Genomic DNA, 66,569 nt, shown 5'->3' with positions numbered 1-66,569 from the left:
TTACCACCCATGCCCAGATACACCCTCCTCCAGAAGGAAGCTCCGTGCTCTCACCGCTCTGGGCTCCTCTGTGAGCCCAGCTCCTACCAGCGTCTCAGGACGCATCCATCCAAGTCCTGCCCTGTCCATGCAGCAAGGCCAGGCACCTGTGTGTCTCAAGCTAGGGCTCAGCTCCACGCAGTTCAAAGGAAACCAGCTGGTCAAAGCCCTGCACGTGCCCTGACGCTGCACTGTCCACCTTCAGCTCTCCAAGCACCTGCTAGACATGGGTCAGGATCTTCCCACTGTCTGGGTCACAGCCAGGGAAACAGAGGCACAAAGCTGCGGCCTCTTGCCTGGCATTGCAGAAGGCTCAAGGGGCTGCACTGAGACCAGAACCCAGGAATCCTGACACGATTGTAATGTTAACGTCTATCACTGACCTATTCCCCATGTCTGCAAAACGTGACTGGAGAGAAAGTCTTTCAATGTGCTATTCCCAACCCTAGCTGTTGAAGTCGCCTTATGACTCACCTGTCATGACTGGCCTGAGGCTCTTGCTGCCAGAGGGAGGTTCAGCAGCTAGCACTGCTCTCCAGCTGCTTGTCTCAGGCCCAGCATAGAGTAGGTAATAGGGAGGGCTCCTTGTGCAAAATAAATGAGTCTTCTACCTACCAAAGTGGAAAAAGGGAAGTTACAACATCAACCACATTTCTGTGCAGGACGGACCCCACCCAAAACAGCTGCAAAGAGGCATAGAGAAAAGAAAGACAGAGCACCTTTGAACTCAGGATCAGAGCAGAAGCTGTGCTCTGCTTTCGCCTGTGTTCTCACTCCGTACTGGCACAAAGCCATGGAGAGGTCCCAGGTTGACAGCAAAGAGTGGTGATTTCTTCCATCAGCATGGCAAGCAGGGAGGTGTTCTGGGGGTCCATCCACTGCTTAATGAGTGGAGTGAAAAGATCCTAGGCTGGATCGCAGCATAGACAAAGGAAAATGCAAAGGAAGTTCCTGCTGCAGGAAGTCATGTGCAAGCAAGAGTGGTTTTCATAAAAAGTTGGGGGCTCCATCCTCCACATTCACCCTTTCAACTGGTGTTTTGGGCTTTTCTATCAGCAGCATGGAAAGAAACTCGTGCTGATAAAGTCAGCAGATGACCCCAAGATTGAAGGAGCGGAAATCAGCAGGAAGGCTGGGCCATGGTGCAGCTCAATCCAGAGGAGTGCAAGGTTGCACATTCAGCACAAGGAGCACACTCCCAAATGGGCTGGGATGCTCCTGGCGCAGCACTGGAATCAAAAGGGTCAACGTGATTCTTGCACATCACCCCCTCTTTCTTCTTGCTTCAGGCTGAGCCTCCAGCTAGTGTGTCTGCTCAGGGCAGAACTGGTGGGGCATCCCTAAAAGATCAGAGGATGAAGAAACTCTCCTTGTAAGGGGCTATAAGTAGCTTTGCAAATAGCTGGCAGCAGCATGTGAGCAGTCTCAGGGAAGAGGTATCTGACAGGAATGAGCTCTTTGTCAGGGAGATCTGCAGAGAGTGTGGGGCAGGTAGGAGGCAAATGCTTTTGATTGCAGGAGTGCCTGCCGCAGATAAGCAGCTGGGAGAGCTCAACACACTCACCCATGGGGTGCCAGGTCCGCTGGACCAGGAAAATATCGCTAATGCCCCTTCCACAAGCACATCAGGTGCTGCCTAAAAGGCAGGGTTGAGCGCTGTTCCGGTGAGACAAAACCTTGTTCCTTACTCTGTCCTAGCACCTGGCTTGTTTGGCGTTTCCATAGCAGAGAGGACGGGGTACCTGTGAGGCACGGCTCGCTTTCGCAGCGTGTCCTGAGGAGGACTGGCTCGTGGAAGTTGCCTGAGCTGCGTCCCAGCCCTTGCTGCTGCCCTTACAGCACCCTCTCGCTTCTGCCCCCCAACAGCTGCCGAGCTCCTGCCTCAAGACAAGTCACACCTCAAACACTGCTCCCACCCCACGGCGAGTCAGGCCACGGTCCCACAGCCTGGGGGACGTGGGTCCCCTCCACTCCATGCAATCAGCTCAGCAGGGTGGGGCCCCACGTCCCCCTCAGAGCTGCTGCCGCCCGACCCGAGGCAGGGGGTTCCCAGCTCCGTGGCTGGGGGCAAACAGGGCTCCCCCTCATCTGGACGCCCGCACGAGTGAGAGTTCCTCTTCTGCAGGGCTCCCCGCTGCTATCTGCACAGACACAGGCTGAGCTTTATCTTGGTACTTCTCTTTTGCTGCCGTTTCAGTTCAGATGTTCTTTCTGTGAAATGAAGGGGGATGGGGGAGGGACACCCCACCCTGAAACATTTCTCATCTCTTTCCTTCAGATCAAGACCACAATCTGCTTGAAACTGCCTGATAGCTGCTGAGTGTTGGGCTTGGAAAGACGAGGGGAGATACAGGGGTCAGCTGCAGCCCTCTGAACCCTCTGCCAGCCCCATGGCCATGGCAGGTTTCACAGATGCCGAGGTGAGGCACCTGAGCAGCAGAAGCCCTGGAACCCTCCACAGCCCACCCCTACCGAGGCCAACAGGAAGGCAGAAGCACCTCAGCCCCAGAGGGAAGAGTTTGTCTGCAGTCTGGGACACCCAGAGAGGAGCAGGCCAGAAGCAGCCTGGAGCCTGGCTCCCTAGGTTTGTGGCCACTCCTGCCCTGAGACCGCCGGGTCCTGGGAGGGCATCCAGCTCCACATTGTGGGCGAGCATGAGCAGCTATGGGAGAAAGACAGCGTTACAAATGCAAGATAAAATATCGATGATTTCTGTTGAGGTTTTCCTGCTGTGCTGCTGCACAGTTCTGATTAAAACTTGTATTTTCAGACATTCTGATTAAAAAAAATCCCTGGGTGAATTTCTGTGGAGACCTCTGCCTGGTGGGCCTAGTCAGGCAAGCCCCAGGCTGGTGGGGTCATGAACAGCTGGCATCTCCATCTCTGTCCCATGAGGCTCCCTCCCCACCCACCCATCCTGTCCCGGCCATGTGGCCCCAGCACAGCCCAACATCAGCCAAAGCATCCAGTTGCCTGCAGGTGTTTTTCTGCTCCAGGAAGGGTGGAGTTGTGCTGGTTTAAAAATGACTGATCGCTCCTGGCACTTGGTTGGTTGCATTTCCTAGCTTTGGTCTCTTCTGCTGTGCAGCAGCAGGCAGTCATCTTTCCAGTGGCACATCCCAGTCCCCGACGTGGCAGGTTGCTTTTGGCCCCAGAGGAGCTGAGAAGAGCCAGCAAAGCCCCTCTGACGTGGGCTGACACCAAACTCTGGAGATCTGGCCCTTCACAGTGCTCAAAGAATTGTCCCAGGCACAGTTGTTGTGCCTGATGTCAGTTCATTGAAATTGGGGGGTGATGATGGTGGTTGTCTGTAGGAAAAGAGTCTCTGAAGTGCATCTCTGGGTTTGAAGGAAGACAAGAATATGAAAGTTTTAGGATCATCTCTGTTAGCCCACAATAATGACCTTAAATGTAAAAGTTTTATTGATTATTTTTTTTTTAGGTAGCTTTTCTTCAGAAAATTGCATTCCCTCAATGCAAAAACATTAAACAAAAAGCAAACAGTTTTATAAAACACACACACCCCCACACACACCCCAATATAATTACTTGGAAGTCATCCCAATAAAACACACCTTCAGTGGGCCAGCCCAGACCCTGTCTCCCATGGTGTCACATCTCTCCCTCCTTTGCAACAGGTTTGAGATTTTAACCCTTTGGCTGATCTGCAGCGAAATGTGTTAAGCATTTCCAGGACACGAGCCCTTAGCATCCCTCCAGAGCGAGCATACCACAGATGCAAACTCCCGAGTCATGCTTGTTCTTTACAGTGTGGCATTTCATGCAGCTCCTGAGAGCCACAGGCAATTGCCAGAGAAGAGATTCCTCCCCTCCCTAGGTCTGGATCTTGGCCTGGGTAGCTCAGAGGGGCTGGAGAAGCTGGACCAGCTCTGTGCCTGGTCTCCAAATGCTGTGCCCAGCACCGGTTCTCCTCCTGCACCTGGGTAAGCTCAGCTTTCCCCCAGCATCTTCTGCCCTGTAGCCACGTCTCCAGTGAGCAGCCACGTCCCCAGGAGGGAGTTGCACAGTGCTCCCACCACCCCACACAGTGTGGCATGGCCAGCTGTGGCATGACCAAGGCCACGAGGCTGCTCCAGAGACCTGACTGGAGCCTCTTGCCTGGGGACCCCTAAAATCCCTCATGTGAGCTCATCAAGATTGCTTTGCACCCTCTGGGGCTGGGCCTAGCTCAGCGCCAGAGCAGTGCCCACAGGCTCACAGCTGAGAGCTGTTTCTTCCCGTGTTCGTGCAGGGATGGCAGGGAGGAACCAGTCCTCACCCAGGAAATGGGGCAGGGAGGGCCCAGCGTAAACAGCAGGGTGATGCCTGCGCAAGGGGGAGCTGGCAGGGGTGTGGTGCCAAGCACCACAGAGAGGAAATCGGCTGGTTTGAAAGCTAACCTGAGTGCTGCAGAGGAAGGCCATACCTCCCTGTGGTTAGCGCTGCCTGGCTGGGGCAGGGGCAGTGCGTTTACTGGCAGCTGGGCTGGGGCTGCTGCACTGTGACGAGAACGCAAATTTACCCCCAACTCTGCTGCTTACCATCATGTGCATCACTCCCTCCAGCTGCTGTTTTTCCTCTCTGCCTGTAATACATAAGAATACTAAGCAGTTCGGGGCAGGGAACTGCTGTCTGGTTTCTCCTGTCTGCACCATAGCCTGGCTCTGGTACTGACCCACCGTCTGTTACAGAGTGAGAAGTAAATTGAAATGGCCCTGGGCATCTGAGCTTGGAGCGTTGAGCTCAGCACCACTGGGATCAAGGAGAAAACAAGACCTTTGCACAAGGCTACTGCAGGATACAGACTCGTGGAGAGAGCTGCTGCTCACAGAGAGAAACTAGGGATCAGAGCACAGGGGAGTCCTGGATTTGGGAGTAAGGATTTAATTAAACAAAACCCCCGATGCCCAAGGACTAGCACGCAGGTTCGCCCCTGCTCCCAGACCTCTCTGCCCGAGTTCATACAGCCCTGCTACGAGCCCACTGGCTCTTCTGATGTGCTGGAGACTGCAATGGGCAGTGAGAGAGGTATTTATTTGTCTGTTGGCTTGTTTATACCTACACACATACTTTGATTTTATTTCCAGGAACTGTTTCAGGGGTTTTCCATTCTCATACCGCAGCTCCCCCTCAAATGCCTTCCTCCCAGCAATGCAGCCCCACTGCCTCCCTCCCGGGACACTTGCCCTGTCAGCTTGCCCGTGTGCCCCCAGCACGGGTACCCTGCTGTCAGCTTGCCCAGAGTCCCCCAGCTTCCAGCCCTGGCTGGGAGCAGTGAGACCTGTCCCAAGCGGACAGGGAGGAAGGGCTGGGAGGTTGTGCCTCTCTAACCTGTGAGCAGGGTGCCGGAGGTCACCTTATCCAAGATGGCAAAATCAGCCCAGCACCTGGTCGCCGAGCACACTGCAGACAGAGGTGACAACAGCACCTAAGCACTGTGCTAGTGCCAGGCCTGGGATCACTGCCCGCGCGGGGCATGTCTGCCATGAAGCAGCACCCTCACTGCTTGCCAGATGGGTTTTTAGGACAGGTCTTCCCCCTGATCCATTCTCCTTTGATGGGAGCCTTGGAGCTGTCTGAGCTTTTTAACCTGAAATCACACTCAGCAGGAAGCAAAGCTAGCATCAGATTTTGGACAGTTTAAACTACTTCTCACAGGCCTGCCTTGGGACTTGTAACCAGAGACTGCTCCAGAGATGGTGACTGAGGATTAAGGGAAGCCTGGTTTTCTTCAAGTGACGTGCAGGGCCCTGAGGAGTGTTGGCAGAGAGTGCCCCGTGGAATGTGCACACAGACAGGGGTTTTGAGCAGAAAAGTCTCCCATAGCAGGACCAATAATTCAGGTGGAGTGGAGTGGGGTGGGGGGAGAAGGGTGCAGCACTGAACCTCCATGTGCTAGTTGTTCTCTTGCCTTTGTCTGTTGTGTTTTTTCACAGTTCCTGACTGCAGAATTTCCATCAGTTCCTGGCTGCAGTTACAAGCCCAAGTTTATCTAAACCAGGGTTTATTTAAACCAGATACCTGCAGAGAACCTGCAGTGACCTCAGACAGAGCTTCTGGGAGGACTCCTACCTAGGTGAACCAGAGATTAAAAGGCAGTATTACCCCCTACCTCCCCAGTTCTCCCCATCCTTTCAATTGCAAATTGTTCGTCTGCACATTAGAGGAATATGTTTTGGAGTAGCTGCTTTGTTAAGAACAGCTAGCAACTGCCCACAGCTTCACTGGGCATGAGAGGAGAGGAGGGCACTTCTCCAGCTTTAGCAGCTGGCATGCTGGCCAGAGGTCTCCCAGCCCTACCTTGCAGGTGCTCACACACGCCAGTGGCACTTCCACACTCCTGGGCTCTGTCCCTCTTGTCACATATAAGCACAGCCTCTGGGGATGAGTGGTGGCCGTGGCCAGGCACTTGCCTGCTGGTTTGCCCCTGAGCCAGACTTTGGTGCCAATGGGGCAAAGCAAGGGAAAGGGCTGGACTTCAGGGCTCAGAGGAAATTTCTGGAGGGCATCTGAGGCAAGGTTTAATCTTGACCAACACTCAAAATAGGAGGGATGAGGCTGGGTGTGGGAGCAGTGCAGAACCTGGCTGTGCTCTCATGACAGCTTTTGTCCTTCTGGCAGCAGAGAGGCCTCATGGCTCCAGTGCAGCATGCTGCCACCTCCTCTGTGGCCCCTCTGCTGTGGCTGTCCCCAGCCCCTCGGATGCTCTTGTGCTGGAGCAGAGTCCAGAGTTGTTGAAAGTCTGTGAGCACGAAAACGATATCCTTCCAGGATGCAATATGCAATCCCTCCTGAGCAGATCAGACACTTCACACAGCATTAACCCTAATAGATTTACACTTTGCTGTGGGCACCCAACTGCCAAGGCAAGCCCCAAGGAGTGAGAAACAAGGCAGCAAACTGAGACAACCGGGAAATGGGGAGAATTAAGGTAGATAAGGGCTAGGAAGTGTGAATGGGAAGGACAACTTTAAACAGCACAGGATTGTATAGCACAGCTCCCTCTGAGCTTACAGCCAGGGAGTCAGGCAGCTCTTCATACAAAGGACAGTCTCATCTGCCATCACAGGACAAACTTAGGCAACTGGAGACCCAAAGATCAGAGGGAAAGAGCAAACAGTCACCAGCTAAGGCAGTGTGAGAGCCAGGAACAGGAAGAACGCAGGTGTCCTGAGCCCCAGGTCCGTGCCCTTGACACAAAGATTTGGTCACCTCTTTGAAACAGGGTCACCAGGGACAGCCCAGTGGTGGCTTCTGTTCAGGACCACAAGGCCATGAAGGGACAAATGTAGCAGGATTGGTGCTCAGTTTAACATTTAACCAAATCACATTTTGCTAGGGGCAAGGTAAAGACAGCAATTGCAGCCCAGTTTGCAGGAAACTCAGGTCAGGGAAGGGGGAGAGCAGAGAATCCCGAGCAGAGTAGATGAAGGCTTCCCCTGGTCCCGTTGGAACAGGTGTGACAGTGGCCAGATGAGCTGCAGAGGGGAAACCATAGAGGGGAAAGTGCATCTGCGGTCATCGCGCTTGCCAGCAAAGCATGAAGTGACCTGGCCACCCCCAGGAGCAAAGTGCATGAGCTGCTGAAGGTACAGTATAAGAGAGCCTGATTGCCAGAGCGCGAAGACACCAGGCTTTGAAGCAGGTGGATGTGACCTGCCCTGCAGCCAAACTGTGGGAGAAATGCTAAATCACACCTCAAAAATACCCCAGGACACCTCTCCTGGTCAGCATCCCTGAGGGTTTGGGACTGTGGCACACCACGCTCTCTCTGCCCTGGCCTTTCTGTCCTGCTCTATCACTCATAAATCACAGCCTCAGGGCACGTGGGGCACGTGAGCAGGCTGGGGCAGCAGAGATGCAGATAGACCTGCAGGGATGCAGCACTGCTCTGATTAGCACAATCAGGGCATCACACATGGTTTCCTGGCTGCTGGGTACAGCTGGTCCCAGAGTATAAAACCAGCCCTTGGGCACTAGGAGACTCAGACTTCCACGCATCTTGGAAGGCGTGTCTTGCTGTGAGAAGAGATGTGCCAGCCCAAGCCACTGCTGGCCCTGCTGCTCCTGCTTTCCTGCCCGTGGGCCAATGCCGGTAAGCTGGGGCGCCGCAAGCTGCTGCGCGTGAGGCTGCTGGTCTGGGCTCTGGCCTCAGCAGCCACCGGCTCATCCTGTGGTGGGGTATCGTTCAGGTGCTCTTCGGGGTCAGATTGTGGGCGGCCACGAGGCTCAGCCCCACTCCCACCCTTACATGGCATACCTGAAGATAGACATGTTTGCCTGCGGAGGATTCCTGGTGGCCCCTGACTGGGTGATGACGGCCGCACACTGCCTGGGGTGAGTATTTCACATGGAGCTTTATCCCCTTCTTCCTCCCCTAACCTAAGAGGTCCATCACAGGAGTAATTTTGGAGTAGGTTCCTCTTCCTCCTGTGCTGAGCAGCTCTCTCCACTTGCCTGCAGAAGGGGAGGGACGTGGATGAGACCCAACCTGTTTTTCCCCTCTCCCCTCTGCTGCCATGGCCAGAAATACCACGGTCATCCTGGGGGCTCACAACATCCATGAACCAGAAGCGAGCCAGCAGGTCCGAGGCGTTCTCAGTTACCACCAGCACCCGGAATACGACCCCAGAACTGTGTCTAATGACATCATGCTGCTCAAGGCAAGGCAGTCCTGCAGCGGGCGGTGGATCAGAGGGTCGAGTGGGGCTGTGGGTCTAGCAGGGTCTGGGCAGAGCACATCCTTGCTGTTAGCTCCTTCTGCAAACCATCAGCTGCTTCTGCCCATGAGTGCTGGAAACAGGCAGGAATGGGAGAGACCTGGGAGGGAACCGTGGCCAGGGCTTGGAGCCACATGCCCCATTCACAGCAGCTCACCAGCGCTTACAGTGCTCTATGTGCCACCAGACCTCCCCTGCCTCTGCGCACAAAGTGTCCTTCAGCCGTCCTGCTCACAGCCTTCTCCAAAAACCTTGCTTTCTCCCAGCTGACAGCAAAGGCCACTCTCAATGACTACGTCAAGACCATTCCACTGCCCAAGACCAGCAGCGACCTCCCCACGGGCACCAAGTGCAGCATAGCCGGGTGGGGCCTGATCGATGATGACCGGGCGACCGACAAGCTCTTTGAAACCAAAGTCTCCATCTATAGCCGCAGGAAATGCATCCGGTTCTATCCACATCTCAACACCGGCATGGTCTGTGCCGGCAGCTTCCACGAGCTCAGGGATTCCAGCCAGGTATGGGCTGCTGACGGGCTGGGGGCTTGGCTCTCTGGTAGCAGGGGCTGCTGCTGGCACAGACCCAGCTGGCTCCCAGGAGAGGTGGCAAGCACTTGATTTATGGCTCCCATGTGGACTAGCTCCCTGGGTGCCCTGACACCACGGTCCCTGTGCAGTCCCAGGGGTAGAGCCCCGGCTCACCTGCTCCGGACAGCACCTCCAGCTCCATGGGTGTGTGGGGCAGGAGCAGAGCCTGGGCAAGGAAGGACCAAGGTGAAACTTATTCCCACAGGGGAGAGGCCTCTAAAACCAGTGTCTCATCTCTCCTCAGGGAGATTCTGGTGGGCCCCTGGTATGCAATAAGGTGGCACAAGGCATCGTTTCCTTCGGGTATGACACCCCACCTGGTGTCTATGCCCGCATCTCCAGCTATCTGCCCTGGATCAAAAAAACCCTGAAGAAGTAGCAGCAGTAGCACTCGTTCTGGCATTGGTGCAGCCCTGGAGTCTTTACTGGTTTCTTCCTGCCCCTGCTGAAGGCTTGGCTCCCTCCTCTCTCCTTGGGAACCTGAGTGACCTGAGCAGTGCACACGAAGGTTCCCTTCCCTGCCTGTCTCAGGCAGCCAGTTCAGGGCCGTGTTAAACCACCCTGACAGAAGCAGGGATTGTCCCAGATGGCACAAGAAAGAGGCTGTGCTACAGCAGACCCCATTTCCCTCAGAGATAACCCTGTCCCTGCTTGAACCCTGCTGCAGTTAAAATACCCACAGTAAACTCAAAGCTGCATTTCCCGACGTGTGTATTCTTTCTTGCCTCTTGCCCCACGGAGAAGGGAGGGTCGGTCTAGCTGGAGAGAGGTCAGCTTCTTGGGACAGAGGCCGTCATAGCTCTGTGCCCAAGGAATTGCTGGCAGACTTGGAGGACAAGAGCTACAGTTGCCCTTCCTGGGACCATGGGGATGAGTGTGTGGCAGGCAGAGAAACTGCCCAGGTAGAAATGGTCTGGGAAAAGCAATGTGCACACACTCCATTCACCAACTCCAGCAACGTCACCACCCTCCTGGGAGCAGCTGACAGCCAGGACGTGTGTGTCAGCAGGTACTGGGGGTCAAAATCTGCCATTCCCTGCAAAGTAATGACTGTCCCCTCCACGGGGACCTCCTGCCTGGGTGATGTTGCACCCTAGGACACAGGGCAGCCAAAACAGCAGGCTGGGTCACGGGGGAAACCAGGCTAATCTTTTCAGCTGTTTGAGGCTGAGGCTCCAGCAGGTGAAGGGAACCAGACTTTTTGTGGACTGTGCTGTTTCTGACCTTGGGCACAGTGGCGGCTGAGATCCCAGGGACAGGGCTGTAGGGTCCCTGAGAGGAGACGTACTCAAAGTCCCTGCTGTTGCATACCAGTGCTTCCAGTCTTTGCCTCTGCCATCCTCCAGCAGCCACAGTCCTGCATCTCCTGAACAGCAACGTGATGTCCTGGGTAGAGACATTGATAAAGCCTCTGACAGGATTGTACTGAAAGGGTGGATAAAGGACATGGGTTTGCAAAAGCACCTGACCCCATGCCACTTCCTCCTTTCCTCCCATGCCAACTACAGTGGGAGAAGGCAAGGGTGAGTCCTAGCTGGAGCTGTCTGCCTTGGAGCTTCTTGGCATGTTTCTGTCCCTCTCAGGAGGGCAAGCCCAGCCCCAGCAGCACCCCATGAGCAGAGACTGTTCTAGCAGTTGCACAAACCCAAAAGGGCTTCTGGCTCTCCCCTCAGATGAGTGATGCTCAGAGGTGAGCTGCTTCTCCCCACAAAGGATGTTCTAGCACCATTTTCAGACAGCCACTGCACTAGAGTCTGAGTAATTTGCACCAGCCTCTCCTTCCATGGTCTGCACTGGGTGTAAATCAACCCGCATAAACTCTAAGCCCTAGTCTCCTTTATTGCAGATAGTTTCTGATGGCATCTCTCATATACAGGCAGGAGAGTACTAGACGCTTCCCTGGAGGAGATGACAAGGGGTAGAGACGGGGCACTGGTGAATAACTGAGCTGCAGAACTCCCTGGTGCAGGATGACAGATGTCTGTGCAAGTTCCAGAAGCGATCAGACAGGTTTGCATCGGGGAAACCCAGTGGCAAATTTTAAACATAACAGAAACTGTGTGCAATTCAAGGGAACGGGATGTTTGCCCCGTTCTCATAGTCTTTCCAAAGCTCCCATTAGCCACCCCTGTGAGAGGGAGGAGATGGCCTGAAGTCCAGCCCTGGGCATCTGCTCTTATGTTCTCCCTGTTCTTACCAGGGATGAAGGGAAACTATGTCACCTTTGACTTCAGCACCCATGCCACTCTGGGGAAACAGAAGCGTCCATGGTTTGGGCTTCTGCTAACAGCTGCTATCAGCCTGGAAATCTGCTGCAGCTGCTTATCTGAGTAGTACAAATCTTTGTCACGGCAGGGTTTTCCTTGAAGCTCCAGCTGCTGCAGTCTTTGCACGAGAATGGCATCTTTTAGCTTAAAAATGCATTTTGCCCTGTGGCACGGGGGGGGGGGGGGGGGGGGGGGCAGATGGGAAAGCAAATTTACTGGCAGTCAGGTCAGTGAGGGCAGCAAGGACGTATCAGCCCCAGTTCGTCACAGCCAAAGGCAGGAACGTCTCGCAGACATGCTCACCTTCCGCCTCTCGCCTGTGCACTGGTGCCAGCTGGGGGGCAAAGGGACATCCTGGGGGCTGGGGTTGGGGGGACTGTGTTCAGCTACTGCGGGGCCTGGTCCAGGGAAGACGGATCCCCACCATGCACTGTAGAAAGGCACCTTGGCACTTGTTTGGCATCTAAAAATCTCTACCTGCCAGGGTGGGGTCAGCACTGGCTGCGATGCCCTTGGACATGACTCTTCCCAGAGGAACAAGACCAGCTCCAGGGAGACTTGCCATTGGGTTAATCCTGGCCAGTGAAGAGGCAGAATCCCAAACCTGTATCTCTGTCTCCATCCACCCTCAATGCGTCAGAAGGAAAGTGAGCCCTCACCCAGGGTCAAGGAAGAGTCTTATTGTCTCCTCTCACACTGCCTGGTGAGAGACAGCGAACTCCCTAATTTAATGGTGAACAATTACATCTGGAAAGAAACACATAAAATCGTGTCTTTTGCTGTACAAATCAGAGCCCTAAGTCAGCAGCTGGAGACCTTGTGGCAGCAGCAATAGTCACGCTGCTGTGGGCCACACTCCTGAAGCTGCTGTAACAACTTCTTGCTCTCACATAGCCACGGCCAGCGTGGTGTTACAGATGCACTCACACCAGTTACCCAGTTCTACACCTACAGAGAAAGAGCAGAAGGGCCCTCAACTGCCACTGCACAGTCTTTGGAACTGGTACATTGAGTGAAAGAAATCTTGTTCTTGTAGGGCTCATGATAAAATCAAGAGTTTGCAAGTGCAAAACGACAAATAAGAGACACAAGGGAAAAGGACACTGGCAGGCAGTGATGAGGGTAGGTATGCTCCCTGCAGCTTCCAGTTCAAAGGCAACGGGTTAAAATTGGCTCTGTGTTTAGAAGGACGTCAGATACCCCAGATCAGGCCCAAGATGAAGGTGGGTTGATGCCCAAGGCTAAGGCTGACTGAATTCCCCTCTCAGATCGCTGAGGCTTGCAATTTGCAGATAGATTAATCAGATGAGTCTGACTTCTGTGGTTTCCTGGAGTCTAGTCTCAGGCTATAAAACCTAGCTGGGAGCAGGAAGAGACCCCAGCTGCAGCCTCACCTCCAAGAGATCCACTGAAGCCAAGAACGCTATGATGAAGCACCTGCAGAAACTCCTGCTCTCCCTCCTCCTGGTGACAAGTCCCACAGCCAAAGCCAGTAAGTAGAGCGGCCTGGAGGCGAGGAGAGGGATGGGGAAAGAAGAGTCCCAGACAGCGTATCCTGTGCGTGTCCTCCGCTCCCCTCATCCTCAGTCCCGTCCATTGCAGATTATTCCAGGAATCGGATGGAGGGAGGAGGTGAAGCCAAGACCCACTCCACACCCTACGTGGCCTATCTGCAAGGAAAGAACAACCATTTCTGTGGAGGTTTCCTAGTGGCCCCGAACTGGGTGATGACAGCGGCTCAGTGCTTCGTGTAAGTTTTTGCTATGTTCATACAGCACCTGGCACAGCAGGATTGTCACACTGCCATGGTCGGGGTACCATCTAGATGGAGGTCTAACAGTCTGACTGCTTCCTTCATGGCTGTGGCCAAACTCTTCCCTGGCAGGGAGTACAGGCTGCACTGCTGGGGCAGGGCAAGGCTGTGGGGGCCTCCACTGCAAGAGCAGGGCTGTGTCTGCAGCTCCCCCTTGAGCCATCCTTCCCCACGTCCCTCCCCAGCTCACGTTCAGATACTTACCTTTATTTTGTTATTCCCCCTCCATGACTCATTTTATTCTTCCCAGACATCAACAATGAGAAGCCAGACTGGCTTCTTCCCCTGCTGACACTGACCTGCTGGCACAGCAGGGATTGCCGGTGTCAGGCTTTCCCCTTTCTGCCACAGATCTCTAAGACTGATATCAGAATTAATAATCTCTTTTGAGCAAGCTGCTTGCCCAGCTCTCTTCCATTCCTCTAGCTGAAGAAACTGGGGCATGGACACGCAAGAGGTCTTTTCTAGACGTGCATGATTCTGGGCACAGCCACGACACTCCTCAGGCCTGACAGCTTTGCCCCGGTGCCAGTAACCCAGGCTCAGGGCCAGTCCCCACATCTGAGCAGCAGAAAGGAGGATCAGCAGAACCCAGGAGCCCAGATGCCCAAGCCCCACCTGCTAGATTGAGAGGGACTCCTACCCGTACCCTGGGTGTCCCCCCTGCCCTCCAGGCAGCCCCTTCTGCAGATGATGTAGAGGCCAATAAAGATACTTTGGCCCAGAGCAGGGTCCTGATTTAGAAATCCCTCCTTGGCGCCATGGACCTCCATGAGCCTGTGAAGCCTGGACCTACAGTCCACACATCTTAGTACACCGCAGCAGCACCGGACCAAGTCCGCTCAGCTCGAGACCCAGAGGTAAAGTAACCCTTGCAGAGCAAGCCCTGGTCTGTCAGGAACTTGCTCTGCCCCTTGGCTGGGTAGATTTATTGGCAGAGCTCCTTGCTCCCACCATTCCTCTTCAAAGCCCAGACAGTCTGTCCTGTCCCTGTCCCTGGGAGATGTGCCCCAGTGTTACCAGGGAAGACAGGAGAAAGCCAATGACATACTGCGCTTGATTTTACCAGACACAAGCCTCTGACTGTCATCCTTGGAGCCCACACAATCCAGAGGAGAGAGGAAAGCTGGCAAACATTTGAAGTCCAAGAGTACCACTGCCACCCAGACTTCATGAGCCCTAAGAAGGGAAATGACATCCTCTTGCTGAAGGTAACTACCTGCCTGGAGCACCTGCATGGTCCCATCGGCCCAACGTGCAGGGCTGAGCTGTAACCCTGGAGCGGGAAGGGACAGCCTTTGTCACAAAGCATTTACAGACGAGGCACTTATTTCTGTATTTCCTGTCCCCTTTCCTAGCTGAAAGGCAACGCCACCAGCAACAGCTACGTTAGGACCATTTCCTTTGAGAAATCCAAAGTCCCCGGTGGGACTGTGTGCAGCATAGCCGGCTGGGGCTACAAAACACCGGCTGCCACGTTACGCGAAGCCACTGTCACCATCATCAAACAAAGGGACTGCCTTAACCACTACCCTGGGATTGCTGACAACTTGATTTGTGGCCGCAGTGGATCCGCTGGGGTACCTGAAAAGGTCAGTTTCTGACTTGGGGAGTAGAAAGCTGCAGGGGAGGTTTTAGCCAGGTGCTAGGCACAAACCTGATATGGGCTAAAGAACTTCACTGAAAAAGTACTGTCTAAAATTGCTTCTTGTTGTCCCCTCACTCTCCCCTCCCCTGCATCGGGCTATGCTTCCTCACCAGCATCCCTCTCTCTTGTCCTGGCACAAGAGGTGCCCTGGGTCTTGACCTCCAAGGATCAGACTCTCCAAGGAGCAGCAGCATTCCTGCTGACTGCAGGCATCATGCTTGTGCTCACCCTCAGTGAAGCAAAGGGACAAGGGGAGCCTTGTCTTCCCACAGCAGAGGACCTAGAAGTCTGCAACAGCACAACAGGACAACAGCATGGCCAAAGAGGGGCTCGCCCAAAGTCTCCCAGCTGGTCTGAGTGCACGTGGTAGTGCTCTGCAGCCAGCAGAAGGGCAGAAAGGAAACGATGCTTTAAGCTTCAGCATTTGCCCAAATGTAGCTGTGCTGGGTCCCAGGCAAAACTGCCAATGGTCCCTTTTGGACCCAGAGCCACCAGCATCCGTTGTGGGTCCAAGCTTTTCCTGAGGAAGCTCTGTCCTGGTATTTGCAGCCTCCCTGTTCTTTGCAAACGCTCCCTCTTCCTGGGGACCCCACATAAATCAACCCTGATTTCTCTCCCCCTCCATTTTACAGGGGGATGCTGGGGATCCACTCGTCTGCAACAACAAAGCCTACGGCATCTTCTCCTATAGGCATAACAATTGGCCCGGTTTCTACACACACATTGCTCCTTACCTTCCCTGGGTCAACAGTGTCATGAAGTCAGCATGACCCTACTCTTCCTCCAGCTGCTGCCCTGGAAAACTCATGCTTCATGGCCCCACACTCACCTGCTTTTTCTTCCTTTCTCCCTGGGAAACATCTTCCACTGATCCTCATGGACATGGCAAGGACTTCTCTCTGGCAAAGCCAAACTATGGAAGTGGGGGGCTTGGTGCAGAGATTGCACCTTGATCGTTTGTTCCCTGTGCAAGCTAGGGAGTGCCCATTTACACAGTGCATGCTCCCACACTTTGCTGCTCTGATTTACCCCTTTGTCAAGCTGCTTGTGGCTACAGCTCTAGAAAGGAAGCATCAGGACAGCCCTCAGTGGGGGGACAGTAGCTGTTGGGACGTCTGCCGCCCTCTGGGGAAGGCAACACAGGTAGATCGGTGGATCCAAAGAGCAGCCTCCTCCCTGCCCCTTGTACTTGTGACACCAGATGCCTGGGCCCCCTTTGCCCAAGATCTGGGGTTAGAGAGTTGCCCCAGCTCCAAGAGGACACTCTCAGCTCCTGCTTCAGTACTGCTGCTGCTGTCCCCTACCTCTGAAACCTGCTGCCTCCTTTCTCCCCTCTTGCTGTAGCTCCAGTGTTGTAAGAAAACCAATAAATCGCATCTGCATTTGAGAGCCTTTTTCCCTCTGTGATATGGATTTCTCTCAGCTGCTGGCTCCGGTCCTGAACAGCTCAGAAGAAAGTCACTGCTTAAACAGCTGAATCCCAAGCTGGGAGCTTCTACCCTAACCAGTGGCCTCCATTTACTGTCCCACCTAAACCCCTGAATAGCTGTCAAGCCTGATTTTCAGGGCAGGGGAAGCCTCCTGGCCTCCTCTCCCCAGCATGGAGTGCTCAGGCAAGACTGAGACAGGCGGTAATCGGTCAGTGCCTGGCGGGAGATCCCCCCCGCATGCTGCAGTGGGAGCCAGCAGGAGGGAGCTGCATGGGATCCCCGGGGCTGTGGGCATGCTCACAGCCCGTGTCCACAGGTGCGGGGCAGGATTAGTCCATCTCATCAGAGGGCAGCCTGCGCACAGAGCTCAGCAGAGCCGGGAGCTGAGCCTAGGCTCCAGCCCGCATCGTGCCCAGAGCTCGGCAAGACAATCTGACGCGGGGCTGTGCCGAGGCTTCTGCCACCTCTCGCTCAGGTTGTGGGACACGTGGGGGAGCAGCAGCCCCCACACCCTTGGCTGCTCCAGCCATGCAGCTGCTTGGAGGAACTCGTTACCGCGGAAGGAGGTAAAGTACTGGGCCATGTCTCAGGCAGCCATCGTGTCTCTAGAGGCAGAGCAGCCCTGAGCAGAGCCAGGCTCTCCACCACCCCGTGCTGCAGCGAGGGCAGCGCACGCAGACTGCTGTCCCTCTCGGGCAGACGTCCAGCTCACCAGCCTCCAAGAGCTCTCTGCCAAACTCCACAGCCCCGCTGCAGAGGCGTGATGGTAGAGACAGCCCGCACTCCTCACGGACACTCACCCGCCCGCCTGGACCACCACAGCTCCTTGGCCAGCACCTCCCAGCACAGCCTGTGAGCTTCTCAGCTCCTTGCTGCTGGCTTCCAGGCAGTGGTCACATTCTCTGGGGGAGGTCAGATAGATGAGAGCAATCACACTCTTGGAGCAGCAGATCCATTTCCTCTGCTCTAACTTCTGCCCACACACATCCATGATCCTGCCAGGACGGAGGGTCAGCCAGAGGGGCAATGTTTTCCCCTTTGGGCAGGCAGTGCCTGGGACCACAGCTTTGACACAGATCATGGACTCAGAGTCGCCCAGGATCGTGCTGCCACATCTCAACAGGTTACCAGATATCAAGTGAGTTACTAAATGTGATCCCAAATGCCCTCTCAGCCTGCCAAAAGCAAGCAAGCAGAAGCCTTGCCAAGCCACCTCTTGGGCAGAGGACAGGAAGAGCACCAGAGCCAGCTGGAGCTCAGCTACCTGAAATTCAGGATGCAGGCAGCATTTCGAACAAGAGAAGGCACAGAGGTGCAAAGGCTCTGCTTCCTGATAACCACAACACCTGCCCAGCCCAAGCAGAAGCAGAGGATACTATGGTAGGTGCTGCCTTATTTCCCACTGGGGAAGGGAGAGGCAGCCAAGAGAGACAGCCCAAGGACAAGAGACATGATAGAGCAGGAAGAGGCAGGGCTCAGGGCCATTGTCTGGGAGAAGGGGAATCCCATGCACTTGCCATGCTCAAAGGGCTGAATTCTTCACATGAGCTTCACCTTAACATCCCATTCTGCACTGAGAAGTGGTATTCCTCACAGGCATTTGGCTCTGCAGCACATCCTGAACAGCAGGAATATGAGCCCTCAGCTATCCACTCCTGACGGGACAGAAAACCACAGGGAGCCACGGGACAAGGAAGCGCTGTCTGTTCAACCCGCAGGGCTGTGCCACGTGGCTGCATCACAGGTTTGGCTCATCCTCAAGCCACGTTCCCCTCATCCTCCACAGTGTACATGCTAACTCACTTCCAGTTCTCTTCTGGAATCAGTTGACTAGGTTCCTCCAGCAGAGGCAAGTGCATTCCCAGATAGACAATGTGGAGGCAGATAGAGCCAGACTTGACCTTCTCTGCCTGTAGCCAGCCTTGGAGTTGCTCAGCAAGCTTCATGCCTTCAGTTGTCTTCCTTCATGTGCATCTTTACACCATCTCCCAAAGCAGGCGCACACTCATGCCCCTGGGTGTCACAGTATTAATACAACACCCTACATGGCTATGACACCATCGTTTCATTCTTGCAGATTTCAATAGAAAAAAAAAAATCACCAAGGTCAAAGCCCTGTGTGTTTTCTGACCTCGGGTAACACAGGGTGCAGAAGAGATCTTACACCTATTGCTGTGCCACATGGGTACGGCCAGTCCCTTCCAGAAAGGAACTTCCCCAGGAAGCTTGGACCAAGGCAGCTGCACCAACAGGGAGAGCAGCAAAGGCTTCGGTCCTGGTTCCAGCCACAGACCATGTGGATGCCCAGGCTGCTGACCTTCGCTGTGAGCAAGATGACAACAGCACCTCACACAGCAAGGTCTTGTGCCTCGGCTGTAAGGCACTACTGCAGTACACGATTTTATCTCGTATCTCTGCCAGTCCATAAAAAGGTAAAGTCAATCTGTGGCAATAAAGGAAACATAACCGGAAGCACGATTCCTGTGCCCATGCTTTAACCATATCACCTCCCTTCTCTTCCCTCAAGCCCCTGTAGCTTGGGATAACATCCAACCACTGTGTTACTGAGGCATGAACCCTAGAGTCAGCCCCAGTTTCGGTGTGCCAGGAAAGAAATCACACCCAAGGATTCAAGAGGCAGGAAAGATGTCCTCCTGGGGAGGGTTTGCCCTTCCTTATGCTCGCCTTTGCGTAATGGTGACTTGTTAGAGCCCATTAACACCTGCAGCAGCGCTGGATACAGAATGCTAGACCATTTAAGATTTTAAGATTCCCAGTACTTTCCAAACCTAGTCTTAAAGACACCCCTTCCAAACCTCTTAAAGCCCCCACGAAACAAATCTGTCAGTAATTTTTGCTGTGGATGATGTTGCACAAGGAGAGCACATTCGTGCTGCGGGCTTTGCGTGCACACAGTGCCCTCTTCGGGTTAGCACAGCGCGTGTTCTTCAGGTTCTGTCTAAACAACCGAACTGATCCAAAAGACTTACCTCTAAAAAACCTTTTACAACAAAGCATTAGATTGCAGTTTGGAAGTAAATCTGTGGCTAAGATGAGAAAGGCACCTCTTAGGTTTTTTTACAACATTTAATCTGCTCTGAATCAAGTGTTGCAAAGCTGACACTGGTCTCAGACTTCTTTTCTAATCAGGCTGCCAAATCCTTTCCAGAATTCCAACGATGTTGTCATCCTACCTCATCGCTAACTTTGCAAAGAGACTCACTGAAGCGATCGGCTGTTTGCGGCACAGGGACTGGAGGTCTGAGCCACTGGGGTGGAGCATATGAACCAGCACAGCAGGAGAGACCTGCCTGTTGGATGCTTCACACAAACGCCAGTTATGTCGATGGCCGGGAGCTACGGATACACACCTGAGATGAAGGCAAGAGCAATTCTGGGAGCAGCGCATAGGAGTGGCCAATGACAACAGGTAATAGCACCTGACTGGGTGTGCAGAAGAGCCCCCAGGCTGCATCTGCAGTCCCTGCTGAGCCACATCCTCGCCCATCAGTGGACTCGGGTTACCCAGAAGCTTTCACCCAGCCCAAATGCTGAGTCTTGTCATACAGTCCAGGATGGGAGCCACAAAAACCCTTCAGAAGCCACGAGTTCTCAACTCAAGGTGATATAGGTGTTACAAAAAATGCTTGTAGAGGTTTAAAATCCTGATTGGACTGCATCCCAGAAGATAGAACAGCTCAAAACCGCTGTACTGAACTGGTATGCCTGAAGAAAGTACACAGACAAGAGCTCATTTTAGAAATCACTAATGGTGCTAGCTTTCACTGGGAAGCTACTATGTCATGGACAGGAGACCACACACACAACTTATTTTCAACTCGCTTTACAAACCAGAGAAGGAAGAAAGAAGATTTTGTCCAAGGTGGTTCCTGGAAACCTTATTTCCATCCTGACTATTTCCCATCAGTTCTTACTGCTTTTTTTTTTTCCAAAAAGCAGCTTTTCTCTATCTGCATTCTGGACTGCTACCTTCAGAAACAGGTAATTGCAGTATTTATTCAAATGCCTTCACACCAGAAGAGATTGGCTCCTGCAATGGAGGGACTCATGGTTTCCATGTTCTGTCCTTGAGCTGTCAGAAGCTTGCCAAAGCAGGCAGTGAAACGGGAGGCAGGACCCAGCAGCCTTCAGAGGACAGATGTACTGCATGGGGAAAAAAAAACATGACCGAGAGGCCGAGAGTGCTGGACAAATGCCCCTCACCTGAGGCCCGGGAGGTCACCACTGTGTCAACCAGCCGCTGCCATTAGAACGAGCCGTGCTGGCACCTAGACTGCAGAGTCCTGCTTAGGGCAAGCTGGGGTCAGACACAGGAGAGAAAGCTGGAGAGGGGGGCATTATATTCCTGCTTTACGAATTTCATGAGACATTTTATTCTTCTCATGTTGGAGAGATGCTTCCCCAGCTTTCCCAAGAGAGCAATGTGATGCTCAGAGAGCTTTCTCCTGCTATGAGGATGGTGGCTGTCCAGGGACAAGGTGAATCCCAAATCTTCTCTTAATTGCCCTCTTCTTCTGCATGGGATGTTTTAATATGAAAAAGACGGAAATTGATTTCCTCAGTGTCTGGGTCCACCCACGTACAGAACCCCAAGGACCAGTCCTGGCGTTGGCAGTGACGTCTGTTGCCCGGTCTGAAGGGCCTTGCAGCACTTGCAAACCCCGTCCCCGGGCCAGCCCTGACCAGGAAACTCGCCCACAGCCCGTTTCCGAGTGCCCTCCTCCCCCAGCAGCCCCCGAGAGCGGGCTGCGGGCCAGATGCAGGGTCCAGGCAGCAGCAGGCTGCTCCGCACCACGGTCACCCCGATTCCCCAGAGCTCTCCCTGCAGGACAGGGTACCCCTCCCTTCCAGTACGGGCAGGACTTTGTCCTCCTGCACAGGACAAAGGAGCTGAGGGCCCTCACTGCCCGCTGCTGAGGCGGAGACCAGGGGCTCAGTCTTGCTGGAAACCGTTTCCTCAGCCGAAGTTTGAGGGGCCCTTGGGAAAGGCAGCAAGTGCAAGTGAGCAGCGAGGGCTGTTCTATGGCTGTGGCTCCCAGCTGCCCCTTTCCCTGGGCCGCTCCGGGACAGGCAGGGACCGGCCTCCCGCACACCCCGGCGAGCGCCGGAGCGTGCAGACGGATGGCAGCCGCAGGCCGTGGAAGGCCAACACACAAGGTCCTCTTGCAGCCAGCCGGGAACACTGGGCACTAGTTTTCAGACTTCACCTTTTCCTTGAAGAGGAATACGGCGCTATGCTTTATTTAAAGGGAGCGTACTGAACTCTTCTTGCAAAGAACGGCACAACACATGGAGCTGAAGGAAATAACAAACCAAACGCAGTTCTTCCAGCTACAATTCCATGCTTTCCAGCTGGTGAGAACACAGAGCTGCTGAGAAAAGCAGTGTACATTCACCCCTATCTGGAAAACAGCAACAACACAAATACCTGCCAGTATTACGGCCAGCCAGGTTGGAGTGATCCTCCTGGTCCAAGACAAAACAGCACCTCAGGCTGTCCAGTGCCTGCAACTTGACCTGTGCGTTAAACGGCAGAGAAGGGAGCAGAACATCCTTGGTTGTAGCTTCCGGAAAACACAGGAGACCTTATGCAGAGGAGGTTAGACACCTCTACTCACTCCCAGCTGATTTAATCTGAAATTCCTGGGGAACAACCCTAGGGAAGGAGAATTAAATTCTAATAACTCCATCCCAGGAAATCTCTTTGTGAAAGCTTTCACAATCATCCATCCCGGGACTCCTAAAGGGATAAATTTAAGCAGTGTTTCATACTTCAGTCCACGCTGCTATCAGACAAGGCTGGAAGCAGGCCTGGTCCCACCAACACTTCTGCTCTTGGCAACGTATAACCTGCAGGAAGCGTGCCTGAAATGGGCTGATGCTGCAGCAAGAGGCAGCAGCAAACACTGACAACTTCAGGGAGCAATTCACTCCAAAATCCTGTAAAATTTTAAGTCAAGGTGCCACCGTTGCATCCCTACATCTTAAAACCCTAGTCAGCCACCGTTCACACTTCAGAATTACCAGGACTGTATGTTATATATAGGTGCTGCGTACTATACCTTACATGAACCAAAATACACTTTGTTTCTATGCTGAGTCCTGATTCTCTGAGCAGGGACCACACTGCTGTCTAGGAGGGCAGAGGGAGCTCCAGCCGGGTGCAGGTCCCACAGGGTACTGAAGCTGTTAAGACAATCAGAAGGAGGGGGAGAGGGGGCAGGAGTGGAGAAACACATGCATGACCACCACAGCTTTTAGGAACAAAATTTATTCCAATTTCAAACAGAGAATTTATTTCAGGAGAAAGATATGAAAATCAATTTCCATCAGATATTTCTGTAATAAGGGTTGTTGCCCAGCAGTCAGAGTGGGATCATTTCAAGAAACAATCACACCCCTGGACTGGAATGAGACAGTTTGGAGCCTGAATAGATCCTGACACTGGGCATCTTATTCAGAAACTCCTTTACCCTACCCTCTTCCCTCCCCCCACCCAAACACGCACAACAATACATGCATTGCAAATGACAAGGTTTAAAAACAGCATTTTATATAGTATCTTTTTAAATAGGATAATGTTTAAATTGTCTTAAATCAGGATCCTATAATATACAAGTATAACCAAATAATTTCCACCACATTGGCACTTGTAAAGAGTCTCTGGCACTACTAAAGAAGGGGCATTGGCACAAACCATACTCTTAAAAAACTGGGTGCTGCGTAACACACTTTATCTCTGCTGGACTCTAACAACCTGGGCTCTGTACAGTACAATACAATGGTCAGCACACTCCGGAAGTACTTTAAAAAAAAAAAAAAACCAAACCCAAAACAAAAAAACCAACAATAAAACACATGAAGAAAAACCATAGTTGAACGCAAGGCCAACATTGCTAGGAAGCAACAACAAGAGACCAAAGAATCCAACTCCGGGAGAAGGGGAGACAGGCAGAAAGGGCAGGAGCAATACGACACGCTGAAGCAGGAAGGGGCTGTTGCTCACCAGGTAGCCAATCCACACAGAATGGTGAAAGAAATGGGATGGTCCTCTCCTCACTGACTTCAAGTTGCAAACTGGTTCAACATATGTGGGTTTCTTCAGCAGAACAAAGATTAAAAGTGCACAAGGAGCAGAGGTTAGCCAAGAGACCACTTCCTCAGACTCAAGATTCTAGATTCTCTGCGAGAACCCAATTCCACCTCTATTCTGAAGGTCAATCTGTTGCCTCAACCTGCAGAAAATTCTGACTGGCCTTACTTTCAGAAAAGATGATCTAGGCAAATTTGGTTTAAGGTTTGGCACTTTTGCTAGGGCAGGTATTTGCCAAAGGGCCAGCCAACGGAGACGTGAACCAGTTCTGCAGGAATGCTTCACTGGCCAAGCTGGAGGCACACAAGCTACTGCTTGCTAAGAAAAGCACGTGCTAACACTGGTATCTTCTCACATGTACTATAGTCCACAGACAACTCCAGATTATGAGTCTGACCCATTCCTCTCCTAATTCATAATGAGGTTTCAGGAACTCATGAGACAGGCATCACAAAGTTCTCCTCTTCCCTTTGCAATAACCATCACACCAAGTCAGTTATCCGGCCGACAGCTACACCAAGCAGTTGCTTAGTAAGGTACAGCACACGCCTAAATCCCTGTGCCCGTAGCCTCCCACAGTTCCCCACGACAACACAGATTCACTCTGCAAGAGACAGAAGCCACGATCCCTCCTCCTGTGCCAGGGCAGCAGCTCTTAAAGAAGGGGAGGATACAAAACAAAAAAAAGTTTCTGATTCAAGTGGCAGGACCACCATCATTCACCTTGGAAAAAAAACTTCAGGGAAGTTACTTCCAAGAACCTGTATATTTCAGTGCCAGGTTCGTTGCTGGCAATAGTTGTAGTGTGAACCATTTACAAGAGGATCACAGAAGCAGAAGAGGCTGGTGCTGCCATCTGCTTCAGATGAACAGCACTTAGAATACACGAAGATGATTATAAATTCCTCTTTATAGGACAGTTTCTACAAAATGGATCATTTCGGCATAAAGACAAAAAAAGCAGTAAAACTGATGCAAAGCTGTCTGACACATGGGAATCCCTCTCATTCCTCCCAAGTGTTAAATGCAGTCCAGAGCATGGCTGGTCTAAAGAGATGCTGCTTCCCTCAGCATCACCACTCAGCCAGACTGGCCCTTCAGCTGTTGGTCCCATGGCTACTGTTCCAACTTGAGCTCTCTAATCACTCTTAGCAGAGCTTGCTTTCTTCTGTAGTGCTCTGAGACACACAGAGGCTTCCCTCAGCTATCCTGGAAAACAAGAGGGACCTATAAACAGAATTACTCGAAATTATATCCCTCCATATTTTAGTGTTCTAGATCAAAGCATCTTAAGCATCTCAGACAGTTAAGATTTACTCTTACATGTTGTGCAAAACACTGATGTAGTGCTCTGTCTACAAAAGAGACAAAATATCAACAGCCCCCTTCAACAGTGCAGCTCGTTTAGTCTTTATCTACTGGCAGCCTGCTGGCCTTTGGGGGGGCAATCTGGTTGATCCAGAGAATTTGGACCCAATGCTACTTGTTGGAATTGAAACAGAAGCACGAGTGGTGGCTGAGCGACAGGCGTCTGGAGGTGGGTCAGATCTCCCCGTTTCCAACTCACTCCCTGCTCGACACTGCAGTTACATCTCCCAGACCCGCCACAGGTCTTCAGCACGTTTGTTCACCCGCCTCAGCTACTGGAGAAAGCTCTCTACTGTGCAAAGGCTTCGCATCCTTCTGCTTAGTGGAGTTTCACTTGGCATCTGTAATTCAGAACTACTTCCACCTGCTCCAGCAAACGCTGCTGTCTCTGCCTCTGCCCCTGCTAAACAAGTGCAGGCACCGCAGGGCTCTCCGGAGCCTCCACAGCCGGCCGCCGTGCGCACCCCGGGGCAGGCACGTGTGCGGGTCCCCAGCGAGGATCCACGCTCCTCTAGAGAGAAACACAGCAGCATGTGCCTCAGGGGAATGCCGGAACGGGAGAGAGGGCTCTGCCACTCCCTCCAGGAGCTATCCTCAAGCCTTTCAAGTAAGAATCCTACCTTTGTCCCAAAGTTTGTCACCCACCAACCCTGGTCCTTTCTAAAAAATCTACAAGCTGGACAGGAGCGAGGAATTCTTACAAAGTCACTCAACACACTGGCACAAAATGCAATAAACAAGGCTTGTTTGCTACGAGCAGCAAGTAAAGAACTAGAGGGTGGCACAAGACTAAGATTTTTCAATCCAGACGAAGTCTGATGTTTAAATGCCACAATTACTCAGTGTGCTTTTGATATCTGCTGCATAGAGAAGTTGCTCACTTGATGTCATATACTCTACTCAACAAAACATGGTTTCTCTCTGCAAATTGAGCCTTGTGCGCGCACACGCATATGCTTGTGGTGTGTGGGGGATGTGTGTATGTGTGTGAAAAAAATAAAAACAAAATAAAATAAAAAAGAATAATTACAGTCAGGCACTTCCCCAGGCTCAGCAGCTATTGCTCCAAGAGCTTCCATCATTTGTAGTCCATGAACAAAATACAGCAACACGTAGGAAACTATGTATAGAACGTCAATAATTTAAAAAAAAAAAAAAAAAAAAATCACAGTCTCCATACCTTTTATAATTGATAAGAAAAAATAACTCAGAACTAGAACATATAAAGAATGGAAAAGTGATGGCTTTTTTTTGTTTTGTTTTGCCTTTTTCTTTTTTTGCACAATAGTTGGAGAGCAATCGCTCCTCCCCAACATTTCATCACAGTGAACCATGGAGCGTGTCCTGGGGAAGGGAAGGGGAAGCAGCGGGGGGAAGCAAGCAGGATTAGCAAGTTACACCAGAGGCACCCTATAGCACAAGGCAAAGGGACCAGTAGCATTCTGCACTCCCACAGTCCAGTGAATTCACAATCTCAGCTGGAAAGTTATTTTTTTCTATATTTACCATGGGAATGAAAAGGGGGAAAAAAAAAAAAGTGGCTAAGCAACAAAGGAAAGCTCAAGATGAGACTGCCTTAGCTGTTTGGCAAAAATTAAGAAGTAAGCAAGGTGCTGGAGAAATGAGGCATATCCCCGTTAACTGTGAAATAAAAGCAATTTGTTAAAAATATGAAATCAACTACTCTGTGGACAGAGACATGAGACTCCAGGATAACACTGAGCACTTGCCACTCCACAGATCAGACAATTTGCAATCATTACATCATCAAAAATTAAAACTTTTCCTGTCATATTTAAAATTTCTTTTTTTGTCTTTTCTTCGCAATGAAGCCTCTCAAGGGGCCAAGAGCAGAGCAGGTCAAACCAGGTTGTACTCCTTCAGGTTGAGCTGTAGGATGGTGTCCTTGACAGCTGCAAAGACGAAACGGATGTTTTCTGTGTCTGTGGCACATGTGAAGTGAGAATAGATGATTTTATCGCTGTCAGGATTTAAATCCACAAACATCTTGAGAATGAACTCACGGGCTGCCTGTGCATCCCTCTGTGGGCCTGCAGCAAACAAAGAAACCAGTTAATAGATTTATGCTAAGCGCATCCCCCGGTTTGATCCATCAGAATAATTGCTAGTGCACTTTTTCTTATGTGTTACAGAGCTATAAAGAAGAAATTAAGATCATTTCTCGCATAAAAGTCCCAGGAGCTGAAGTGTCGTATGCTTTTCAGTTATCTAACCACAACCTACAAAAGGCATTCTTCCGAGGCTGAGAGTTCTGACAGACTCCAAGGCGTCACTTCAGACCACGCTCTGAAACACAGCGGGTGGAAGCACCCTGCGTGCACTGTGCTCACAGGTAACGGTGACAGATGTTACACGTAACCCAGCGCTCTCCTCTGGAGATGGGATGTGTATTTCATACGGATGGATCTTCGGCACTGGAGGAAACAAGTGTACGTTCTGCAAACAAGGGTCATCTTCAGCCAAAAGCGCGGTCTGTCCTAACCGTCTGGTCAACTCACAGGAGATAAAAAACAGAATTTTTGCCAGTATTTACTTCACATTGCTGACAACTTCTCAGAAAAGCCACCTACTGGTATTTTTTTTCACAGGATTGGTGTTGCCACATTGCCCCTGGCAAGGACCATCTCTCGGGAGGTGGGCTGATGGGCTACCTCCCACTCGCGAGCCTCGCAGCATCCCTGGTGGAGCTGCAATAAATACTTCCGTGGTACTTCCTGATGTTGTGATCGTGTCCCCAGGCGTTAAGCGCTATCAGCAGCACGCGCTAGCTGACCGATAAGCTCACCAGCCGTTCCCGGCCTGCTGCAAAAACAAGATGTTTTCCACCACTGACAATTTCAGAGTGTTCGTGCTTTCAGACAGCAGGGGGCAGGAAGCTCCAAAAGTGAGAAGACAAGTAATGAGGAGCAATTTCACTAGTCCTTTAAAAGAGGAGAGCTGTCTTTTGCAAAATGGCAATTCTTCCTTTACCTTGTATTTTTATTTTCATCCCTGCCCAGATGTGTTACCAGCCAATCTTAAGTGCACTCAACTGAAGAGCTTGAAATGCTATTTTGGCTAAAGAATTTTGTTTCAGATGGGAATTTCTGTTTCACATAGATACTATTTTTCCACAACTGCAGGTGGAATAATAAACCCATGCTACCTGAGATTTTTCAGCACTTGAACAACTTAGATGTCTGACCAGTCAGTTTCTCAAAACAAGGACTCAAGTCACCTCTTGACTAGAGGGTTAAAACGCCCAGTATAGGAGTGAAGTTGTCACACATTTATGAAATGGGTTATATGTGCAAGCATACAGGTAGGAAATTTAGACTTCCATTATTTAATACTTTGAAGTGCATACTGAGGTGGGGGAAAGCAATTAGTCTAGGCAAGGTTCATTATTTGATCAGATACCAGTTACCTACATATGATTAAGACATTTTTGTGACATTTTCTCATCATTGTAGGTATTCCTTCTCAAATTAGGATGTTTTCCCCATCTCCAGATCTGACTTTTCTTTAAAAAACAAAAAAATCCTAACCAAAGCACCTCCACCCCTTCTTCTAATGTTCCTCCTTAAAAGCCACTCACCATCAAACTCTGGGAAATAGTCAACAAGGTGGGAATACAGGATCTTGTCTTCCAACAGATCTTTCTTGTTGAGAAAAAGGATAACAGAAGAGTTTTGGAACCATGGATAAGTGATAATGGTTCGAAAGAGAGCTTTACTCTCTTCCATCCGGTTCTGTAATAAGAAAAAGAGAGACCTGTTTTCACAAGTGAGCACCAAGATGCCTTTCTGCTACCTGCACACGTACTCAGATCTGTATCGATCCAGCGTCTCAGACACTGTGCAGAGAATACTTTGGCCCCAGGTGGGTTCTGGCTCAAGCTGCACCAACAAATGGAAAGGAAATGCAAAATCTGATGGACTCAAGCTTCATTTAATTGCCAAGCTGTTCCTATCAGAGGGTTTAAAATTCATGTTACGCTCTGACAGTCATGCGAGAGGACCGGCCACAATACTTTGTGAACATGTTTTGTCTAGCAGAAAGGGAAAAACTGCTGTTACCTTAACGTGAAAATTCCGTATTGCACCTTCAAAGAGACCAGTCACTGTCTAACAGGACAGCAGTCACGACATGAAGTAATTCAGTGTGGAAAAGAGGAATGGGTGATTTTCAGGAGCATGCCGTCACACTGCACAGCGCCTTCCAAGGCACACAGAGCTCAGCAGTTTCGGAGTATTTCAGTATGACGTGAGAAGTACAGATGACCTGAATGCACTGGGCATTCTGGGGACGTCACGGCCCACTGAGGATCGTGTTCCCTTTCAGCAGGAAGGCCTGAGGGCCAAAGCCAACTATACTCGTTAATCCAGCCTGGCACCAAGCGCTTTGGTACCAACCTCCACGAAGCCAGAAAGACATTCCTCCCTTCCTTCCACCCTCCTTCAGAGTTCCCATGCTTTGGCTTACCTCGTTATCAGATTCCACCAGAACTTGGTCATATTCACTAAGTGCTACTAAAAACATGATGGAAGTCACATTTTCAAAGCAGTGGATCCACTTCCTTCGCTCTGATCTTTGACCTCCAACATCCACCATTCTAAGGAAGAGAAACACATAGAGTATCACAGAAGTAGCTGCAGTTCTCTTCAAAGGCAAAGGACCAGCATATGATGAGAAGGAATGCAGCTCTCTACCTTTCAAATTAACCTGGCACGGGGATGTAAAAATACGTGCTTGCTAACAAAACCATCAGGTTTACAAAATATCCTGTTCCAGAAATAAATGAAACTGAAGAGATGGCCACAGATGAGTGATACCGAATTCAAATCCCAAATATCAGCATTACCATTTTTAGTTGCATTCTGCTTTAGCTGCATTCAGCAGTCCTGAGTCTGAAAAGACAAGTCCTTCAAAACTCTGCTCTGTCAAATGAGCAAACTATTTTTATTTTTTATTAAAGTATCTGCTTGCCTCAAAACTCCTCTCACACAGAGAGCTTTCTTTAGTTATTAAACTTTTCTTAGAATCTGCTGTTTAACAGTTATGCACTTTGGCTCCTCAGTTTCAAGTCCCACCTGTATCCTATTCTAAAATTATTGTGTCACTCGCCTAAAGCGCAACACACAGTCCACCTCTGATAAAACCCTACACCTATTTCATAGGTCAGGAAACCAGAAGAGGGAGAGTAACTTTCTGTAACTGAATGGTCTAAGAGAGAGGATGCAGGCTTCTTTAGTCCTCTCTTGTAACACCAATACTGCGGTAGAGAAGGGCAGGGAGCACGTAAGTACCAGAGAGCTAGGAAGAAAATTGCTTTGCAACAGACAGGTGTGTCACTGTGCCCTTTATGCCACGCTCAATCGCTGGCGTAAGCCTCCAAACACCATTTACTGCTGCAGCAGCAGCACAGGCAGCAAGTTCTGGTGCCATCCTGAGAGCACAAGGCAGGCACAGCACAACAGCTCTGAAGGCTAGATATCACGCACAAGGAAGTATCTGCACAAAAAGTGGTCTGTTTTTGAAGGAGAAATAAATGGTCAAAGTTGTTTGAGCTAAGCATTTTTACAGGGAAACACATTTCAAGTCAAGCACCGACCAAGCTTCCACCCCCTCCCCTTGGTGGCTTACGCTGCCCACAGCTCCCTGAGCCGCTCAGCTGCCAGCAAGGCAATCCTCCCCAGCAGGGACAGCAGCCCCTGCAGGACGGTGAGCTGGGCTCTTAGTGTCACTGATTCAAAAGCACGTTCTGCTTTCCGACAGCCAGTGCTTCAGCTTGGGAGTTCTCCCTTACTCAGAATGAAATGTTCGACCATCCCCATCACAGGGCTCCCGTCAGCAGACACCAGCACATCGCAGCACACACACCCACTCAAGCCTCTCAACTAAGCACCTGGGTGCTCCAAAGCAACACAGAACTCATCCTTCCTGAAGCCACATCACACCTCTCTCAGTCCAGCTGTAACATGAATACACTGTCAGTACCTGAAGATAATATTCTCTAGGTCAAAGGGGTACTCTATGATACCGGTTGTAGGAACTCTAACCCGTAGCACATCTTGCTGAGTTGGTAGATATCCCGGGGTAGCGATACGATCCACGTCGCTAAGATAGCTGCAAGGAGCACAATGGAAAAAAAAACCTACCTTAGGTTCCAGCACATAAGTACAGATTTAAACACCGCTACGTTAACAAGAAAGTCAGAAGTCACCTGAACCATTTAAAATACAATGTGGAAAAATAACAGAATACTTCCTTGGGGAACAGTAATTCACCAGCCATCCTCTCTGGAGGATAAACAGATGTATTAAGGACAGCTTTACCAACTCTGCATAGGAGCGTGGAAGACCATCTTTACTACAGAGAAAGTTTAAGTACAGCGGATGCTTATGGTTCAGAATCGAGTCTCATACAGGCTTGTTTATAAACAGAAAACCTCATGTCACCAGACTCAGATTTTATTAATAATAAATCCATTAAGTTACACATCCGTGTACACCTGTAGGCCAAAGGACAAACTTGAAGAGAAAGAGCAACACTTCTGCTGCCTAAGAGCCAGGACCAACACAGATGGCAGAAGGCAGAGATTCCAGCCTCAGGTACAGCCAGAAGCAGATGTGTGAACAACTGTCTTTATCACCCACCAGAACACCTCATACCCTCATGAAAAGTAGCAAATGGTAAGGAATTTCCAGATCTAAATCCATCCCCGAAATAAACATAGCTTCTCCCATTTCCAGCAAAGCTCTTTGCCTTTCTAGAGCCAGATTTGAGCAAGTTACCAGTTACCTGCTCCCACTGCTCTTTCATCTTAACTTTTCCTAAGGACACTTCTGGCTGACAGAGGCAAAGTGCCTTCCTCGTATGCTGATTTTTATCCCAATACACATAGCTAGCAGAGACCGTGTAGCTTGTCTAAAACACTAGTAAGCCTCATGTGCCTCAATGAAAAAGGTAAAAGGTACTTTAAACAAACTATGCAGTGAAATTTACAGTAGCGTTGCTGCCCTTTGAAAGAAACTCTAGACTCCAATAAAAAAATTTGTTAGACCATCAGTACCACCCACCACTGCATGCCAGTGACTATACACTTACTATTTAGCTGAATCAGAAAGCTGATATTCTCTTCTCCTGTCATAACACTCTTGTATTCCAGGGTCGTTCCACAATGTTTTAATTGCACTTACATATGGCTGCTCAAATGTCATGACCTTTTCTACGTCCACTTCCCGGATCAGAACTGCATTGGCCTGGAGATTGAAAAGGAAAGGGGGGAAAAAAAAAAAAGGGGGGGGGGGGGGGCTTGGGTTGGTGGTGGTCACGAGCAAGGGGTACTGGTCACAGGCAGGCCAAAAATTCTCAGATGAACTAAATCCTTACATTATGACTTCAAGGATCCACATGCTCATTGTGGATCAGGTTGCTAAGACCAGAGGGAGGATGGCTAAGCTGTACATCTAAGACACAGCAGACATCGCAGAATTCCCAAGGCATATGCGCCTTCACAGAATAAGCTGTACAGCAGCAGCAGGTTCCACCCATCATTAGATCACGGGGTGCTTTGAAACACAGTGGTTTCCAAGGCAGAGCATTTACTGTGAAGAGCCACAGACTGCCCAGCTTCTGAGGAGGTTAAACTACAGGTGGATAACGAGTCGATTATCTCGAGTTTATTAGCAAAAAAATTCTAAAGTATGTTTAAAAGCAATAGAGGCATTGTTCCAGCATACTTCAATTATGATTTCTTTTGAGAGAGAAAATACAAATGCCCACCCTACAATCTACAGGCAAAGCAAGCACTGCAGTCATCACAACAGCCTGTGGCATCTGTGAGGTTATTATCCACACAAGCTGCTTTCAGAAATCTTTGGTACACTTGCCACAAGAAGGGGCTTTTGCCTATACCAGGAAAAATAACAAACAAAGCCAAGTTCTGCACACATTACGGTAAATAAAAGTTGGCAGATTATACCTATCAAACCCCCATCACCACACACAGGCAAGGCAAGCTGCCTCACACCCTGCCTGCTCTCATCACCACGACCGCAGAACCTTTCTAAAGGCAAAAAAGGTGTTCAGACTCAAGAACTCCTGGTGCACCATCCAGTCCCTATAAACAGGTATTAAAAATCTGCTTCAAGTTACTGTGTGACAGAACAAATACAATTTCACTTAAAAATATTAAGGTACTAAGCATTAACAAAGCAAAATACACTAAAAAAAAAAAAAAAATTCATGGCATGCCCTCACCCTCCCCATCCTCCCCCCAGAAACCTAAAATAATTTAGACCAGATCTGGCTGAAAAATTTATTCCTGGACCCAAAATCTGTAAGCCAGACTTAGCTCAAATCATATTTCCATGGTTGAGACCAAAACCTTTCAAGAAAGGTTTGTACCTCTGGTCAGAAAAACCTGATAGATTGCAGGAACAGTGATAACTACCCGCAGAGGTGTCTTTCGGGTCCAGCACGTATTTTGTTAGCTCCACGTCCCAATGTGAATAGTAACTCATGCAAAGAAGAGCCTGACACATTTAACAATACTGAGTCCTTGAAATGAGTACAAAGAACGCCTCCCCTAAAGCCTATATCATATCCCAGTCCCTTGCTCCCACCACTCATCCTGCAGACCAGTGCACAAACCATCCTGAGAAAGCTGTCCTATCCCCTAACAAACAAGTAAATGGAGTCAGATATCAACAAAATGTCATAAAAAGCAGCCCTTAAGCACAAAACATTTGTGGGAAAGAATTCAGGGAGGTTAAGGCTGCAATGCAGGAGGACACAAACAAATGGGAACTTTGGAGCCAAACCCTAGAATCCCCGTTGCCTAAAGACACATGCAAAAACTGTGAGAAACTTACCTTATTCTGTTCATATTTGTACAGAATCTTCAGGGTTTCCATGGCCCTGATCATAGACTGCATGGCAGTGAAGATGTTTTGGTACACCAGCTTGGTGAAGCCTTTTTTGTCCTCTTCAGAGTAGCCTGAGCCATGAATTATACGCATCTGCTTAATGAACGTGCTCTTTCCGCTCTCCCCAGTGCCTACAGAATGCAAAAGAGAGAGTTAGGAGCCATCACAAGCAAGGCTGGGGACAGAAGGAAGCAAGAGAACATCGATCACATCACCCCCCAAAGTTCCCGTTACTACACTCGAGTACACACACTTTGTCCAAGCGCTTCTTTCAGCTGCGTTCCAGAATATTAAGGCAGCCTGGATGGTTCTGCTCATCCCCGCTACGAACCTAGCAGCACAGCAGGAAGACATCTTGTCCTTTACAGCAGCCTTCAAAAGCAGCTCTGGTACTTATTCCAAATCTCACATTACAGCCACTCCCACACGTTCTGCGTCAAAAGGCCCTTGTCCGTCACACCTGACCTATTCCCAGATACTCGGGCAAGATGCTCCAGTCACGGCAGCAGCCAGAGAGGGCCCAGATGTGCTCTCAAGTCAGTCAGCACTGCGAGCTGGGATGACAGCGAGCGGGCCAGGGGAAGACTATTTCCACAGTAAGGAGCAAGTTTTCACTGTGATTTGGCAAAAAATGTTCCTTACCTTATAGGCTATATCTTTTCACAGAAAAGAACTGAACACAACAGCAGAATCAACTCCACGGGAGAACGGTGTGATTATCTATCCGACACAAGCAATCCCGTCAGTGCATCTGCCCAGCGGCCCAAACCACCGCGCAAACACAACGCTCGCTCTTGGGGACTGAAACGATAATCACTGCCGTGGCAAGACACCCCTGACACTGCTTGCAGCCTCTGGATGTTATAGAGTTAAAACAGCCACTGACAGGGAGAAGTGAGCAGGGTGCTGCTCACAGCTGCCTGCACTCCTGACCCCCAGCAGGCCGCAGGCTGCCGCACACCTGCGGCTCCTCGCTGCGCAGGTTCGCTGCCCCAGAGGAGCCGGGTCCTGGAGCAGATGGGAGGGTGAGACACCCCCACACCAGCGCCGAGTCCAGCCCCTGCCCCGCTGCCTCCTGCACAGTTGGCCGGGCAGGCCCTCCCACTCCTACATTTATGGCCCCAGAAAAGTGTCATTTAACATGTGAAGGCCAACAGATGATATAAAAAGACAGCAGGAACTTCCTAACACGGTAAGCACGAGAGAAAAACATCATCAGATAAAGTATCCATGCCATTATGCAGCCTTGTTAAATTCACCACTCAAGTGGCACTGGGGGAGGCACCCAGCGGCCTCCGTTCTACCACACGGCGCCTTCCGCAAGGGGACACGGTCGAGTCCTGCGCGGGATTAGCAAACCTCCACACTTGATCCCACGAGTAGCAGCCTAAGAGTACACCACTGACACTTCTGTTGATTACTTTTGTTCAATCTTCTAAAATTTGTTACCAATATGTAGAATATATATATATATATAAAAAAATAAAGACAGCTCTTTTGAATACAGTGGCCCAGCTCACTTAACTACTGGGAGCAAAAACTAAAACGTATCTCCTAAGTGACAAGTCACTTTGATCCATGGTTACAAATAAGTGCTGGCAGAGCCCCGACTTTCACCACAGGAACCACCAGGTACTCACCCCACACTAGGGGACAGATGCTAAGAGAGAATCCCATTCATCACCACACACAATTACTACTCACGTGTGGATTCTCAATTAGTCACGTTTATAGTGCCAGGCTCAAGGCAAACAGATAAATATGCTCACATGAAAGCAGCAAGCACATGTTTAAAATAAGCAAACTCTCTCCATATCCAAGAACTGAGAGAAATTATGTCAGCATAGTTAGAAATTAACATTATAAACACCATTAATATGCAGCAAACTATCTCCATCTCAAACAGAAAGCTACATCATCAGTGGGGAGGGGGAAACTGGAACCTGAAATCTTTCGTGGTTTCTCTCACTGTGGTGCGAAATATTTCCTTGTCTTTTACCACAGCAACCAAAACTGAGAAAAAAAAAAAAAAAAAAGAAGAAAAAGCGGTGCTTCAAAGCATTCTAATAATGAAAACATAAGAGCAACCTCAGCACCAGCCATTCACTTACTTCAGAACAGAGTTCAAACACAGATTCTTCCTGTCACTCCATCATCACCTCTATTTTGGGGTTTTTTGATTTAGTTGGTTTGGTGGGGTTTTTTTGGTAGGGCTTTGGGTTTGTTTTTTTGTGGGTTGGGTTTTTTTGGTTGTTTTATTTTAAAAAAAAAAAGGTGCCTCTTGCTTTTACCTAGGCCATCAACAATACAGAACAGCACTACAGCGGAATGTTGGAATGTCTGGTGGGTATGGTCTCCTACATTTATAAGACCACAACAATCTTTTATAATATGACAATGTTGAGACAAGGAGATAATCGGAAGTCACCCCTTCTTCTGTCAACACGTGCAAGCAGGTGTTTACAGTAAGTTACTAATGACCCCCAAGTACCTGACGGGCACTTGTAAATACAGTACTCATACCTAATCACAGGTAATTTTTGTATAAAATATTCTCCCCCCTCCCCACCAGTAAAAAGACGAATGACTACCTTATGCCAGAGGGCAATCAATGCCCAACACCTTGAAATCAAACTTATTACCAGGTTCATCACTGATTAGCACTGTTTTTCTTCACCCCAATTTTCTGCTTTAGGCTTCAGCAAACTAACTGTCACTAGATGTAGTGACAAGAAAAAACTACCAGAGTTTCTACCAGGCAGAAACTCCCTCCACACACGCACTCTTTTCTAAATCCTGAAAATTTGGGAAAGCCTTCTCACTAATGTGTTCACTAATACTTGTGAAAGCGAGAGCTCCACACAGTAAAAGCAGGACAGGAGAAACCCCTGCAAGCAGCAGTTATGTCAAGGGGAGAGAATACCCATTACCTGCCACAACTCAAGGTGGGCAACGTGCTGTAACCAGTGAAAAGCATCCAGCAAGCACGTCCCAAAACTACAAGTGTTGCTTATCCAACATTAACCACCTCATATAGCTTTTCTTTTTTTTTTTTTGTAAATCTGATGCTGAGTCTTACTTAAATGTATCTTTCAGAAAAGCAGAAAGGATCCCTGTGCAATTTGCATTATTTCTAAAGTGAAATCTTTAGATCCAGTGGGATCTTCTTAACCCAGATCTATCCTATAGTGCCAACCTATTTTCAAACAGCTGCTTCTATGGGACTACTTTAGGGAAGCATAAGAATGAGACACACACTTCCTCATCTACAAGAAGCCTTACAGAAACTAACACAGCACAAACGTCAAGCCCTCGATTTTACCTTTCACCTGGAGAAGAGCAACATGTTAATCACCGAGGATTCACAGTGAGAAGGAAAGCCCTGGCCTTGACAATTACTACTGTGCAACATCATCAGTACTGGAGACCCCCAAAGGATTGGACAGACTCGGCCTCATTTCAGTTCTGTGAAGTTTTACATTTGGTTTCACAAGGATCATCCTGTTTCTTCACCTGTACCTTAATGGCTTGCCAACTCATAACAGACCCCAAGTGAATAAACTCAATCCATCAGATCTGCCTCGTATTTCAGCACGAGATGATGCAGAATTTAAGACGCAGAGCAGGATACACACAAGCAATGATAAATCACAGCACCTATGAAAACTAACTTAAGTTTAAACGTGAGCGCTATCTAGACACGAACATCAAACTCGCTGCTGAAGAAGGATGCAAATGCCTGAAATCCTAGCTGGCTGCTCTTGTAATTGATTACCCGTCCCATGAGCCTTATCTAAACACACAACAGTTACCCATCCGCACAACCTCGGAACACTGCTGCTTCCACCTGAACACCCACACCCTTATCGCCGCGCAGGTGATCTCCACCTCTGGAGGCAATGCTCAACACCACGGCCATTTCCTCCTCAGACGCAGAGTCGGGCATACCCGGCGCCTCGTCCCCCTTCGGGTGGGCCACACCAGGCTCCCAGGACAGCGCGAGGGCGACTCTGCGCTTTAGGAGCCGGGGGCCAATTATTCCACAGACGCTCGCTCGGGGCCCAGAAGTTCACCGGCTATACCGAAAACCATCAACTCTGCCGAGGAATTTTCATACGCTAATAAAGGCCAGGGCGCTCCGGGAAGCGCTTCCTCGAGACAATTTCCACGCGCATGTGTGCGTGCCTGCATTCAGAACCAGTAATTTCATCTTCACAGTTCCTGCTTATGTCAAAAGCCCTTCTGACAGAGAAAGCATCACGAAAAGCAAACAAAGCGCAGCCAATGCGGCGGCCACCCGAGCGCAGGGCCCGGGGGCGGAATCGGCCGGGGCTCCCGCCGCTGCACCACCACACCCGCTCCCGCCCCAGCCCGGGCGCGGCGGGGCCGCGCGGCCGCCTGGACCTGTCAAGCCCCGCGGCCGGGCGGGCGGGCCAGGCCCCGCGGCGGGGAGCGGCGGCCCCGCGGGCCGGACCGGGCCCCAGCGCTCCTCACCCAGCAGCAGCAGCTTCAGCTCGCGGCGGGCGTCGCGTTTGTCCCTCCGCAGCTGCTTCTCGATCTCGGCGTTGATGCGCTTCGACTCCTTCACCTCGTCGCTCAGGCAACAGGCCATCATGGACTCCAGAGTCATGGTCGCGCCGCGGCCGGGACGCCCCCGCCCACCCCCCACCCCCCCGGCACCGACCACCGTCCTCCGCACGGCCGGCGGCCCGGCCCGGCCCGGCCCCGCGCCCGGCGGCCCCTGCCCTCCCTCCCCTCCCCACCCTCCGCGGCGCCGGCCCGGCCCGGCCCCGGCCTCGGCCCCGGCCCCGACTCCTGCGGCCGGGCCTAGCGCCGCCGCCGCCCCCCTCCGCGCGCGGCCCTCGCCCGGCTGCGCCGCCCGCCGCTCCCTCCTCACACAGCCCCGCCGAGCCGCGACGAGCCGGCGCAACCCAACCCGCTGCCGCCGAAAACAAGCGCTGACTGACAGCCGCCGGCGCCACTGGGAGAGCGCGACGCGCGGCGGGGCGGGCCCAGGCCGGCGGGACGGGGCGCCACGGCCAACCGGAGCGCAAGTTTGGTTGGCCGGTCGGGGGGGAGGGCGTTCCCCGAGCGGGGCCGCCGGGCATTGTGGGACGGTGGCGGACCGGGGCGCCAGGCGGGGGCCGGGCCGGGCCGAGCCGAGGGGGCGGTGGGCGCGGGACGGGGCCGTGTCGCGACGGGGCCTTGTCGCGACCGGGCACCGCCCCCTCGCGGGCCGTTAGCGCCGCGGTGGCCGCTAGGACGGCGGCGCAGGGCGGGCCCGCGGCCTGGGCGTTGCGGCACTTCCCGCACCGCTCTGTCGTCCCCCGCCCCCCCGGGGCTGCCCTGCGCTGCCTCGGCGGAGCCGGCCCGGCCGGGCCTGCGTGGGGGCCGGGCCCGCCCCAGACCCCGCAGACCCCGGCGCCCGCTGCCGCCCACGGCTGCGGCAGTCCTCGGTGCGGAGGAGAAAGCGGGAGGCGCCGGCGCTCAGGGCGCTGCCGCCTCCCGGCCGCGGCCCACCCGAGCCCGGCGGCGAGGCGCTCCGGGCGCCGCCCCGCGCCCTCCCTCGCCCCGCGGACGTGGGGCCCGGGGGGGGCTCTCACCCCGGTGTCCCCGTTGCTCCTCGCTGGGTCCCTGCTGCCCAGTGCCGGGAGCCCCGGCCGCAGCCACACGCTCGTCCCGGGGCTGCCAGCGGAGCTTTGTGCTGCTGAGCCTCGCCGGGGCCTGCCCCCGGGACCCCCCCGCCGCTCGCTACCGCCCGTGACCGCACACCCGCTGCCTTGCGCGGCTGCCCGGGACCCCCAGCGCCGCTCCCCCGCCCGCGGGGGTGTCAGAGGAGGGGCGGCGGGCAGCCCCCCCCGACCCGTGTCCCAGGCACCCCAGGGCCGCTTCCCGCAGGCCAGGCGGCACCCACCGCTCTGCGGGTGCTGACGGGGTGGGGACCCGGTGCCAGGGTGCCCCTGCCAGCCACCCGCTCTCCCCGCAGTCCTCCAGACAGAAAGAACAATGGAATTCTGGAAATTCAGGAGATTTTCTCTATGGCCGAATCAGGCAGCAGCAGATGCTGCCAAAACCCACCTGCTGCAGCTTCCACCTTTCAGATGGCTGCCAGGGCCGTACTGGGATGGTGATGTACCCCGATTCAGCAGAGTCCCCACCATCCCAGCCCTAGGGGTCCGTAAGTGCTTTAGTACATGTCTCTTACTGCAAATCTCTCCTCCCCGAAGGAGAGGGGTTGGCAAAGCCAGACCTCTGCATAATCCACATGGCAAGGTAAACAGATGCACACAACTTTCCAAGGGAGAAGGCTCTTCCACCTTCCTCTCCTCCCCCTGCTCGTCTTGGTTCCTCTTGCTCCATCTGGTGTTCTTTCTTTGTCTCACTTTCGACTTCCCTAACCCCTCAGTTTATCTGGTCTCTTGTTCTTTTTGTGGGTGCTTCTGCCGGTGTTTTGGAGCCCTTATGGACACCCAGCTCCTATCCTATCTGCTTGCAGCCTGTTCCCACAGCTCCTGGGCTGGGCTCACTCGCCTGTCCTAGACCACTCTGCCTGGAGGTCTGTATATAAACAGTCTTTCTCAAAGTCCAAAAAGCCACGATAGAGCTGTGACATACCTGTCTTCCTTGTTACCTGCCTGACTTGTGCCACGGCTTGTCGGTCCCTACCTCATGGCAGTCTGGCTGAGACAGAAACACAAGATACTCAAAAACAACAGGTTCTGGTTTTCACTTAAATTCCACCTGCTCCTTTCATACCTGTGCTATTTCCATGAGCTCTTGGCCTCAATTAAAAGATGATTCTCACTTTTTTTTTTTTTTCCAGCGGTGTCTCCATAGTTTGGTCTTCCACAGCATTGATGCTCACCTCCCATTCTTACGGTCTCTTACTTCCTTTTCCAGATACCCTCCAGCTGAGAGAGGACTGTCACTCCCTCATGACTGACCTCTGGTGAAGGAGGCATAGTCATTTTGCTCTGGCAGCGAAAAATTGTTCTACAGGCAGCAGTGCTCAGGACAGCCAGAATCGAAGTCACAGTGGGCTGCTCAGTGTGACCTTCTGCCCTTTGTGGATGGTGTTAAGGAGACAGAAAGACTTAAATTTCTATAATCTCTGCAACACTGCTCTGACTTTAGGCAAAGTCAGTTAACCTCTTTGCGTGTCCTCAGGCTGCAAGTGTGAGAGAGATACTGTGTCTCAGGAGCGTGCTGGAGAGTTAGTTATCTAGTTAGGATTGCTCAGCTGCTTTGAACCACAAGGTGCTGTATGCTAGAGGCTGTTGGTTTGGTTACCTCCCCCTGGGCAGGATCAAAATCTAAAGGCCAGAAGATCCTAAAGAAGCTTTCACAGCTTGCCAGAAGAAAGAGAGTAACAAAATTTGCATCCATCCTCTGGACCTCTTGCTTGGTTCCTGCTGACAGACGTCAGTTCTGATGAATCTTGATCAAGCTATCTATTTAAGAATGACAGAACTGCTGGTCTCCAAGCAACACTAGCCAGTCCACTCTTTCCCCTTCTGCCCTAATGGAATGGTTTTGGTGCTCAGAGAGCTCATCCAGCAAACAGGAGGGATTCCCCTCAGCTTTGTCACCAGTGTGCTGTGCAACCCCTAGACCCCCGTCCCCTGTCTCACCCAGGTCTCAGATGTGTCTCCTCACCTTCCTCTCCGCTCACCCTTCCCTTGCAGCCTCTGGTAGCTGCTGCTGTCAGCAGACGTCAGTGACTTCCAGGCATCCTCCCCAGTCCTCCACCGCTGCAGCTCTCCAGTAGCATTTGCTCTGCCCAGCAGTGCTTGCCTAAGCCGGGGAGTTCCTGCCAAGCTGCCCAGCCCCACCTCTATTCCCCACCAGGCTGGCAAGAGGCGGGGGGGGGGGGGGATCCTTGTGGTTTTTGTGGCTTCCCAAGTTCTGCATGAAGGACTTAATGAACAGCATTTCCCAGAATGCTGATCCTGAGCGTGTCAGGCCACTTCAGAGCAACTACTTTCACAGTGCTCGTTTGCGACAGTTAATATTAAGCACAAAGATGAGCCCTGTTCGTTTATAGAGAGGAAGGTCCAGCCCTTGTAAAGGGTGTTCAGTTGCAATCAGGATGCAAGCACACCTCACTAGAGAGCATTGCAGGCATTTCAAAGTGCCATTCTTAGGTGCTTCTGAGTTCCAGATTCTTGAGAGCAGAGGGGAGCAGGGACAGCCCAGCTGCATTTTGCTGCAGCTGCTTGATCAACAACTTAATTGAGGAAAATTTTCATTGCTTAAAAATAAAAGCAGCTTGCAACCAGACGGCGAGAACTGGTCCCATCTTAATGTGGAAACCAGGTGCTTTGAGCACAAGACCCCCAGCTCAGCTGCACACGTACCCACGGGGTTACTCTGGAAGCCCAGCACATGCCCCTTCCGGCACGTACTTTGCTGAATCAGGACCCTGATTACATCTTCTGCTTTGCGATTATTTTGTAAGTTGAACAACCATTTCCTTCAGCTGTTGGAAAGAACTAGTTACTGCAGTTCACTTCCCAGGTGAGCTTTCAGCTTTTCAGTTCTAGATCCCCCCCACCCCCTGGAATTTAGGGTGACATTTTCTGTCAGCTACCAGTGCCCTGCTGCCAGTCAACATTTTGTACCTTCCAGCTCTTGGAAAAGTGCAGCGTGGGGTTTCACTCCTCCGTGTCTCTCCGGGAACTGACCGTCCCACGGAGCTGAGCTGGAATCTCATTTCCCAGGCTGGAGGTGTCCGGGGCTGCCCCCCCCGGGGAATGGAGTGGGAGGGCGAGGGGATCAGGAGCTGGCAGCCGCCTCCCGGTGCTCTGAAGGGGAGGAGGATCGTCAGAGTACGCAGCGAGGGGGAACATCACCAGGAGGAGGCTGGAGGAGGAGGAAGCGGCGGGGTGGTCTGCGATAGGCGAGGAAGCGCCGGCAGCCGGCAGTTACTGTCCCGGAGCCGCTGCCCGAGCAGCGCCCGCTCCAAGGGCCGGGGCTGAAGCGAACCCCCCTCTCCCCCGCTGCCCTTCCCGGCCGCACCTCGGGGCCCCCCGGGTCAGCGCCCCGACCCCTGCAGAGGAGGGGCGGCGGGCAGCCCCCCAGACCCGTGTCCCAGGCACCCCAGGGCCGCTCTCTGCGGGTGCTGACCGGGAGGGCACCCAGTGCCAGGGTGCCCCCCGCCAGCCAGAGCAGCCTGATGAGCTGCCCCAGCCCCACGCTGCCCCTCTGAGAGGCAAAACACCTTCTGCATTGCAGAGCGGAGCTTCGCTGCCTGCTGGGCCCGGTGCTGGGAGGAGCAGGACAGGACACAGCACTCCTCTTTGATCAGGGCTTCATGCTGCTCACCATTTTTCATTTAAAACGAAACAAACCAAAACCCTTTAAAACCCCTCCCAAGTGTTTCTGTAGTCTCACACCCGCTCCCCTCCTTTTTCATCCCTCTCAAGGTCTCCTGTCGACACCTACACCAGCAGCGTTCCCCTTGCGCCGTCTTGGGAAGGGCTGGCATCAGTCAGACACCGCGCCGAGCTCTCATCAGCTCTGAGGAGCGCCGGGGCCTCTGGGATGAGTGAAGCAGACTCTGGAAGAGAGCAAGGGGGAGGCACCGCAGCAGCCCTGGGAGCATCCCCTCAGCGTGGGGCAGAGCTGAGCCACCAGCCAGGGAAGGGCAGCCAGGGCAGCCCCGCAGGGCCACCAAACCGCCTGTGAGGCCCGCAGGGACAGTTGAATTTCTGGTGTGTGCAGGTGCTTAAGGAACAAACCGAGGCAAAGCAACTCCTACCCGGGTGCTTGGGAGGACACTTGAGCTATTTCTCATCTGTGTGTTTTTAAAGCGAGCTCACAGTTAAGGGCCAGAACAGCTTTCCGTCAAGCCTGGAGACTCACTACTGACCATAACCTGTAGGTTTAGAGGTTATGGGGTCACCTACACAATTTCAGTTACTGGGTGGGATTTTTTTTTTTTTAAATAAAAGCAAAGCCCATGCCCTCCCCATCTGTAAATACTGGACCTATGTCTCCCACCCCACATTCCCCCCCCTCACAGAGGTTCACCACTGCTCTCCTCCCCTCTGCCTGCTTTTGCCGTCCACCCTGACTCCTCTTTGGCCTGTCTGTCCTTTGCCCCCGTTCCTTGCCAGCACCCTGGGAGCTGTCTAAGTCCCTGGAAGCGCAGCAGCAAGTTCCCACTATCATGGGACAAGAGTTGCTCCAGCATTCAGCCCTTCCCTTTAGGCAAACTGAGGCAGCACGATGTACATCCTTGCTGTGCCAAACACCCTCCCTACTTAACCTGCAATGACATTCAAAGCACAGGGAAAGGCAAGTGCATCCCTTCCTCCGCCATCACTCCCCTGCATGGAGACACGGTTCCCCTGGGAGGGGGCAGCGTGCCCAGTGCTTGCTGTGGGGCAGGCTGTAACAGCAAGCCTCAGACAGTGCCAGGGCCTTTGCATCATGTCTGTGATGCGGAGGACCTGGTCACACATCAGTGGCACATTCTGGGTTTGTGCCAGCAGAACTGCCACTGCTGAGAGCACAGCCCAGGCACTGAGAGGGCTTTCTGACCCGAGGAGGACAGAGGCAGAGCTGTTACAGAGAAGCAGGAGAAACCAGGGGCCAACAGAAAACAGGACATGCTTTCCAACAGGGGAGAGGACAGACAGGGTCGCTGGAACTTGCGGCTGCAGCGGTCCAGTGGTGCCTACCAAGAACCAAGGACAAGCCGGGTCCGTTCAGCCCATGCCAGACACCTAGGTGTGCCAGTAGGTCACAGCCAGGCTTGTCTCGCAGCACCTCACGCTGAGCACACCCCTTTGCCCATGGCACCCCCCAGCCGCCTTACCTCAGCCCCCCCCAGCACCACTGTCAGCTCTGGGCATGTGACCGCCTCCACCCAGAGCCGCAGGCCTGGCCCGCCGCAGGGAGCAGGGGGCACCCACACCAGCCTCACCTCCCACGGGAGGGCACCAGCAAGCCACAGGCCTGCAGAGACCAGTAAATTCATGACAGCGGGGCGGCGAGTGAGCTGGAATGCCTGTCCCCATCAGCGCCTTCATCTTCTTCCCAGTGCCGCAGGTCCAGTCTGCAAACACTGCTCCGGAGGCCAGAGGAGGTGTTTAATACCTACTGCAAGGTGCACAAGGTCCCTCCCTAAAGCCTGAGCATGCCAGGTGATATTACTGCAGAGCAGGTGTCAGATGTTTCAGCCTCCCCCCAGATTATATTTACAAGCTCTTCAATTGCCTGTCACAGGAAGATGCCACAAGGAGACTTGAGCTCTCTCAAAAGAGGGGAAAGGCACCCAGATCAAACACACTGACAAATGCAGCCTGTGACAGCAATTGCTGGATTACAGTGTTTTAAACCTTATGTTTTGCATCTGGTTTGTCATGGCTGTTGTAGGTGGGCTCAGTGCACGGTAAATCAGGATAACAAACCTACGTTTACCGTGATCCTTTCATCCCCTAGGATCCCAAAGCACATCATTTAATTGCACTCAACCTGCACATAGATTTCATAAATAAAGGAATGATGAATTAGCACAGCTGCTGCAGCATTCACATGAGTTACTAAGACACAATCTCTGTGTGCAATCAATCTAGCCTCATGCTTCAGTGTTTTGTCATAAATTGAGGTCAGGAAGAAATGTTCTCCCTACCTGGAATGCAGCACTGCTAAACTGGCTGAGTACAGGAAGACATTTAAGGGTGTAGTAATCTGTCTTCCCTGTGCAAATCTCAGAAATTGTTGCAAATATTCATTTGATGGAGCTCCCATGCAGTAGCTGAGCACTGATCCTGCACAGGGGCAGGGGAATGTGATGTAGGGTTGCCAGGAGAGATTATCTGCCCCACATTAGGCAGGAAGAAAGCCTGGATGATCCCTTTGACCTTAGAACTGGTATCTCATGATTCCCTTTGTCCAGCAAGGGGAACAGAGGAGAGAGGTGAGAGTCCTCGCCATGCCCACGACACAGAGCGGGCCTGGTCTGGAAGCCCCCCCAGCCTGTTCTAGCCCCTGCTGATCACCATCGGGCTCGGTCTCTGTTTCCTATGCAGAGGGATTCTAATGCTGCTTCTGGAAACTAATCAGCCCAGGAGCCTTCCCACGGGGAAAGGGTCAGTGGAGTTCCCTGGACCTCCTGACCGCGTTGTAGCTTCAAACTTCCTGTTTATCTCCCACCAAATGCCTCAGAGACACCAATCAGAGCTAAGTCCTTCTCTGGAGCCTGATGCTGCCCCAGCCCTGGCGCGGGAACAGGCAATTTCAGGCATCCTTGCCATGTGCTTCCTCATCACGCCTCAGCTGCAAAATCCCTTTCCTGCTTCCTGCAAGGAGTGTGAACTGTTCCTTGCACTTTGGCTGGTAAAAAGGATGATAATTACCCCTAATTGGTCTGCAGCAAAACCACAGGGCACAGCAGAAGGAGGGGGGGCAGCCACCATGAGGAATGGAACCCAATTATTCCAAGTCACTGATAAAACGGGATCAAAGAGGGTGGAAAACGCCTGCCCAGAGCAAGGCTCTTCCTTGGAGAATGGCCCTTTCTACCCACAGGCCATCCCTGGCTGGGACCTGTGCACATCCATGGGGCAGTTTCTCATTTTTCTTTTGGTATAGGCGGAGAATTTGGGATGGGGTTCATTTCTGTCTCTGAGGGCAAGCAGCAAGACAGTTTCCCCAGGAGAAGAGCATGGTAACGTGGGCGTGTGGTGCAGAACAAGTGCTTTGTCTGCTGCCCCGTGCTGAGCTGCTGCGACCCTGCCGTGTCCCATCCTGATCACCCAGGTGTCCTGGGGCCGGGCAGCGATGGGGCGAGGGGCAGCGCTGCGGAGCGGCTCTTGGCTGGTGTCCGCAGGGTGGGCAGTGCCGTGCCGCTGCCTGCCGTGGGTCACCCTCACTCTCTGCGAGCTCCCGCTGCCCACAGCCCCAGCCCTGGATCGCCGCCACCGAAACTGGGGGAGGAGAGTGCGGGGCTGGGCGGGGGTGTGGGCAGAGGGGACACCAGCGGGTCACCCCAGGCTGTCCCAACCCACAGCACAGGGTGCTGCCAGGGCACTGAGGGGTGGCACAAGCTGCCAGCACGGGCGTTGTCAGCTGCTCCTTGGAGCTCAAGACAAAGACCGACCCCATGAAGCTGCCCCAGCCAGCACCGGTCCTGGCTGCTGAGCCCAGCTCTGACCCCTCTGCCAGGCTTGGGGCTCTGGCTGTGCAGGGGGGTCTCAGCGAGGAGCCGTGAAATCTGCCGAGGGACGCAGCGGCCAGAGCAGCCGTCGCACAGGAACCCTGCGCTCGGTCCAGGCTGAGTGCAGGAACCTGCTGGTTTCTTCGGCCAGGCAGACAGTGCTGCAGCAGCCAGCCCAGCTTCGGGGTTCAGGGGCAGCTTCAAACTATCGCTGGAGCAAGGGGCCAGTAACTGAACTGGGAGCCTGCCGCGTGTTTGCCGTCCAGAGGCTGCGCCCTCATGTCAGTTCCAGGGACAGCGGCTGTAATGGGGGGGCACTACGCGGGGTTCTGCCTCCCTGGCTGCCCCCACGCCGGGCAGGGCAGGGGAGGCCGCGGGAGGCCGCAGAGGCCGGGCCCAGACCCGTGGCTGGGGCTCAGTATCTGCCCCTGGGGGAGCCGGCCAGGTGGCTGCGGCAGGGGGGACCCCTCTTCCGTGGGGGACCCCACGGCTCATTCCAGCCCTTGGCTGCAGCGGGGGGATCTGCACGGCTGATAACTGATAACGGCGGAGGCGGGGAGAGTTGGGAGGTGGTGAGGGAGAGGAGGAAACGGCCTGTATGTGAGAGAGAGACCGCAGAGACTGATTGCTTATAAATCACTCCTGGGGCTGCCAAGCCCTTGCGAGGCATCTGGTAGATTGCGTTATGCTATCTGAACAAAGTTTAATATAAAAAGCCAGTAATCCCCATGATAAGGGGGTGATAAGGGACAGTGTGGCCTTGGGTCCCACAGCAGCTGGCCTGGATGTGGCAGGGAGCTGGGGCCCAGCACCCAGCCTCCCCCACCGTCCCCAGCACCTCTGGCCTCCCAGGCGAAGCCAGCCGGTGGGCAGGGAGTGGGGCCCCGGCAAAGGGAGGGGGCAGTAACGTGGGAACCTGGTGCCCAGATGCCACCCCCTGCCAGCCTCTGCTCTGGCCTTCGGGGACGCTGCCGGGGTCGTGCAGGCCCTGACCCGAGTCACGGGCAATGAGTCTGTGCGCGGCCCATCACAGCAGCGTGTGGAGCGGAGAGAAAGCGGCCTCTGCCTCGGGGTTGTGGGAATGGCCCACAGGCATCGGCCTGAGCTCTGTGGAAATGCCGCCCTTGAGCCAAGCTCCTCTCCTTGCGCCCCAGGGGATGCTGCCCCTTCCCACACCAGTCCCTGCTGAGCATCTGCAACAGCAAAGCCTGACAGCAAGAGAAACCTAAATGCAGTCCCGAAAGGCTGAAGCAAAACACGGAGTTAACCCCTGCGGCTTTGAAGCTCTGGAAACCACGTGGCTCCACATTAAAGTAAGCAGGGAAACTTTGCACAATGGCTTTGCTGCGTGCGCAGGCCGTGGCGGTCGGGCTCGGCCCCACGGGGCTGCGGGTGAGCAGAAGCAGGCAGTGGGGAGCCAAGCTGCAGGGCTGGGCGCAGCAGGCGAGGACAGGCTGGGACAGCGGGGAGGTGGGAGAGAAGAAGCCTTGAGCCCCATCAGGGTGGCACGGGCAGGCTGGGGCTGATAGCTGCCAGCTGCCGGCCACTGTGCCCGATAAAATGCCTCACGAATGCCTGAGCGTGGGGTGGCAGTGGGGGACGCGCTCTGCAAAGCCAGGCTTTACATCCCGGGGAGGGACTGGGATTTGTCAGCAGCTGGTGTATGGATGGCAGCTGAAGTTTAATGAGTTTGGTGGGTCTCAGCCCTGTTTCTACTGGAAAGAGTCCACAGCACTGAAGCCACAACTAAGAAGCGAAGGAGGAGCCGCTGGCTGAACCTCGCCACCTCCAGTGGGGTCCTGCCCACACCGCGCTGAGGCGTGCAGTGACCAGGGACGCACGAATTTCTCAGACTCAGTCCTGCAAAGCATTTGTGTCTGTGGTCAGCTTTAGGTGTTGGGACTCGAGTGGTCCTGAGGGGGGTGGGTGGGAAGGAAAAAACCCTCCTTGTCTGAGGGCCCGAATTGCTGCTGTACCTTTTTTATTTCTTCCTTTTTAACTCCAGACAGTATTCTCCGGGTAAAAGCAGGATCTTAGGGCCTACATTTCCATTGCAATGACAGCATGACTTTCACCCTGCGTCCAGAGCTTCAGAGAAGAAAGTGTCTGTACAGCCTCTCTCCTTGAACCAGTGCTGGAGCGGGATATAATATCTGAATAATTTACAAAGGCTCTTCATTAAACAGATTTATTTTTGGCAGCTTTGTTAGACTGCTCCTTTTAGGAACGAATAGGAAGTTGCTCTGGTCTCATTAGGACATCCCTGTACGAACCCCTCCTGCTGGGGCAGGGGACTGGGACAGCCCATCGCTCCATTAGCAATGCTAAATATAAACTCCCAGTCCCAGGGCAACCAGGCTCCAGCACCAGTGGCCAGGGAACCTGGCGAGCGAGGACGTCCCCAGGCACGCATGTCACGGCGAGCAAGAGCGAGGGCAGGATCTTCCCTCCAGCCTCTGCAGGCAGGAGCCCAGCACGGGAGAGGCCCAGTCCCGCACTGGCCCTGATCCGGAGGCTGCTCCTGCTCTCCGGCCGGGCAAGCCACAGGCTTGGGCAAGGGCTGGGCGCAGTGAAGGGCGAAGCTCAGTGTGGACACAGTGTGGCTCAGCCTGGGGGCGCAGGGCTGGGGCAGACACAAGGCCAGCAGCCACGCTGTGAGGTCGCCACGCGTGCCACAGCGCCTGACAGCCACGCTGAGGGCAGGCATGGCTCCTGACCCTGGAAGGCTGATGCGAAGCGGGCTGTCACAGGAGAGGGCAAGTGGCTCTCCAGCCCCTGTGAGACCCCTTTGCCGCTTCCCACGCCAAATCGCCATGCAGCGTCAGGCCCTCAACCAGGCTGCCCACGTCAGCAGCCAAGTCCCTGGCTGCCCTCTGCAGCCTCTCCAAAGGGTAGTCTGGCTTCCCTAGGGCCGGACACGCTCCCTGGAAACCCATCTGCATCAGCCCAACCCCAACCCAGCCCTGGCTGCAGAAAGAGCCTGGCATGACCTTGCTCCTGGCTGAGGTGTTGGGGGAGAGGCAGGGACCCATCTGCTTCAGGTGCAGCGTTCCAGAGTGTAGAACAGCCTCACAGCGGATGAATGTTGGTTCACTCGGAGAGCTCCTACACACGTGCTCAGAGCTCCCTTCCTGCGCTGGAAAAACCCCTCCTTTCCTGAGCCAGGTCTGAGGTGGGCTGTGGGAATCCCCTCCTCTCACCAGGGGGTGATGATCAAGACAGGCTCCTCCACACAGTTCTGTCACCATGCCCAGGCCATACTCACCCCCACTGACACACACAGGGCCGCTGCTTGGGCAAGGTTATAATTCCCCCTTCTTCAGATGCAGATACATCGCCCGGCTGGAGACAGGCCCGTTAAAGAGTCATTTACTAGGCACAAGCGAGTTTGTGTTCCCCTGGATTGGGATTTGCCAAGATTATACCATAAATTAGAGTGTTTCCTGGAAGAAAGTAAGGAGGGGGAAAAAAAAAGATAAAATGGAACATTTTGTAGCCAACATAAAAGCCAATAAAGGAACATTTCATTTCCCGCTTGGGAGGGAGCGCCTGCGAGCTGTCGCAAAGAGAAAGGACGGCGGCACAGTGTGAGCAGGACTCCCGCACTGTCGCCATGACCAAGGGAAAACTCGAGATCCACCATCGCTCCCCACTGCCGGGGAGCCCGCCCGGGGCAAAGCTGCGGGCAAGGTGGCCAGTGGCTGTGCGGCTGCCCAGCCGGTCCCGGCACGCGCCGCGGAGAGGCTCCACCAGCCCTCGCCGCAGGCCGAGGTCCGAGCCGAGGAGGGTGCGTGCTGCTGAGCCGAGGGAGGCTCCACGCTGCCAGCCCAGGGCCCGGGAAGAGTGTCTCTGCGTCCTCCTCTGGGAAGTTCAACCTGCTCTTGTAACTGCTGCTGTTGTTGAAAGTCCATCAACCTCAGGGAGAGCCTGGTTTTGTCTTACCAAGGACAAACGCCTCACAGCTTTGGCAGCGCCATCATTAGGAATACCTGGTGTGTCAGTTGCTATGTGGCAACTTTGCTGCTTTATCTCAACAGGAAAAAACTTCATTCGAGTTAAAGAAGAAATTATAATATCTAGATGAGCAATGTAGGGGTGAGCTGCAGAAGGAGAGCAGAGGTGCTACCTGGCTCAGCAAGCAGACAGATATTCCTGCGTGTCTCTCAAAAGCGCGTACACAGGCACTAAAAGGCAGCCGGCACCGGGTGAAGAACGTGTCTTTGGCCCTGGCTGCCCTTCTCGTCTTACCTGAGGGGACATGGTGAGGCAAGATCACGCTCTGGAGATCTCATGGCACACTCTGTCCTGCTCCGCACCACGACCAGCCCCTGCCACATCCTGGATGGGGAGACACTAACGGGCAGCAACTGCTCTGCAGGTGCAGCACACCAGGTCACCCCCAGCACCTCCAACAGGGGCCAAGTCTGTAAGATAGGGGAAACAACCTGCCCTGTATTTAGGGGCCATCTCTTTTGCTTGTGTACATGTTGCACAGGGCAGTTGACATCGTGGTTTAGGTCTCTAGCTGCTGCAGGAATACACCTAATCTGTGTTTCCAAAGAGCAGCAAACGTGAGCCTCCCGACCCACACACACACTCAAAGGGGTTTTTCAGCTAAGAGGAGTAACTTAGAACAACATGGGAGCCCTTCTGCAGACAAAGCAGGAGCAGTCTGAACAGCACAAACCCCACGGGCAGCGCCCGTGAAAGAGGCTCCCAAGCTCCGGGTGCTCCCAAGCTCGGAGCTCGGGCTGAGCTGGCCCAGCCCAGAATGTCCTCAGTGGCCACACACATGGGCTCACAGTGGCCGACCTTGCACCAGCGCTCCCACTGCAGAGCGCAGGAGAGAGCCCACAGTCCCCAATTTCCAACACGTGATTCCAGGTACAGCATTTGCATGCTGCACATTTCTTCTGCACTTAACATAATCATCTCTGTAACAGATACCTAATTCCTATAATGGAGTGGGGACCATTACCTGTTCTGTGCCGGGGGCAGCCGCGGCAAAGCTCTCAGCCCAGGCACTGTCTGTCTGGAACATCACACAGCTGAGGGCAAGACCCTCGTGCATCCCATTGTCCCTTCCTTCCCCCCACACAGCAAGGGGACAAGCCTGGCAGGAACGGGCCGTGGGGGGAGGCAGGCCTGGGCTCTGCAGGGAGGGGGACAGCAGGGACCTGGCCCGCGCTCCCGCACACACCGATTCCAAACCGCATCCCACTGCCCTTGTGCGAGGCCCACGCCGGGGCGGCTCAGTTTCTCTACGTGTGAAAAGGGAACCAGGATGTCGATGCGCTGGGAGGAGACTGTCTACCCTGTTTTCCAACCCTTATTCTGCAGGGACATAAAGCCTGCCTGCACTATTAATAATCCTTGGCATGAAGCTGTCACAGTTTTCACTAATATGGAGATGTCGAAGTGAAAAAGCTACTGCACAATATGCAGGAGGTGTCACAATAACTCAGCTGCTATATAGTTCTCTTCAAAAATAAATACCACAACAGCCCAGCCCGCAGTGCTGGAGTCATGACGTGTGGGGTTTTATTTTTAATCAGAAAATGTACTGATTTTTGAAGATAGACAGAGAGCAGCATCTGCAATTGATGAAAGCTCCCTGGCGCTCACACACGCCAGCCCTGCTCCTGCCCCTTGTTCTCGGGCTGGATTCCAGGGACCCGATCCCGCCTCAGCTCTGCCACATCTGTGTCTGTGGCTTGCAAGAGGCCCCATGGCAACAAAGTTCTTCCAGCAACGAAGTCTGTGGCTGAATTCTCACCTCTCTGCTCCCTGTGGGGATGCAGCTGGTCCCCCAGGACACAGACCCCGGGGCCTGATCCTCCGGCAGCAGGTTTAAGACCAGAGTTGCACCCAGGGCAGCCTTTTCCGATGTCTGGGGATGGGAAGATTGGCGGGGACCAGCTGCAGGTGGATTCCCTCGCCTCTGCCTCCCCCGGTGAGCTGAAGGAAGACGCCCCCGTGGGTGAGCAGCCCTGTTCCCCGGCGGGGGAAGGGGGTGACATCGAGCCCCGTCCGCGGGCGCTGCCTGCGCGGGCCGGATCCTGCCCCGTCGCCGCAGGTTTCAGAACCGGGACGGAGCTGGGCGCCGGCAGAGCCCCCCGGGACACGGCGGGACGGGGGGGCCACGCCGGGGGCCACGGGAGCCTCTTCCCCGGGCGGGCCCGCGCTCTCCCGCGCCACAGAAGCAGCATCGGGGCCCGCCCGGGGCTCCCCGGCCGGGCCCGGGACGGCGGGGACCGGCCGGGGCCCTGCAGACGCGCCCCCCCCGCGGCCCGGGGCGAACCCACGGCCCCGCCGACGGGGGCTCGGCCCGGGTCCCGCCGCCGAGCGGGCGGGGGCGCGATCCGAGAGGGTGCGGGGGGGCCGGGCCAGGCCGCGCCGGCGGGGCCGCGGCGGCCGGGGCCGGGGCTCAGGGACCGGCCCGTCCCGGCTCAGCCCCGCTCCCGGCCGCGGGGCCGGGGAGCCGGGCGGCCGCGCAGAGCCCCGGCCCGGGCCCCCCGCCCGGCCCCCGCCGCCCGGGCCCGGCCGGTGCCCGCGGCCGGCGGCGCGGCGCGGCGGGGGCGGGGACCGGCGGGGGCGGGGGCGGCCGTGGGCCCGCCCGGCCCGGGGAGGCGGCGGCGGCAGGTGGTGCCGAGCAGCCGCAGGACGGAGCCGGAGCCGCAGCCGCCATTAGACAATAGGCGCCGGCGGCGGGGCGGCGGGAGCGGCGCGGGGCGAGCGGTGCGGCCGGGGCGGGGCGGCCGGGACGGCCGGGCCCGGCGCGGACAAAGGCGGCGGCGGCGGCGGCGGGGGGAGCTGCGGCGGGAGCGGGCGGCGGCACCGGGCCGCTCCGTGCGGGGGCCGAGCCGCAGCCTGACATGATGTTTCCACAAAGCCGGCACTCGGTACGGCGCGGCCGCGTACCGGGGGCGGCGGGGGCCGCGGGCCTCCCCGCGGGTGGCGGCCCCGGTGGGGCCGGGGCGACCCAGCGCCTCCCGCCGCCGGCAGCGAGGGGGGAGGGGGGTCCCCTCGCGCCGGCGGAGCCGCCCCGGCCGGTGCCGGGGGGTGGCGGGGCCGGCGGCAGCGCCCGGGGGAAGGGCCCGGGCGCCGGCGGCCCCCACGGGTGACCTTGGGCGCGTCCCGGGCCTGGGCGCGCCGGCCCCGCGGGGCTCCCCGGGGCCGGGGGTTCGGCCGCGGGGCGGAGCGGGCCGGGCCGCTGCCCCCGGCCCCAGCGCTGTCTCCTCTCGTTCAAGGGCTCCTCTCACCTGCCGCAGCAGCTGAAGTTCACGACCTCCGACTCCTGCGACCGCATCAAGGACGAGTTCCAGCTGCTGCAGGCCCAGTACCACAGGTAGGTGCGCGCCCAGCCCCCGCCCCGGAGCCGCGCCGGTCCCGCCGCTTCGCCGCGCGGGGCAGCGCCGGGGGGGCCGCGGGCAGGCCCCGTCGTGCCGGGCTCGCCGGCGGGGAGAGCGCGCCTCGTCCTTCCCCGGGAGCGCCGCTCGCCCGGGAGCCGTGGCCAGGCCGCCCGCGTCTGACTGGGAGTTTTCCTCGGCTCTGCTCGCTGGCTGCCATTCCTGGACCGCGGACGCTGCAGGGAGCGCTTAAATCCGAAAGCTTCCGCTTCACCGCGGGCGTGTGTGCGAGCGCTGGTGACGGATTTGTGACCGTTTCTGAGATAACCGTGAGGCTCTGGGCCGAGCTGGCCGGGCGATGCCCCCGCCACGGCCCGGCGGCACGTGCCTCCGCGTGGCTGCCGTGGCCTCGCCTGCCTTCCCCCCACTGCCGCGCGTCGGGTCGCAGGTTTGCGGCGGCGGCGTTGCTCTGGCAGAACAGGCAAAAAAACCGCTGAAAGCGGCTGTTTCCTGATGCCCCCGTGTCTGGGCAGTGCCAGCGAGGGCGCAGGCAGCCCACGCAGCGTGCCCGCTGGAAGGGAGGTTGTCCCCCCACCCCGCTCCACCCCCTCGGACTTAATCTGCTCGAGAAGAAGCAGGTTTTGTGTAGGTGAAGCTGTTTCTTGTTTGAAACATAAAACCACAGCACGTGCCCGCTGCAGTTGCTCGGCTGGTGAGTTGGAGTCTCATAAAACCCTGGGAGCAGCAGCACTTTCTCTGAAGGGTGTGAAGAACCTAAAGGAGAGAAAAAATCCTTTCTTCTGGAGGGATCTGCTGTGCTTGGGCCTCCCTCCACCATCCAGAAATGGATCTGGCTTTGCTTGTGAAGTTGTACCGGAGCATCTCTCGAGCGCTGCAGACAGGCCGGTGCGAGAGGCTGCCGGTGACCCGCGGAAGGAAGGCAGCCCACTCCTCGGGCAGCCCCCTCTGCTCTGCCCAGCTCTTCCTCTTCCCACCAGAAGGATTTGCCTGGGAGAGGCGGGTGTCCAGCTGGTGGATGCCCTTGTGTTGCTTCTCTGGAACGTGAGCTGGGAAGGGCACGGGCTCCCAGGTTGCCGCTGTGCCAGCCGGTGCGGCCCGGCTCCAGCCGTCCCTCGGGGTCCGGGTGGTGGTGGCCGAGAAGGCCACCTGGCCGGGATGGGGCCCTGCAGGAAGCAGCTGCTCTGTGGCCATCAACTCTCTCACCTCCTGTTTGTGTTTTTTTTACTGTTTTCTGGTTTTTCAGCTTGAAGTTGGAATGTGACAAACTAGCCAGTGAGAAATCGGAGATGCAGCGTCACTACGTCATGGTAAGGACAGGCCTGGCAGCCGGCAGCGCGTGGGCAGCGCGGGTGGGGGCTCCGGCGCCGAGCAGGTGCCTGCGCTGGGGTTTGGCCTGGAGGGAGCCCGAGTGCGGGTCTCTGGGCAAGGCTGGCACTGGCTCTTCTGAAAACGGGGCTTTCCTCTTGTGTTGCCTGCATGTAGTGGATGGTTGAATTGAGGGGAAGTAGCAGGGGACTGTTGGACACGGGAAAGGCCCAGGGGCTGAGTACTTGCTGGCTGGCGATGGGCGCGTGGCCTTGCTGCTGCCTCGCTGCTTGACCCCTGGGCCCTGGGGGAGGCGACAGCTCTCGGGCACCCGAGGAGGACCTGCAAGGTGCTGGGGACCCCAGGAGAGTCATGGCCCATGAAAGACAAAACAGTGCCCTGGGAAGGCATGAAGCTGGGAAACCCCACGAGCCCCGTGGGATTCGGAAGGAAAAATCAGCTGCTGTGCGAGTGCTAAACCCTGTGCACCTTGCCGTGGCCCTGGCAGCCTCGCGGAGCTGCGGCGCCAAGTGCTGGCGTGTCTCACTGGTGCGTGTGTCCTGGCACAAAGCGTGCACGTCCCCACACGGTGCCTGCTCACGGCACGAGATGTGGTGCCATGCGTGGGCAACGGGCTCAGCTGCAACTCTAAGGAAAAATCTGCCAGCAAACAGCCATGGTCTTGCAGGCGGGGTGACAGTTTACCTGACAGGTAATGCCTCGGTCTTCCCGCACGGGGAAGGGCCCTGCAGTAGCGGGAGGGATGTGGGCAAGGCTGTGCCTCCCCTCCTGTCAGGGAGTTAACAGGAGGTTGTGATACTGTCCATAGAGATGAGCTGGTGCCTGCTTGCCAGCTGCTGCACCTGCCCTGGAAGGAAGAGATAAGGTGTAGAAATTAATACAGCAGCTCTTCAGAGCCGAGTTAGGACTTTAGCACCAGGAATAAGGGAGCTGTCCCATCCGGCCCCCTGTACTGCTGGTGTGTCCTGACTCTGAGGCTGTGGGAGCTGGGTGTGCTGGGGCCGGGGCTGAGAAGAGGTTACAGCTTTCCCTGTCTGCTGGTGGGGAAGCCTGCCCTATCCTCCCCAGTTGGTGATTACTTCCTGGGCCTTGCAGCCTGGGTGGAGATGCTCATCTCCAGGTGTGGCTGAGATATTTTTTTTCCCCTTAGTGCTGATGGTCACTGTAACTGATTCGTGCTGCCATGAGCAGGTTGGTGGCAGAGGGGAAGGGCTGTTTCTCTTGTGCCGCGCTGGAGGCTCTGCAGGCGCGGCAGCTCCTGCCTTCTCCGTGTGCTGAGCCGGAGTCGCACAGAGCTGCTGTCGCTCCCCGCCACAGCAAGTCACGGGGAGCGAAGAGGAGGGTTTCTGTGAATGTGCAAAGCTGCTACAGCTGCTCTGATTTTTGAATAAGTCACAATTAGCAGCTTGGGGGTCGGACTCCTGCTTCCTGCTCAGTCTTTAGAATGCAAAGAAGCCTTGAGAGCCAGCCGTGGTGTTAGAGCAGGCTGAGATCATGGCGATAGCAGGCTGGATGCTTCTCAGACTTGTGGCGTCGGTACCAAAACGCTAGTGATCTTCTCCTTGAATTAAATGAGTGCAGATGTGGATTTTTCCTTCCCTTCAGAGGAATCAGGATTGCAGCCTGCAAGCTGAGGGAGGAGATTTCTAAACTCAAACATCACCTTCTTCCAGGGGTCAGGAATTAGTTTCTCCTGCCAATAGATTGCTCTATAGCTGCCTGTTGCTTGCTGCATGGGGGTTTTCTGGGTGGCTTTTTTGGTGGTTGGTTTTTGGGTGGTTTTTTTTTTTCCACATAGCTTCTTCCCAAACAGCTGGAGCTGTGTGCAGCTGGATGTGTTACTTGCTAGATGAAGCCCAGTTGTGATCTCTTCCATTTGCTGCTGAAGCAGCCATGTGGGCTTTAGGATATTGGCCAGGCAAAGCTTGTAGAGTCACGCTGCCTGTCTTTTGGCTGTGGATGTGGAAGTTTGTGGAGCCCTGAGCCTTTTTTCAGCTTTGAAGCAGCATCGCTTGCTCTCACCTTGATGCAGACTGCAGAGAGGTGTCAGTGAGGAGTCTGGCATGGGGCCCAGTCGGCAAGTTCCCAGGTCTCTGTCTGCAGCAGCGTGAGGCTGGAGCAGGGTGGGCAGGGAGCGCCTGGGCTCTTGGTGCTTCTGCCTTAGGCCTGGAGAGGGTCCCTGTCTGGGCTTTTCTCCTGCTTCTTTTGTTTCCTAGGGCTGGCCTCTTCCTCCTTCCATCCTTGCCCAGCCTTTCCTAGGAAAGCAGCAGTAGTTCCCAGCGCTGCTGCATGGAGCCACTTTACCTGATGGAGACTTACCATTTCTTTTGTTCCCTTCTCTCCCACTCTACAGTATTACGAGATGTCCTACGGGCTGAATATTGAAATGCACAAACAGGTAGGGGAAGGCATTTCCAAGTGCTGTAATTCCTGGGGAGGGTGGGTTGTCTGTTGTGCTTTGCCCTCGTCACTTTAGTGGTATTTCAGGAACTAGAAATGCCATGAATCTGTAAATGTCAGAGCTGCCTCTGAAATGCTGGGACCCCCCCAGCTCCTGGGAGTGCAGTGCCTGGACTGAGGGCTCCCACCCCGGGCTGCAGACACGCTCTGATTCTCCCCAGGGCCTGAACAGGTATTTGAGCACCAGACAAGGCAGGGTCTGGGGCGGCAGCTCAGAGCCGGTCAGCAGACACAGACCTGGGGTGGAGGGTGGGAGATGACCCTGCCTCCCCCTGGATGGGTTCCTGGCCTTGTTGCCTTCCCTGATGCCCAGGAAGGCTTGTGGGGATCACCCCAACGTGAAAAACACCTTTGGCTCCCCCCAAGCTCTTGCTGCAGCCAGGCCAGAGAGCACTTCTCTCGGGCTGTGGTTAGGGATGGCAGACCTCCTTGTGATGGAGACTCTGCTGCAGCCTGGGTAAGTTTGTTCATTACCCTCGCTGGTGGTGAAGTTGTTAATTATCCCCGGTGGCTAATTACCTGTGCTGTTAACAACGTGAGCCTCCTCTGAGCCTGACTCTGTCTGGCTTCGGCTTCCTGTCACAAAGTCGTCTGTGTTGTGGCTCAGTTACACGCCTCTTAGCACAATGCTGCTCCCCACAAAGGCACTTGGTGCCTCTGATCCCATCGCCCTCACTGGTAAACCCCTGAGACTGGCTTCTGTGGGGAAACCTGCATCTTGATAAAGGATCTGAGCCATGAATCCTTGCTGCTGTCCCATGAATTGTCTCCCAGCCCAGTCCGCTCCCCTGTGGTGCTGGTTTTGGCATGTGCCTAAACCCTTTGGCTCTGGATTTCTGACTCCGTTGGAAAGTGGCTTGCAGAGGGCTCATAGCTTTACTCTTTCCCAGCATTCAACACCCCAAAATTTGCACCTGCCTGTATGAGGCTAGTGAAGAAGCTGTCCAGTCCCTGTGGTCTCCCTGGGTCGCCCCAGGTCTGTGGGGGTGCTGCTCGGGACAGGGGGTCCGAGGAGGCCAAGCGGGGGTCCCGGCGCAGGCAGTGCCTGTGCCTGCCTGTCAGCGTAGCAAATGTAATTCAGCACATCCCCACCTGGGTCTGTAATAAGTTTCCTCTCTGGTTGCTCCCAGTTCGTTGAACGAACACTGGAGACCCGGGGAGGGAAGAGAATGTTGAAAACCCGCTCTTTGCAGTCAGCAGCGTTGATTCATTTAGCTCTGTGGGGAGGGGCCTTGGGGGTGAGGTGACCCCCCCATGGCACCAGGATGTTGCCAACATCTTTCTGGGGAAAGTGGGGTTTCTTAGGGCTGTGTGGGGACTCGGGCCCTGCCTGGGGCAGGGGAGCAGCCCCAAGCTGTCTGATGCCTTTCCTTTCTGTTCTTCCCACCGTCTAGGCTGAAATCGTCAAGAGGCTAAACGGGATTTGTGCACAGGTTCTGCCCTACCTTTCGCAAGAGGTGAGTCCCCCGGCTCGGCCTCGTCTCTGACTCGGGGGAGCAGAGGCCTTGGTCCCGCCATGGCCCTTGGGCACCGGCAGCTCCTTGCCCCCGGTCCAGGAAACCTGTCACTTGCTCCCAGGCCCTGCACAGGGATGAGCCCTTCAGGACAGGTTTGGCCCGGGGGCAGCCCCCCAGGCACCGCACGCTGGCCCGGTGCCCATCCATCCCCTCTGTTGGCTTGGGACAAAGATGGGCTCGGTTCTCTCCTGCCCGAGATTCCAGAGTCGTCTGCCACTTCTGCAGGGGTGGTGGGAGCTTTGGGTGGCTAAGTGGAGGAGGAGAGCATTTAAAAAAACACCTCCATATGGCTCCTCCTTGAGATCTGGTTCCTCTGCCTCATTAATTAATGTGGCTGATGGGCTCCTCCCACTCCCCTGAGAAATTAATTGGGAGGGCTTGGGAGTTGCTGCTCGAGGCAGGAGGAAGATGAAGCACTTGTGGTGCTGTGTGTGTCCAGCCCCCAGCACAGCCCCACAGAGGCTGAGCTCATGGCTGGTTTCTTGGTCAGGACTAGCTGTGGGATGGCGGCAGTTTCTCACTCTGGGTTAGTTGTGGGGTTGAGGACGGGCTGTTTTTCCTCCCCACCTGTTTTCAAGGAGGATGAAGTGCCTTGCTGATCAGAGCTGCCTAATAACTAAGCCACAACTAAAGCTTTGGCATCTTAATGCAACCCCCTCCCCAGCCCTGTCCTGCTGCCAAGATGGAAAGAAAAATCCACTTGCTGGAGTACAGTGGGCAGGCCTGGGGTTCAGAGACCTTGTGCTCTTAGAGGAGCAAGTACAGTTTTCCTTTTCGCCACCCTGGGCCTCAGTGGTGTCAGGTCCTTGTCACAGACAAGGTGTGTGCGGGGTCCCCAGCTGCGGGTGAACTTGCCGGCTCAGTGCCCGGCCAGCACTGGCGTCTGAGGTCACATGTGTGTGTCGGACCTGGTGGGGCTGCATCCCTCTTCCCTTCCCCGTGATCCTAGAATTGACCCTGAATCCCTCTGTTCTCTCCACACCAGCATCAGCAGCAAGTCCTGGGAGCCATTGAACGGGCCAAGCAGGTTACAGCACCAGAACTGAACTCCATCATCCGTGTACGTGATGCACGTTTAGTTTGGGTTGGGAGGGACGGGACTTCGTGCCTTTGGCCTTCGGGACAGAGCTGGGCAGGGGCGTCGTGACCTGGGGACGTGGCCCGTGTGCTGGGAGCAGGCTGCAGCCCTGCTGGGATGAGGCTGAGTGCTGGGCTGGCCCGTTTTCTCCGGGCTGGTTACGGCGTGGGCCGGGGTTTGCAGGGCACCACGGGCTCCTGCTCTGTCCCAGCAGGGTGCAAGGAGAGGAGCTTTGGTTTTGAGCAGGAACCGCAACAGCTCCTTGACATGAAAACACCATCTGTTCTGGGTCAAGGTCGGGAGGGCTTTAACCTCCTCCTTGGGGCACGCCAGAGTCTGAGGCCAGATGTCCTGTGGGCCAGGGGCTGTGTCATGCTGGGGACACGCTCCTCAGTGTTCTCTCGAGGCTGTCGCAGCCCGAGGACTCCAGGCTCTGTTCCACCCCCTGCCCCGAGGCTGTGGTGCTCTCCGGGACCCAGAGGTCCCCGGTTGAAGCTTGGCTGCTGACACAGACTGCCTGGGCGGCCCAGGCCCTTGGGTTGGGGTCCAAGGGCACTCAGAATGACAATATCCCTCTCCTGTCGTCCCGTCTGTCCATCGTTCTCTACAGCAGCAGCTTCAAGCTCACCAGTTGTCGCAGCTCCAAGCCCTTGCTCTGCCTCTGACTCCACTCCCCGTGGGCCTCCAGCCCCCGTCCCTCCCTGCCGTCAGTGCCGGCACTGGGCTCCTCTCACTCTCAGCCTTGGGCTCTCAGGCTCATCTCTCCAAGGAGGACAAGAACGGCCACGACGGGGATGCCCACCAAGATGATGACGGGGAGAAATCGGATTAGAGTGAATGGGGGGCCGGGGGGAGGGGGCTGTCTGGGGGGTGGGGGAGGCGGGTTGATGCAAGATGCAGTATCTCTCTGTAGTTGCTGCGCAGCAGAATCGCGGGGGCTTGTGTTTGGTGGCATCTTGCCAGGCCTGTTCCCATGGGCAGCAGTGCCTGGGGGATGCCCCCACCGCCGTCCCCGCGAAGGGGCTGCTCCGCAGCAACGCAGGCGCCGTAGCAGTAACCGTGTGGCCGATCGTGCTCTCCCTGTGCCCAGCCTGGCTTCCCTGTCCCTGCTCCCACTTCCTCACAGAGCCAAGCCAGAGCCTGGCTTGGGCTGCTCCCGGGCCGCTTGCCCCCTGGCTGTCCAAGCTCCTCGGTGCCATGTGGCTCCCCCCCGCCTGCCGTTCCCCCCTTGGTATTTAAAGATGCCCCTTGATCCTGACAGTTTCTGCACAACTCCCTGCTGGGATCCCTGCCTGGAACCATCTCCTCCCTCCCCAAGCGCTCTTGATCTCCTTGCGTCACCCGTCCCTGTCCTCCCCGCACCCCTCCTGCACTAATGCCAGGCCGGCACCTCGCTGTTCTGCATGTATCTGTTCTTAGCCAGTCCTGCGGCAGTACGACGCGCTCCGGCCGCTGGGGCTGCCCCTCGGCCTCGGGCTGGAGGGGGAGCCTCTACCACCCGCTCCCCCTTGGCATAGCACCTGGCTTCGGGGGCTCGGGCGGCTGGGGGGGAGGGGGGGGCAGGCAGACTGAGAGCCTTCCCTGGTCCTCCCCGTCCCTGCGTCCCTGCCCCCGTGTAGAGGATACAGCAGCTTTCTCTGTTCTTATCTCCGTGCGCTAGCGTGTCTTCTATAAAAAACAAAAATGGAACAAAAAAATAAAACTAAATAATAATCTGGTGTTTGTATATAGTCCTTTAGAAAGATCTTGTTTTGCTTTTTGTGTTTAATCACTTGACCTATAATAAGAGGAACTGAAAATGCTGTATCAAGGACGTACAAGCTGTGCCTTTCAAATAAAGAAATAAGAAGGTTGGTTAAAACCCTGACTTGCTGCCTGCTTTCTTGCTGCCTTGGGGAATGACTTTAAAATGCTTCCCTCCCTCTCCTGCCCCCCAGATAAGGGAATGGGGGGAAGAACAGGTAGCTCTGCTGGCTAATGCTGGACTCTACCTTGGTCTCCCCGTGGGCTGGCAGAGCTGCTCTCCCTCCTCGGGGTGAGCGTGTCCCAGACCAGCCCCTGCCTCACCCACTGCCCTTCCTGGGAGGGAACCCCTCTCTGGAGGCTCCTCCGTGAGCCAGGAGGAGGGGGGTTAACGCTGACACCTCTGGTTCTAGCTCCTCTCCTGCTCTGTCTCCCACCCCCTGGCAAAACTGGGACTGTCTTTGTTGCCCGCATCCTGCTCCAGGCTGCCGCCTCTCCCACGGGCGTCCTTCCAGAGCCGCATGCCCACACCACAGCTTTGGCTGGAGTCTGCTGGAGCCAGGACATGGCAGATGCCCAGGTGAGTCAAAACAAGCTGGAGAACAAGGTGAAAGTGGATGGTGGCGAAAGGGACCTGGGAGCTCTCTGACTGGGAAGCGGGGAGGTCTGGAGTGACGTGTCACCTCGGCTCTGCTGGAGCAGGAGCAGCATGGTTTGGTGACACATGGGAATGGTCCCTGTGGATGGCTACAGGTCTGCTCTGTGTGTGTATAATTCATTTTTCATGTGGGTGCAGAGGGAAAGCTGCATCCATGTCACTCAGCCCCTCTGGAAAATCTGGCCTGTGTTGCCTGGGGCTGAGATTGCTGTAATGGAATTGGGTCTCAATAATTAGAGCTGTCCTCTGGCTTCAGAGCCTGCTCTGCCCTGATAACATCTCCCCTCTGTATCTCCCGGGCCAGCTGGAGTGGGAAAATCCCCTTCCCCTGGGAAGGAAGCCACGTTCGGGGGGGGGTCTCGGTGCCCCTGGCTGCCCGCTGAGGTCAGAGGACTGGGGTGGTGCAGCTGGAGGCCCTGGTGAAAGCCAGAAGGGGAGCAGCAGCCACTGTACCTCTGTCCTGCTGGCGCTGGGCAAAGGTCAGGCTGAACGTCTGAGGGTGGGATTTGGTGGGATTTGCTGAGCTGGCTCAGGCCTGGGACCAGCTCTGGGTCCAGAGTGGTGGCACTTTGGGCTGGGGCCGTGTCTGCTGCAGCAGGCCCAAGGTGGGAGAGGCTTGAGGAAAGGTGCGTGGTGCTGCTCGAACGCCTGCAGAGGCTGCGGCTCCACTCTGCCCCTTCCTTGGGCTTCCTCTGCTGCAAGGGGATGGAGGGGCTGGTGCACGCCTCGGCCCCGTGTCACTGTCCCGGGAGCTCTGGCCAGGATGGGTTACAGAGCCCGCGGGCAGCGCGAGGGCTCGACAATGCTCCCGTTCTCTGCTGCGCCGCCTCGCCAGTGTCACCCAGGGGGGGTGGCTGGGCCAGGGCTCCCAGTGCAGGCGGGCAAGGGGCGGGAGGGGTCTGCAGAGGACCACGGCGCCGGTGGTGGTCTTTGAACTCTGGCTGCAGGACTGCTGGGGGCCCTGAGCCCTGTCCCTGCCGAACCAGGTGCCCCGTGTGGGGCCCGACGCTCCTGACACAGCCGCTGTCGGTGCCCTGGGAGGCAGCTGCTGGCTGACCAGCCGCCACGAGGCAGATCCAGAGCACAGAGCCCGTGGTGAGGGCAGAGACGCTGGGAGGGGCTGGCCTGACCTTGGTGCCCATGGAGGGGCCGGAGCGCTGGGCAGACGGGTCCAACCCCTGCCCCCCCCGAGCGCAGGGGCTCGCGGCCAGGAGCCGGCTGAAACGCTGCCGGTAGCTGCAGCCTGACCCCGTGGGCCGGCAGCTGCTCAGGGCTTCGCTGACGCTGAGTGAGAGGTTTCTGATGTGAAAGGCCAACACAGCTTCGGGCCGGCGCTGCTGCGATGCGACAGTTGCTAAAACCATCTCTGCTCTGTAAGTGCTGCTGAAAACCCCGCTGGGAGTAAGAGGCTGCGGCGAGGGCTGGAGCTTTTCAAGCGCTTTCACCTCCAGGTCACTGGTTCAAACTCAGCCTGGGGGTAGGGAGCCCCGTAAGTGGATGTTATTCCTGGTGGATGTGCAAGGGAGGAGGATTTAGGAGAAATTGGTCTGGGGTGTTCTCAGGCTGGTGATTTCAGAGGAACAGAGTCCCTGTTGTTAGAGCTAATTAGCAGCCTCGGTTCGGTGGGCAAGGGGTTGAACAAACCACGAGGCTGCTGCCTGAGCATCCCCGGCTGCCAGCGGGCTGGGGCAGGGGAGCTGCTCCCGCCCGGGCTGTGGGGGTCTCCCTGCTCCCTCGGGGAGACCAACCCACTGTTAAGTATAAAGACAGAGCTCTCCGGCTCTCCCAATCCCCTGCAACTCTGAGCAGATGCTGAGCTGAACCTCGTGCTCCACTCCTGCTTTACCAGATGACCCATTTCTGAAGCGTTCCAGCTTTGCACCCGAAGCGTTTCTCCCTGACACCCCACCCCAGGGATGAGCAGTGCTGAGCTTCCCCGTGCTGCCAGCCCGGCTCTGCCTGCAACCGCTGCACTTGCTCTGGATGGCCGAAGGGAGTCACTTCAGAGGGCATGTCACCAGATTTGGGCTCAAATCTAACCAAATCTGCCCCAGCAGCAAATAAAGGGTTAAAAATACCTCCCTGGTGACTCTCCCAGTAGCTGCAGACTTGAGGAAACAGCATCTCACCTTCCAAACAAGCTGCTCTGCCTTGTACCCTCTCTTAGCTGGAGCTGTGAGCCCCGCTCCTGCTCTGGCCGAAGAGGCTCAGCGCTCCTGAGGAGCGGGTGACGTGGGGCTTCCACAGCTCTGCTGATGAGGGTTGGTTTGGCTGGCTCCTGGTAGAGAAACTCCTCTTTGTGCATGAGAGGTTGCGATACAAGGGTGGGAGCGGATGGGCTCAGAACCAGCTTTCCTGGCTCCGGGATCCTTGGAAAAACTTGGCAAAGCCCTAGCTCCTTAAAGGGGGATAGAGAGCAGGCTGGTGACAGCCGCTGTCCCGCTGCCCAGAGAGCTTTGGCTGTGGTGGGTGAGGGGTGGGCTGAGTCTGGAGGGCAGGGCCAGGACACCCCCCCCCATTTGTCAGCGCCCCAGGGACTGGTCACGGAGCAGCACAGCATTTAGCCTGACTTTGACATCGATTCCTGCTTGCAGCTGCCAGGGGCTTGGCAAAACTCTGCCACCCCACATCCGCCACCCCCCCCCCCCCCCCCGCCTGTCACTGGAGGTGTCACAAACCCACATCTTCCTCCATGAGGTGAGCAGGTGCCACTTTTTCACTGGGTGAAGGAGGTTTCCACACCTCTTCGACTCCTGGCCCACCCTCTCCAGCCTGTTCCCAGGGCAGATCCTTGTCGCCTCTGTGGCAGCAGCGGGAATCGCCTCCGCCACATCCCCCTCCCGCTCCCACCCTCCTCATTTTTCAGCGCAGCTTTGCTTGAAACAATGGCACAGCCTGCAAGCCAGGAATGCTTTGCAGCGCGGCGGAGCAGGGCCTCCTTCCCAATTCATCACTAATGCAGGAACGCCAAGCCCTTCCTGGCTGCAGTGAGCACGAGATAAAAGCTAAAAGAGGCATCAATAATTAAAAACCACTCAGAGCCGGTAAGTGCAAACAGGAGCCAACATACAGATCGAAGGCAGCGCCAGAGACGAGTCCGTCAGCTGCTGGGTTGCTCTAAGGGCTCCCACATCTCTTTTTGTGGGTGTCCCCCCAGTCTGCAGCCGAGGTGTCCCCGGCCCAGTGGGAGTGTGGGGGCTCTGCAACGTGGTGGGGGGGTCCTGCCCGGCCGTGGCGGGAGAGACCCCCAGGCTCCGCTGGCTCCTGCCTCTGGTTTGTCTTGCAGATGCTCAGGGGACGAGACTTTAAAGAGCAGGCGACAGCCCTGGGGGC

At 54.9% G+C, this 66,569-nt stretch overlaps 4 protein-coding genes across 5 annotated transcripts; 3 read left to right on the top strand and 1 right to left on the bottom strand.

Annotated features, from left to right (window-relative positions):
• Positions 1–8,070: 8,070 nt before the first annotated feature.
• LOC141970835 (mast cell protease 1A-like) lies at positions 8,071–9,943 on the top strand. The gene is made up of 5 exons (XM_074927717.1): positions 8,071–8,134; positions 8,232–8,376; positions 8,567–8,702; positions 9,026–9,277; positions 9,591–9,943. Exons 1-5 carry the CDS (start codon positions 8,071–8,073, stop codon positions 9,723–9,725), a joined length of 732 nt encoding a protein of 243 aa, XP_074783818.1. The 3' UTR covers positions 9,726–9,943.
• A 3,098-nt stretch (positions 9,944–13,041) lies between these two features.
• On the top strand, positions 13,042–15,844 carry LOC141971142 (duodenase-1-like). The gene is made up of 5 exons (XM_074928293.1): positions 13,042–13,105; positions 13,216–13,363; positions 14,496–14,637; positions 14,785–15,006; positions 15,707–15,844. The coding sequence occupies exons 1-5, from the start codon at positions 13,042–13,044 to the stop codon at positions 15,842–15,844; spliced, it is 714 nt and encodes a 237-aa protein (XP_074784394.1).
• A 6,934-nt stretch (positions 15,845–22,778) lies between these two features.
• Positions 22,779–38,567, bottom strand: GNA11 (G protein subunit alpha 11). Its single transcript, XM_074928240.1, has 7 exons — positions 38,414–38,567; positions 33,866–34,050; positions 32,097–32,251; positions 30,987–31,115; positions 29,472–29,601; positions 28,585–28,738; positions 22,779–27,037 (listed from the first exon to the last, which is right to left on the bottom strand). The coding sequence occupies exons 1-7, from the start codon at positions 38,547–38,549 to the stop codon at positions 26,847–26,849; spliced, it is 1,080 nt and encodes a 359-aa protein (XP_074784341.1). The 5' UTR covers positions 38,550–38,567; the 3' UTR covers positions 22,779–26,846.
• A 15,257-nt stretch (positions 38,568–53,824) lies between these two features.
• TLE5 (TLE family member 5, transcriptional modulator) lies at positions 53,825–62,696 on the top strand. Of its 2 annotated transcripts, none has more exons than XM_074927881.1 (7): positions 53,825–53,986; positions 54,335–54,432; positions 55,698–55,761; positions 58,134–58,178; positions 59,635–59,697; positions 60,743–60,817; positions 61,449–62,696. In XM_074927881.1, exons 1-7 carry the CDS (start codon positions 53,960–53,962, stop codon positions 61,665–61,667), a joined length of 591 nt encoding a protein of 196 aa, XP_074783982.1. In that variant the 5' UTR covers positions 53,825–53,959; the 3' UTR covers positions 61,668–62,696. The 2 variants fall into 2 exon arrangements, with proteins under 2 accessions (XP_074783982.1, XP_074783981.1); XM_074927880.1 differs by having other exon boundaries at positions 61,446–62,696.
• The last annotated feature ends 3,873 nt before the right edge of the window (positions 62,697–66,569 follow it).

Source organism: Athene noctua, chromosome 27 (genome assembly GCF_965140245.1).
Source record: "Athene noctua chromosome 27, bAthNoc1.hap1.1, whole genome shotgun sequence".
Lineage (NCBI taxonomy): Eukaryota > Metazoa > Chordata > Aves > Strigiformes > Strigidae > Athene > Athene noctua.
The sequence above is the reverse complement of the archived record's forward strand: the minus strand, read 5'-3'. Positions and strand labels throughout refer to the sequence as shown.

What these genes read in the sequence shown, in the direction of transcription:
- LOC141970835 (XM_074927717.1), top strand. Translation starts at nt 8,071, where the DNA reads ATGTGCCAGCCCAAGCCACTGCTGGCCCTGCTGCTCCTGCTTTCCTGC. An exon ending in CTGCCCGTGGGCCAATGCCG is followed by an intron (nt 8,135 to 8,231) that starts GTAAGCTGGGGC and finishes GGTATCGTTCAG; the next exon opens with GTGCTCTTCGGGGTCAGATT. An exon ending in ACGGCCGCACACTGCCTGGG is followed by an intron (nt 8,377 to 8,566) that starts GTGAGTATTTCA and finishes TGCCATGGCCAG; the next exon opens with AAATACCACGGTCATCCTGG.
- LOC141971142 (XM_074928293.1), top strand. Translation starts at nt 13,042, where the DNA reads ATGAAGCACCTGCAGAAACTCCTGCTCTCCCTCCTCCTGGTGACAAGT. An exon ending in AAGTCCCACAGCCAAAGCCA is followed by an intron (nt 13,106 to 13,215) that starts GTAAGTAGAGCG and finishes CGTCCATTGCAG; the next exon opens with ATTATTCCAGGAATCGGATG. An exon ending in ACAGCGGCTCAGTGCTTCGT is followed by an intron (nt 13,364 to 14,495) that starts GTAAGTTTTTGC and finishes TGATTTTACCAG; the next exon opens with ACACAAGCCTCTGACTGTCA.
- GNA11 (XM_074928240.1), bottom strand. Translation starts at nt 38,549, where the DNA reads ATGACTCTGGAGTCCATGATGGCCTGTTGCCTGAGCGACGAGGTGAAG. An exon ending in CTTTCTGATTCAGCTAAATA is followed by an intron (nt 31,116 to 32,096) that starts GTAAGTGTATAG and finishes TGCTCCTTGCAG; the next exon opens with CTATCTTAGCGACGTGGATC. An exon ending in TGGTGGAATCTGATAACGAG is followed by an intron (nt 28,739 to 29,471) that starts GTAAGCCAAAGC and finishes TTCTTATTACAG; the next exon opens with AACCGGATGGAAGAGAGTAA.
- TLE5 (XM_074927880.1), top strand. Translation starts at nt 53,960, where the DNA reads ATGATGTTTCCACAAAGCCGGCACTCG. An exon ending in TGCAGCGTCACTACGTCATG is followed by an intron (nt 55,762 to 58,133) that starts GTAAGGACAGGC and finishes CCCACTCTACAG; the next exon opens with TATTACGAGATGTCCTACGG. An exon ending in ATATTGAAATGCACAAACAG is followed by an intron (nt 58,179 to 59,634) that starts GTAGGGGAAGGC and finishes CCCACCGTCTAG; the next exon opens with GCTGAAATCGTCAAGAGGCT.